Source organism: Limanda limanda, chromosome 5, assembly GCF_963576545.1.
Source record: "Limanda limanda chromosome 5, fLimLim1.1, whole genome shotgun sequence".
NCBI classification, from domain to species: Eukaryota; Metazoa; Chordata; class Actinopteri; order Pleuronectiformes; family Pleuronectidae; genus Limanda; species Limanda limanda.
Window position 1 is genome coordinate 18,800,937 of NC_083640.1, and position 60,948 is coordinate 18,861,884.

Sequence of the window (60,948 nt, forward strand, 5' to 3'; positions counted from 1 at the left end):
AGTGACATCTGCTTTAATGAGAAACAGTTACCTTTTACAGCATTAAATTTTATTTCAAAATTTAAATTGTTAATGAAATGTTAAATGTTTTGCCATATTTAGGAAAGTGGCATTTTGTGTAGAGTTAAAATTGCTTATTTTAATACTATTTTAAATGCTCAAGCAGTACTTGATACTGGTATGAAAATAATACAATTACTTAATTGATGTGGAGCCATTGGATAAGTCTGTACCAATTGCTAAGCCTCTCTTCAAGACATGTCCCTCCCACTGTCTATCTCTATTTCTGTCCCACTCATCAACATTTAAAGGATCACTCAACATTCAAGACAGACTCCGATGCATCGCAAGCAAAAGGTCATGGACTTCTGCCAGCCGGCCAGCAAGTGGCTGCTGCTCCTCTCTGACCTGTTTTCTCTGCTGAAGTGAAGTGGAAAGTCTATGAGACTCGACAGTGGAGAGACGAGGTGAGAGTTGCTCAGGGAATAGTGAAAGAGGAGCTAAAAGGTGAAAATTGAAGAGGAAAAAGGGACAACGAGTTGAAGTGTCTGCACACCATGACACGCATCTCTGCCACTTTGTTTATACTGAAATCTATTTCAATCTTTCATTACAGGAAACCAAGACAGGAAAAAATTCAAAGAAAAACATTTTCCTTTTTAGATCGTTTTTATTGACAGCAGCTCACGATGGACTTGGACTGACGGTTTAGAGGTGGAATTTGTTAATAATCCTGAAATGCAGATATTGATCAGAGGGTCTCCAATACGCCTCCCGGAGGATATTTTTAGGGATTACTTCCAACAGGGAAGAGACCTCAGGGCCGACCCAGCACACGCTTCAGGGATTACATATCTGACCTGTTAACCCCTTAGGATCACATATCAGATACAAACACAACAGGTATCTTTATAAATAGCACAGACTACTGCTGTGAGTGTTTACTGCTTCTCATATATGGATCCTCCATATGTCCTAAAATAACATTGTGCGAGTGGGCAAGCACACGTGTTCCTGTTTACATCGTGCTCGACTACCCACGGAGCTCTGTGCTTTCACTCTCGTTTCCTATTTCTCTCCGTTAAATGGCGTGGTCAGAGGATCATGAGATAAGCCCCCTGGCTGCTGTTAGCACTGCATGTCTCTAATTGGCCTCCTTTAGAGGCTCAGTTTGCGAATGATGAAGTGTCAGCGAGCTCTTGTCCTTAAGATATGTGGAGCTGCAGCTGGGCTGTGACAGAGACTAATGGATAGGCTTTGCCATAGGGACTGCTGTTGCTGTCCACTGACATTAGTCAACAGTGCACAACTGGCACACACATACATACAAACACGCCATGCACGCATACACACGAATAACAAATCAGGGCATTCCACACAACAGTACACACACATACAGTAGTTTGTTTACTGAGGTCCGACAATCCCATCTAGGCATGAAAATACCCTGAAGGTGTCTGCTCATGTCCAGACACAATCAGATGACCAAGATTTACAGTTTGAACATGAGCAAAATTAGCTCCTGTAAATAAGAACATTCTGATGTTTTCCATGCCTGGAAGCGAATTGACTGCACACAGCGGCGGCGTCCTCATCTGAAGCCCCAAGGCCGTCGGCTTAGCCGTGAGCCCGGACTCTGATTGTCCTTACACATGCTTTATACGGAGGACTTCGCATTTCGGTAAAAAATATGTTTTCTGAGCAGAGTAGTGCTCAGGTCTGAATTTTTGTGACCGTAGCTCAAGGCCAACAACACTAATGTAGCATCAAACCTTTCAGCCGTCATCCTGCTTTAAATTATGGGCCTCTTCATCATGAGGCATTATGTCAGTGGAGCCACTGTATTAGACCAACAGCAGTAAATGTTGTGGTCGCCAAACATTACTCAACTGACCACCTTACTCACACAAGTCTTTAAACCTCAAGCCCCAAAACAATCTTAACAATAAACCAGTGAGAAATGTAGATACAGACAACTAGCATATTTTGCATTTTACATGACGCCATGCACATGAATGTGGGTCTGATAAATGTGTGAAGCTCATTATCTACTCACCACTATGCCGATGGAGTGTTTGAGTCCACAAAACAGTTTCAGGGGTAAACAGTGTTGCAGGTAAATCCAATACAAATAGAGAGGACTCGCAGGTTCTCGTTCAATGATAGTTTTAGATCTTATCTTTTAGATCTTATCTTCCTCTTGAAGATAAGATCTAAAACCTCATTCTTTCTGAAGAATGAGTTGGTGCTGATCTATTTGAACCTTTTACTATATCTACACTAGAGAAGTTGGGTTTTCACCCGTGTCAGTTTGTCAGTTTATTTCTTTACAGGTTTACACCTGCGGGCCTGGGCTGCAAAGAACCATATAAAACTTGATGTGGATTACAGGGCCGACCCAGGAATATTCTAAGACAATTAATAATTCCGGTTATCAGAACACTTCCTTTTTTCTTTTATATTTCTACTATAAAACAAGACAATCATGTGTAGGATTGTTCAATCTTGGCTCTAGTTGAGTTTTGGAACTATGACAAATTAGTATTGGTGCCAGTGCGAATAGTTTAGATATGGAATATCTTCTGCCCTGTATTGAGCATTTTTTGTATTATTTGTCATGTATAGCCCTTTCATCTGATATCTATTTCAATAGACTGCAGTTCTTTTTGTTTTTATCTTTCTTAGATTGCCTATTCATTTCACATCTTTGACTACAAACAAGTGACGGCGAAGACATGTAAATTATCAAATATTCTTAACATTATATTCTAATCAGCCTTTCTTCCTCCTTCAACCTGACTACTTCAGTTTCTCTTTATTTCAATTCATTAATTTATTTCTTCTTAATCAAGGACATTGTACATTAATTATTTAATATCATCTAATGTAAAATTAGTCAGATTTAGCCTAGAGGCTCTTTTTCAGATTCAGGTTGCAGTTGCACATCAAAAGACACAAAACACTCAAAAGCAGACACACAAAGCAAACTTATCGTCATCCCTGTCACTACGCAAAGCATGACAGTTCCATGTTTCTTGCAGTTGTAAGTGATAGATGTGTAGGCTGTGTAGCTCTGTAAAATGCTCTGCCATCAGTTTAGTGGCAAGTAGTGGCAATAACCGGTTAAGGTTCGCACAAACATGACCCAATTCGGTGGCAGCAGAACTATCGGCTTGGGAATATAACTATTGGTTTCTGTTGCAAAACCAGATTGTGTGTGGTTTCTAAGAGCTCAATTAATATACACATCCTCTGCCAGTGTCAGTCTTTTATTGGCAGTTAAGACAACATGACTGAAAGCAAATACGCCGTCTCTGAGGACACAAACAGGCATGCATATAGATGACACCGTCATTAAAGATCTCTGAAGCAGCAATAAACCCCTCGTTACTGTGGGCGCCACACTTTAAATGACTAGTGCGTTTTCAGGGATATAGACGCGCGGAGGAAATATCAAATTAAAAACAATATATTCAAATTAAATCTCGTCCCTCAAGCAAAAAGCTGACATGTTGTTTATTCTAAGACTGATCATATTTTGCGGGACACGTGGAGACGAGCTGTGAAAATGCATCGCAAGAGCTGGCAGAAGATGAAACTAAGAGAGTGGGGGCTTTTATTTTAAGGCAATAGATCTGACTCTTGGCACCGGATTTTGCTCCCTGATGGGCACTGGAAATGATGCAATAAGCCAATTGATGTTCTCTCTGTCTCTCTCTCCATCTCCATCTCGCTCTGTTTCTCTGTCTCTTCCTCCATATGCCATCAAAAGTGTGCCAGAGGCATCAAGGGGCAAATTAAAACCAGTGTTGACATCTTGTGTGTGAATCACTGACACAGTTCGCCACTAGGAGGAACAAACACACACACACACACACACACACACACACACACTCTCTTTCTATCCCTCCCTCTTGCGAAGTCCATTTTGTTATGCTTGACTAAGAACCTGAACATCTATGGAATGATGAAGTGAATATTGGAAGTGTAAACCTAGATTGCATTTTCAGATCTCTCAGACGCCAAATTGCATTCATAGTGTGCACTGTAAATATTCATAATCTATTAGTGTAAGGGCAGGGGTTGATGCTGGATAAAGTACTGACTTAGAAAAAGGTGTCAGTAGGTATCAGGTATGTCAGTTGGAATTCCTTGGAACTTGAAGTTCAGTTGAAGTTTACAGAAATCACCTTGTGTGCTTTCTTGAGTGACGGCAGCAGGATGAATGTAGCGCTCAGCTAGTTTGGCTTCTCGGCTGCGATCCCACTGACGGCAGTGAGCAGCTGAACAGCTCATTAACTAACATCACTAACGATAACACGTAACAACATCCTGACTTGATTTGCTCTATGAATTCCTAAAATGCACGATTCATGCTAATCAGCTAAATTGAGCCACTATATATAACTTAACTAATGATTTTATAGGTTTTTACTAATGTTTTCTATCTTTTATTTCAAGTATATTGTGTTTAAGTTTGTGCAATTTCTGTTCCACCTGAATATCAGACAAATTCCCTCTGGAAGACAAGAAAGTTGAGACTGAGATTGAGCTTCCACTTCACTGATTAGTAGATATACTATTTGATAGTAATAATTATAAATTAGATACTGAATACTAGTCCAACACAATAATGGACACGTCTATTAAGGACTTGAACTCAAATAGGCTTTCCAGATTGTCTGCATGCAGCCTGTGCTCTCTCCACTTCTCTCTGCCCCTTTTGCGCACACACACACACACACACACACACACACACACACACACACACACACACACACACACACACACACACACACACACACACACACACACACACACACAGACTGGCAAATGCAAACTAGTCACTGCCTGCAGGCAAACTGCGAGGGGCTTGTTTTGTTTGGAGTGGCCTTTGTTTTGATACTGTGTCACGCAGTCAGTGTTTTGTCGCACAGTTGGTGTTTGGTACTCTGCTTCATCCACTCAGTGTCTATCCACGTACTTTATCCCATCAAAGTTTTAGCTGAATGGCTCTTACTGGGAAGCGCTGAGCAGGTCCTCTGGGGGGGAAAAGAGAATTAGAGAGAAAGGAGAATAGGCGGCGCAGCAGCGAGTGTTTGTGTCTTGTTGAAGGAGATGCAGGGGAGTTATTTCAGATTTCAAAAACTGAGGGGAAGTATTCATCACTGGCTGTAATTCAAAAAGCAAAGGGCACAGGAGCACGACTCTTCATCTCCCTCATGGGTTTGAATTGTTTGTGAAAACGACAAGTGTCAGAGAGCTTTAGACACTGTTTATCCTTAACTGTTTCCCACTGTTTGCTGTTATCCTTGAACGCGTGACGCCTGCCCTCCATCACAGTGACGGGTTTTGTGTGCGCAAGAGCAAAAGAGGTAAACTGTCATCAATCAACGATGTAAAACTGAAGTGACGCAGGTTTTTCTAAATGAGGAAAACTTACCCCTTTAGTAGAAAAATTACTATATCGAAAGTCTAATTTCTCCACGTCAGAAGGAGTTTTCCGGTGCTCTTGCCGTCCTGCCTGTCTTTTAGGCATGGGCGGGGGGGAGATATAGGAAGAGAGAGCGAGAGTGAGCCTGCGGCATCTGACGGGCCGTGGGCTGCGAGATCCTTCAAAAGACTCTGACACATCAAAAAGACCCTGAAGTAGGAGGGAGCGAAGCAGAAACATGTGTTGTGCTGAGTGTTCAGTCACATCTTTTCCTCTCGTACTTTCTCCTCGTCTTTGCCTCTTTCCTCTTCCTGTTGTCTTTTAAACCATTTTCCCATCCCCACTTTCCTCTCATTCGGCGCTTCCTGCTCATCCACTCGTTTTGTCAACTTGGTGTGATTCTCCATTGCCCTCCTCCAAAAGATTCATACATAGACACACAGACAGACACACTTAACATTGCTCTGGCCAATGGCATTGACCCAAACACGTTATAAGTTTTAAAGGGTAAACTCACATAAATCAAAGCCCTAAAGATATTATTGAACATAGTGTAAGGGCGAAAGGGTGTTTGACATTGATTTCCTTTAGTCATACATTAACATACATTGATCAAATGACAGTGATGTAACCAATTTGGTTACATCAAATTTTTGTTGTCTGTATCCAAGTGTCATTCAACATCTGTTAATGTGACCTGTGTGCAGGTGCGTCTCGATAGAGTAGGCAAAGCAGGAAATTGCTTGAGGCCTGAGCAGAAAATGTCTGATTACGTTGGTTTGCAGCAATGACAAGCTCCTTAAAACCGCTTAAATTCTATGACTGGCTCATAGACTGAATATAGAGATAAATGACGCGTCTCTTCTTCCTCCCACTATCCATAAATGAAGCCTAAATATCCCTGATTTGAAGGTTAACGTCCTGCACCGAAGACGGGATTTGGAGCCAGACTCTGGGCTTGAGCGACCAGGGGATGGAGCATCGAGGTCCTGCAGATGCAAACACTTGAGCAATCATGAGTCAGTCGCACTTCTTTCTAGCGGGTGGGGGGTTGTTTGATGTTGGCGCCCCATGTCATGACTGTGTGTGCTTTTAACGGAATAGTAAATCTATATTGTGTCACTTTAATGGTGTTAGATACAGATACACCCCCAGACATTCAGCTGCCACCTTATTTATTACCTACAGTGGTTTTTACTTTTAGACCGGAGATAAAAATGTATCCCAGCAGGTTTTTATCATCAATTTCAGAAGGACGTCCTTATGAAGCAAATATTTTTAGATGTGTTCATCATTTATGAGAATATCACCAAAGCAGTCTGTCATCCTTTGAACCCAGCCTGAATTTATGGGTTTATTTTGAGCTTTCCCTTTGAGACCCATCACTCTGACAGGCTTCAGTTAGTCCACGGGCCTTCGGCCCATTTTGTTCGGCGATGTTGATTTTCAAAATGATTATATATATATATTTTAATTTTTACATCCATATAAACTTTGTACTAACTCCTTGTCAGTCTGGTGTCGGTAGTATTTGCCTTCAGATTTGCAGAGTTTCTTCCGTGCTCAGTGAAGAATATCTGTTTTCAAACTGGAACAATCACAACAGATTATCCGATCACCTAAGATCTATTAATAGTGATCCTTTGGTTAGTTTAAGAGTCTTTTACTTTCCCATCACAAAAGGTCTGATCATGTACCTTTATATGTTAATAAAGTAATTGATAATAAGTAGTACATGTACTTCTTCTTGCCTGTGATTTCTGCAGCGTTTTAAAGCAGTAACCTAAAAGTCACAGTGCTTCATTTTCAGGTGGCAGCTGTTGTTGTGCTATTGATCGGTTAAATCAATCACAGTGAAAGAAAATTACAAATGTCACTTTAAAATTAACAGGGTTGCCTTCGGAGTAACACCTGATTTTGTTCTTGTCATGTTTTTCTATGCAAAATCTATAAATGTTTAATATCTGGTAAGGGGTACAGCGTGGAGGCTGACACCACTTTCCAGTGTTGAAAAATGTATGAAAACGAGCTCTGCGTTAGTACTGGACTGCTCTTTACATTACTGTTCATCCTTTCTATAGGACCAGAATCAATTGACTGTATGGAGGCAGCATCTGATGCAGTGTCCCCCATTGTTTCAGGCCAGAAGGCAGTGGAACACGTGTAATAAACCCAGTAATCCCCCTGTTAGGGGGAATAAATTTAAATAATCCTCTCCTCTTCTGTTGCTGGGTGGAAGGAAAAGCTCCTGCGTCATAACAGCTCACCCATGCACCTACATATATTACGAGTAGGTGGGATTAATGCAGCCCCACAATCGAAACATTTGATAGTACAACATAGTTTAAAACAGGTCATCTGTAATCCCATATCATGATCCAAAATGTAATGATGATAATGGTGTTAACATGAAGTATCAGTCACAAAGGAGATATCCACTCCACCCCTCTCTGCTGCTGCACATCACATTCTCTATGATCCTTATTGAGGCCGTCATAAACCCAGAATTTGACCTGCAGGTTACAGGTACTAGATTAATTTTCCCAGAAGCATTTTGAGTGCATTTGATGTCATGATAGCGCTGCACAGAGCAGAAGGGATCGGATGGAACAAGAAACCCCGCGGCTGGTTTTTATGACTTCCTCCCTCCGGCCCAATTTTCTCCAGGCACAATTTCAAACTTTTTATGACTGAGTTTTTTTCAAGCTTTAAAAAATCTATTTTGGTTGTAGTTTTATATGCAGACCTTATCTGGTTTGTCATTAATGTTCGGCAAGAAAACTGAAAAATGTACTTTGTCACTGGTCTATTACAAGAGCATATTATTAAATGCAAGAGTTTGTCTTATTTTGTCAGAACATAGTGAAAAGTGATATTAAGTCATTTTTAGTGTACTATCATATTGAGAAAAGCATTAACTCCTCACACTGGAGAAGCTCCAAGGAGAGATTAATTATTGTTTAATGAATTACCAAAATAATCTGAAATGTTTTTCTGTCAATCAACAATTAGTTATTTAACTCAACAATTTAAATTCTAGCATAAATAGACGGTCACTGTAAGAACTGAGACCTCCGAATCAATACGGGATTTATGGAAGCTGTTTCATGATATTAATCTATTATTTTATCACTCACATATGTTTCAATGATGATCAATTGATTCATCCTTTGAATTACTTCCTGTTTAGGTGTCTTCTTCTATCCCTCTCTATCATCAGTGCAGTGATGCAAAACCAACAGGTTTACATTCCACAGGTGACCTCTCTGCAGAGTCATTCTGCGTCTCACAGTTTCTGTCCGAGCTCGAGAAAGCACCTGGCTGCCCGGCACTCCGACTGACCCACAGTGCCTCTGGAACCTGATGTGTTGCCCTGACAACGGGCCAAATAGCCACCCATCTTGTGTGGCAGGCGCAGGCCTCGCCGGGGCTTCTTCGTGATAGTTGTTTTCCTCTCCTTCTCCCCCCTTTCATTCTCTGACAGTCTTTATCGTTTCATCTAAGTGGATTTGTGAGCTGGATTTGTTGACAGAAGAGAGGTAGTTATGCAAAGAGGAGGTCTGTTATTATATGTGAGTTTTAGTGCACTATACAGCTCAGATTTTTCTTCATGTTGATGGTGTGACAAGTTGTCCACTGAAACCCAGTGCTTAATAAACCTGTTTGGAGAATGTACTGTACAATACAAACAATAAAAGATATGTGATATTTCTCCCTGGAGTTTTCTCTTGAGAAATCCTTCTTTCACTGTCTGTGTTTGTTTCTTTCTCACACACACACGCGGGAGAGACTGTGATCATATATCATAAATGTAATATCAGCCTCCATCTTCAGGAAAAAGAAGTGACCCTCTCCACTTGCTTTTGACTTTGAGCGTGGTTTGATGGATCTACAGTGAAGACCTCAAACACACCACGCACTGATAACCTGCTCGCCCCCTCCCATCATCATCAGTGCGGCCTGTCACTGCAAATTGATAAGTTGTTCACTGCCCTGCTTCGTCAACAACACAGTAAATGGTTCACTCCATGTGATCACAGCAGATGAAGATGTATGATGATGAAGACGGCACCCAAGTGAAACTGTGATTTTTCATATATGGGGCCGTGTGTCATCTTCTCTGGGCTCATTCACGTCTTTTTCTCTGAATAAGAAACTGACTCGTGTTGACTTTGAGGACAAACTTTGACTGCTTTTATTGTTTTCGGTGCTACAGAGCTCATGGTGGAGGACGGTAATCCTGCGTTTCTCATGGTAAAAATGCATGGAATTCGGCAAATGACACGTCTTGGATGGCAATACAACGATGGCTGCCGCCGCGTAAAGGCTAAATACTGTAGCTACAAACACTGAATAAACATGAGCTTGTACATTAAGAGCGATAGTTCCTGTCTTGTCTCATTTCATCAGCTGACCTCAAACACAAACACACACACACACCGATAAGAGACTGTCCCTGAATGAAAAGTCTGGATGTTGTTCTTTTTGCAGTTCCACACAGTCCGCTCCATCACTGCGTGTGCCGGTGAGCACGTGGGCTCATGGTCTGTGGAATTTGCATTTGATAATCTTCTTGAAAGCATTTTGGAAGTCTTTGTTGAAGTAGGCATATATGATGGGGTTGAGGAGAGAGTTCGAGTAGCCCAGCCAGTTGATGACTGCGCCCAGCCACTCGGGCATGTAGCAGCTCTCCGCGCAGAAAGGCAGCACCAGCGCTACGATGAAGAAAGGCAGCCAGCAGAAGATGAACGTCCCCATGATGATCCCCAGCGTCTTCACCGTCTTGCGCTCCCGGGCCAGCGCGATCTTCCTCTTCGCCCCCGAGTTCTTCTCGTTCATGTGCTCGTAGCCCTGCGAGGACTGCGGGGTGTTGGGCAGAGGCAGGTGCGTCTTGGAGTTGCTCAGAACTTCTATGATCTCCAGTGACTCGCCCTCCTCCCCGTGCTTCACTGCGCCGTTTACGCACGGAGAGCTGGTTTTGGACTCGTCGCCTCGCTTCCAGCCCTTTCCCCCGGCCTCCCCGTTGGTTCTCTTGTGGAAGATCGCCGGGGACACGGTTAAGCACTTGTCTTTAGTTTTCTCAGGTTTCTTGACCGTCTTTCGAATTCGAAACCGGGCAGCTTTGAATATTCGCCCGTACAGGACCAACATGAGGATAAGGGGGATGTAAAAAGCCCCGAACGTGGAATAGATGGTGTAGCCCGGGTCCTGGCTGATGATGCAGGCGTCAGGGGTTGCTCTGTCTGCGGCACTTCTCCAGCCTAACATAGGCGGAATAGAGATGGAGAAACCAACTAACCAAGTCACACTAATCAAGAGCGCAGCTCGCCTCGGTGTCCGCTTGTTTACATAGTCAATGGGGTCAGTTATGGCCCAGAACCTGTCCAAGGCAATTGCGCACAGATGCAGGATGGATGATGTGCAGCACAGTACATCCAGTGAGATGAATAAATCACAGATATCCTGTCCTAGTGTCCATTTGTTCAAAACCTGATAGAGGGCTGCCATAGGCAGAACCAGAACCGACACCATTAGGTCTGTCACGGCCAGGGACCCGATCAGATAGTTGGCCACATTCTGGAGCGATCTCTCCAGGTAGATGGCTGCCACGACGCACGCATTGCCAAATATGGAGCAGAGGATGAGGGACCCCAGGAGCAGGGAGGTGATAATCTGGTAACTCAGGTCCAGGTCAGGCAGAGATCCGAACCCGGTGCCATTCTCACCCTCGTCCCAGTCCGCCACCACGTCCATCCCGTGAGGGGACCCGCCGGTCGCGTTGCTCCCGTTGCTGCTTGTTGTTATAAAATCCATAGTGCGACCACACTCGGAGCGCAACTTTCCCAGAGCAGTGTGTGTGGGGGGGAGGGGAGGGGGGGACACGCAGCTGGACAGATGTGCCGGACACAGCCAGTCAGCCCCTCAAACTGCTGCTGCGTCTGCTCTCTCTTTTCCCGGGGTCCATTGGAGTTACCGAGTTCGTGCCGTCGTTCTCAGGACGCATGACGCAGGCGTGTTTGTGAGTGTGTGTGATGGGGGGTTGTGTGTGTGTGTGCGTGTGTGTGTGTGGAGCCCGTGAGTGTTGACAGCAGGTTTGCGCTCACTGTTACTGCGAATCATATGAGCTTAGTGGCGGCGTGAATTCATTTATAGCAGCAGCTCTGGGTACGTCAGACCCCGAGGAGGTCGCCCTGGAGTTTCGTGCTTGTGCCCCGCTTGTTGCTCAGTTCTTCACCGCAGACAGCCGAGGAGGAAGCCGAGCTCTCCTCTCCCTCCTTTCCCTTTGGACTCACTTATAGCTATAGCATTTCGTGGATGGCTTTTTAAAAGGGTAGGTGTCAGCCAGGACGAATATTTATAAACTTATTTCATAACAGCATACAAGTAGTAATAACTTGATCTTTCATCACTTCAAATTAACTCCTCGTTGAATTCAACTTGATGTGAAAAATATGTTTTTCAGTTGGAAACGTTGCTCAAGAGGAACTCAAGACACGAGTTCGGTCAGGCTGCTGGTTCACAAACTTCTGTATTTGTAACCGGGAAACTGGGAGAAAGGTAAAATGGGTAAAACAGTGTTGAGAGTGAAAGCTGGTTTCAGGACCAGGGACAGCGCCATGTCAGTAGAGAGAGGAAAGCTGCTGCCATCTGCCGTCCACAGCGGGTACTGCACCAAATCATGGCTTCTGATCTCACGACTGCGGGCTCATTCTGAAGTGAGACACTGTGGGAAGGTTGAGGCAACCGGGAGGGGGCTGGGCTGCGGCTGAGGGGGAAATGGTGGGATGATGGAAGAGTGGGGGAGAAGCTGTGTGTGTGAGAGAGAGAGAGCGCAATTATTAAAAACAATAATTGCTATTGCTGCATATTATATTGTGAGCACAGCAGTGAGAAATAAAACCAGTGATGAAATTGTGCCTTCAGATGGATGGATGGAATGGATTGTACGTTATATGATAGTAAACTTCCACTCAAAGCACTTTACACTGAGGAAAAAATCACCCATCCACATGCACATTCATACAGCGCTGCTATATATAGTGGCTCTCTATTATACATCTCATTCACACACTGCCAGGACGCCCATCTGAGGCAATTTGAGGTTTTGTGTCTTGCGTAAGGACAACTCAACGTGCAGAGGCGAGAAGCTCGGGATCGAACTGCTGACCCTTTGAGCCACCTCTTAGGGGGTGGGGAGCTCTGTCATTTGAAGGAGAACAATGTAATTCAGAATTTAAAGGGGAAAGTGAAATTAAAAGGGGGATTTAAATGAAAACAAAAAGCTGAAACATTAATGCTCATCACAGTGTGTTTGTTTGCAGGGCAGTAACGTTTGCTCTCTGCATGACTGAATTAGCCTGGTCCGTGGTAATGATTGAAATATTAGGATTCAACATCACTATACACAAAAATATATATATTGTGTGGCATAATTTCTCGTTTTCCAACTGCCCCTCGGATCCTCTGATGAAGCTTTGGTGGTTGACCCAAATCTCAGGTTGGCTGAGGGTCCCCTCACCTAGGACTTCAAGTTGCTAAATATATTTCTGGACAGAGATATTGATATTAATAGATATAGATTAATAATCTAATATTAATCAATCAATTTAAGGGATCTTTTGTAATTAGTTTTATTAGTTTTCATAATGTATATAATTTCTAGTCGTATTGATTTAAACTGCCATCTCTATTTGTCACTTAATTAATCCATAGTGTCTCATAAGGTTTTATGTTCCCCATTTCTTGATGATAAAACGTGCTGAAGGTTTTTTTTAGTTTGTCTTTTGGCACTCGTCAGAGGAGAAAGACAGAAAAGATAGATAGAGTACTTTATTCATCCCCGAAGGGAAATTAAGTAGATCCTAGGCCAGAAACAAAGTACATGAGTGATATTTTTATGATTAATTTGAATACTTATCACTTCTTATTGGGTGAAAGAGGTGACAGTAATTCATTGTAATAACTACTTGCATGACTTGTATTTTCATCTTAGTACCACTGCTGGTGAAAGTCGGATCTCCACATGGGTTAAGCAGGGTCTCTGTCCAAGAGCTCCAGTTTCTTGAGATCCCCGAAAGCTCCAGATCACCGTGTGACAACTGATTTTCAGTTTTAATTTGTGAAATGTCCGTTTGAAAGAGAATTTGAAACGTCAAAATGCAAAATAAGAAGTACTACCTTACATTATCATTGTAAAGCCTTGCTCTATCCTGTAGGACTGTGCCCACAGAGGTGATCATGTGATCACTTTGAACATTTTGTGAACATAATGGATATGTAAATGAGGCTGAACAATTAAACATTGGAATAATCAGAGGTTGGACTGGTGACCACCAAAGAACTAAAAATGTAAATGTTTTCCCCTTAACGTTAGTTTCTTCTTCTGATAAAGAATCTTTTGTTCTCGACCCTTAGATTCTATATTTAGAGACAGTAACGCAGCCTGTTGGGGATGAAAAGAGCGATTGAACAAGTTCGACTGACATTTTTCATCTAAAACAGTTTCTCCTTGTCTAGAAGTTTCTTACGTGCAAGTCTGACAAAGACGAGCCAGAAACAAAACACGGACATCAAGTGAAGGAAAATTTATTATATTTATATGACAACTTCACACACACACAAACACCCACACACATATACACACTCTCCCTGTGCTCTGTTTATCGAGTGGAGAATGAAAAAAGCTGACACCATGGTATGGATGTGATCAAAAAAAGGTGGCTCTGGCTTTTTCATCTTATTTTGTGTGTTCAGTGGTTGCATAGAGATGTGTTTTCTATAGGTCACACAGGACAATAGTGAGGCCGGGAACTGTGCAACTATTGTAATGCGGCTCACCAGAGGGACTTTGTCTCTGTCAACAGTGTGGAATGTCCCAGGGGGCTAACGGGGCCAGGACGGACCAGGCCAGAGGGCTTCACCCTGCACCTCCTCTGCATTGGAACAGTCCGTCGAACTCTGGAAAAAAGAGCTGCACTCTTTACGTCCAGAAGAAGTTGGAGGCAGAAATAAGACTGAAGGAAGGATGGCAGGGTAAAGACCATGCTAGCTGGTTGAAGTCAGACACGCTCTGCTGGTGCCTGAGGGGGCTGCAAGGCCAACGCCATGAGCTGCCATGCGGGGGCCTCTGGTGTGAATGGATCAAGCAGAGGTGGAAGTCAAGGAACTGAGGACGCCAGTGAAGAAAGAGAAACGTACACCTCCTGTTTAAAGACAGTGAGACCTTGTCTGAGGAGTGCAGATCCAGCAGGAGAGGGGAGGTCGGGCGGTGGGGAGCATCTGACGAGACCTGCCCTGCCGGGGAGGAAATCCCACAGAAAGACCTGCAGAGAGGACGGCAGAGGACGATGGAGAGAGGACAACCAAGAAACTGAGGAGGAGAGACACCGTGTTGGACATGTAGAAGGAAGGGACAGAGGAAAACAAAGGCAGAGGAAGACTGAGAGAACTGAGACGCATGGAGATGGAGGAACAGGAAGCACTGGAAGTTCATCCAGCTGTAATTCTTTGGAAGCGAGAGAAGGATCACACAACTTCCAGAGAGGACACACATGTCTCAGACCTCCCAGTATTGCCTGCTCCCAGACCACCCCCATCAATTTAAATGCCCAATCTCATCGGCCCACAATGAGAGCCGGGTCTTCTTCTCTCCCTCAGCCTCCCATCCAATCCAGAACCACACCTCTGTCTCCTCAGAGGCGACCTGCAGGAGCCTGGCACCGCCACCAACTTAGTTCATCCAGGGAGCCAGATCCTTTCTGGGTGGGGGTCAGAACGGGGCCAGCAACTGGGAGATCATCGCAGAGCCGTCATAGCACAGAGTTAGGAGAAGAGGAGGAGGGTGAAGAAGAGGAGGAGGAGGAGGAGGTGGAAGATGGCGAGGAAGAAGGCAGCGGTGTGATGGATGTGATGAGTCAGGCCGTGACCCCGGCAGTGGTGCCGCCCTGTGTTCCGTTTGGAGAGAGGAGGATGATTAAAAGAGAGAAAAACAGGATTAAGTGTCTGAGGAGGAGGCAGAGGAGGAGGGAGAGGTGGAGACAGAGTCAACTGGAGAGCAGACAGGTGAATGACGCAATTAACAGCCTTCTTATTACGACTATCTGCTGAAGGGTTTGTTTACCAAATGTTTTGCCAGTCAGGAACTACAGCAGATGTGATTAAATGACTGAATTATAAAACAATTCTCCCTTTTCTCAATTGATACAATAATCAAAGCAAATCCTATGTGATTTTGATGTGGCCACTGAAAACCTGGGAGATGAAGGGTCAAACATTTACTGCAGAATGACAAACGATTAACATTCATCAAATCAAAGGTTCTTCTTGTCATGTGCAGCATTTATCAGCACCAGAGTTCACACAGAAGAAGAAAACACCATTTGGTTGTTGACTTTAGGGAACAAGTGGACACAGCAAAGTGAAGTATTTCAAATGATGCTGTGAGATTTATATAGTCGACCACCTACCTAACTCATCCACTTAAAGGTCTGTTTGCCTTTTAGGGATGGAAGGCTAATGCAGAAAAGAAAGTATCAGCTGCCTGTGTGTGTGTGTGTACATAACAAAAAGTACAAAAATCTACTTCTGCTACTTCTCACTGTATTTATACTTTACAGCATGAGTGTAGCTACTGGACACATTTATATATGTGTGTATGTGTGTGTCTGACTCAGCGGCCCTATCAGCACCAGGCTCATCTCAACAGCCATTGTCTGTGAGGTTTAAAGTGGGGTCACATCTGAATTAGTTGCACGATGAGGCTTGGGCAGAGAGCCCTTCACAACCGACAGACAAAAGAGCAGACTCCGTTCTGATTGGCTGCTGCAGATCTGCAGTCGTGTCGGCGGGTTGAATTTATTCTAACTGCCGTATCACAGACGGCTGAACAGAATTAGCTGCTTTGACACTGAGAATATCCATTTCTTAACTCTGCGTCCCCTCCTGCTGATTGTTTTTTATTTTAAGCTGAGATCTTCCTCTTTCTGGCTCACTGGAGGTGGTGTGTTGACGTTCAGCCACGATGTGGTTATATACATCTCACATGATCTAACAAATAGAATTGTGTCAGTTGTCTCACGAAGAATCCACCCTGAGGAAAATGTATCTATTTTTAAATCTGCCCAAACTTACCCAACATTTATTGCACACCTAAACTATAATGGGTTTTCAGTATAACTCCACTGAGCCCTGCAACTATTCTGTTGTTTGTTCTGTCATAGTGCTAACCATTGATGTATTAGCTGCTGATTCAGTGCTGAACCCATATTATCTCAGTTACACGTTGGTGGTAGTCTACCCCCCTGACCATATTTAAATCTGTTAAATCCTGATTTTTATTAGGATCCACACCAAATTGCACTCTCCTGAATATCAGTCTGCCTGATTCATGCATGATTCCCTGGGAAATCAGTGAAAGTATAAAAAAAACACCCTTTCTCACAATGTTAGAGAAAGTTATCGACAAATTCCCGGTTCGGCCCATTTGTCTTTGGATTTGCAACAAAATGAAATGGGTTCATTCTTGGTCTATTTTGAATCTTTCCACCAAGTTTTGAGGAAATCTGTTTTGTAGTTTTTGTATAATTGTGCTGCTGATAAACAAACAGACTAACCAATGACAGAGGTGAAAACAAAAACAACTTTGTGGAGTAAATTAAAGGTCAAATGTAAGAAACTCAAGGTTAGTGTCTTGTTTTATAATGTGTACACAAGCAGAAATGTATAGTAATGTAATTTGTGGTTGAGTCAACACAGGGTTTGTCAGTGTCGCTGGTAGCATGTATTTGAACAACAACAAAAAGAAGCCAGGCTAGCTCCTTGCCTCAGCTGCCAGTCTCTATGCCAAGCTAAGCTAATTGCCCCATCGCCCCATGCAGCTCCACATTTAATGCATTTACAGAAGCTGGTATCGATCTTCTCACCAAACTCTCAGACAACCACTGAGTAGGGGTATTTTTTCCAGTTACTTATTTTTTTAAACTTTGATTTATTCATGAGAGACTGAAATGAGCCCGTCTGCTCATTTATCATTATCAAAGTTTATTGAACTTGCATCGTGTTATCTTTGCTCTGTTACACTTATCGCCTCCTGGGAGGCGATAAGTGTAACAGTCCATCCACAGCACTCCTTCTATCAGCATAGGAGCTCATAGGAGGGCAATTGGCAGGTCAACAGTAGCTGTTCTCATTCATGTCTTTCTGCTTTGTATGGACTCAAACTCTCCGATCACAAAGCCTCACTCAGATGTCAGATATGTACTTTTCAGTTTTGACAAAGAAGATTCTTTATTCGTTCATCTCCCGTCCTAACTTTACTGCTTCCCTCTTACTTTGCCTACTTGGTTTGTGGAAAACCAAGTTTAAGGCCCTGAGTAAAATGTCTTGTTGTGCTTTCTGCAGAGCTTTGCAGGAGGTCAAAGGTCAGAGCAGCAGTTATTACCATCCGTGTTCCCACAGGAAGAGGTTACATCCTGCGTGGTTTGAGACGATTAGTGCTATGTATTAGATGCCGTCGGTCTAATTGCTGTTATAGAGAAGCTGAAATGTGGTTTTAGTTGCAGTAAGTTGTTTATCGGTTGAAGGATTATGATTCCTTTATCTTTATTCACTTTCAATTATTCAGTTTTGTGCAAGAGTGGCTCCTACATGAACCTCCAGCCTGGTCTACTTCTTTTATTCAACTCTTGATTTATTCATTTGATTTATTCATTTCTATTTCTCCATGATGGTGAACAGGTATATTTATCATATATGTAGACATTTTAAAGGTAACCAAGACAAAGCTGCCATGTTACAGTGCATGTAACCAGGGGGGAGCCTCGGAGCCCGTTATAACTTGGGATCCACAGGCTCTGGAGTCTCTCCTGTGTTAATGACACACCTTGGGAGGCAGAGCTGGTGTGACAGGGAACTCCCTGGAGCTCCCCCTGGGTGAGAGAGTGGTAATTACCCTGCACGCACCCCCAGGCTTTCTGAAATCTGGAGCTTCAGACATTGCTCCCCGGGGATCTGCTGACACAGGTCCACGGAAGAATTGGGGGTTCCGTTCCCAATACGGGTTCTGATGCATCCTCTCATGTGGGTTAAAGCTGGGATTTGGAAATGTGAGGCGGAATGTGGATTTTGGTGTAGGAGCACATGGGAGAGACGTCACGATGAAGATACTGAAGAAGAGGAGAGACATTTAAAGGGAAGGGGCTGGCAGATGAATTGTGCTGCATGGAGTAAAAGCTTACTACTTTAAAATAAGAGGCGATTGCCGATGAGCAGTGTAAACAAAATGTTTTCTATCTAACAGAACGGCGTATGGCTGACCTCTGAAAACCTTACGATATCAGTAATAACAATATCCTGAGATATTGCTTCTGTTTCCTGTGAAGTGGATGGAGGTTGAACTTCAGGGTCAGATTGCTCTCTCTGTGTTTGTGCTGTTCAATAAGATGTGAGAAAATGGAGATGGGCACCTCACTCCACTTAACTCACACCTGACACACCCGACGTCTCACACACATTATTCTGCTGTACAGGCAGGTGTTAAAGACATTTACACTCTGATAGGGTCTATCAAAGAGAAAAATACAAAGAACAGAAGAAAAAATAATTTTCAGGTAGATTCACTTGCAACTAGTGCAGTGACATCTTGTAGTGTTAATGTTCCTTAAAACCTTGTGTCTGAATTGTTCTCTGTTATTCTGTAATATGTCTCAGAAGCTCGCTGTATGTAGAAATTATCCTTTTTTAAATCTCTCATTGCACCAGGGGCTTGTGTCAGAGATTAGCTTTAAACTCTGAGGCCAAAAACTGAACTCTGAAAGGTAAACTCGGCTTAATGAACTTTGAGTTTGTGCATGGTGGTTGTCAATAGAGCTTGCATACTCACCTTGGCAACAGGTAGATAAAGTGCAGCGCTTCCCTTTTAATCCAATGAAGCTAGAAACATGAATTATTACAATGCACATTAATCTTAAGCAAAATAAATGGCAGCACTAGTGAAAGATTCCTGAGCAACGGCCTCTCACTCACAGATATCCCATAATATCCCAAATAATATGTGAACTAGGATAGGGACGTTCCATCAGTGCCAACGATCACACCATGAGAAATTATTATTCATTCATCTTAATGAGTCTGAATATTCACTGTTTTTTAGTTTTTTTTATGTATCTGTGCGAGGTTACTGCAGTGTCGTCTGAATGTCTCAGTTTTAAGAAGACAGACCAGATTTTATTCTGGGCTGAGATGCTTGTTTCTTATGTTGATGAATGATTGATCAGAAAAGAGGTCATGTGAGTAAAAAAGAGTAAATGGCCAACAAACTAATGTCCAACCAGGATTTAAATTGTCTTTCAATACGAATGAGCTGCAGTGTGTGTTTGATATCTGTGAGCTTCTCCGGGCTCTTCAGGTGTGGATGGGAAACAGAGAAACTCAGGGTTTGTTGATGAAAACCTGCCTGTGAGCAGGTTGGGTTCACACACTGAGTTAAAGTCTTCTCAGTTCCTGTACTGGAAAATCCTGAGTTTCCCTTATCTCTGGATTAACACACACTTTTCACGTTTGACTAAACCTGCTTTCTAAATCAGACCCCAGGGTCCAAGTAATCACAACCCTGTGCTCAAAATGAAACCTTGGATTTAAATTGAATGGAATTGTGAAGTTGGAGAACAATTTCATTTTTATTATTGTCACATTCTCATCAAATCTCTTATTAAAAACAGAACTTGAATTGTGACACTAATCCAATTTGAATCTCATCCAAAACATGAACAAATGATGACATCAGAACTACATCTACTTGCACGTGAACACATGCATGTGTGAATCAATGCACATAAATATTAATCTGCATTAAGGAGCAGCTCCGCAGTCATGCAAGGAGACATTTGTTCACAAACATGGATGCTTCTCCCCTCTGCACCCAGAGTTCCACAGGAAACCCGTCCAGCAGCAGCAGTGAGGACGAGGAGGACGTGAGTGCCGGGGACAGAGAGGGTTACATCTGCGCTGTGTGTTTGGACGTGTACTTCAGCCCGTACATGTGCCACCCCTGCAGCCACGTCTTCTGTGAACCCTGTCTGAGGACTCTGGCTAAGAGCAGTCCCACCAACACCCCCTGCCCCCTCTGCAGGACCATCATCACGCATGTCTTCTTCCAGAAGGGTGAGCTAAAGGGAAATAAGGACTTACTCTTCCTACTTATGCCTCCCTTCAGTATTCTGAATCGAATAATAGCTGCCAGTAAAATGTCTATTAAAAACGAACCCCACCATGAGTCAGTAACATTACTTTCAGATGAATATAATGTTAGAAAAGACACATAATTACATGTATATTTGCAGCTTGATGACGTGTCAGCTGCATGTGATCAGAGGGCCCAGCTGCACATGTCCCACAGGGAGCACGGTAGACCTTTAGTTCAGCTCCGACCAGATGAGTAACACTGAGAGGACGGTGTCCAACATGAACTCAACATTTCTCTTCACTGCTTTCTGACAGAAACAATAAGCGCTATTTCAGGAAAACATATTATGATGAATTAAGGGAATGCTATACACTGTTTTAATACAACACAATACTGTTATGTTATGTGCACTCTCATGCTGCACACAGATATGCATATTTTATGAGACCTCACGATCACTGCACACTGATTACATGGGACCGAGTCTTATTTGGTCAAGTCCATGAATGAGTAATGAAGTTCTGTGATTCACGGTGACCTACTTCTGGACTTGTGCAGGAGGAGAAAGTGAGCGGCAGGGACTCGGCTGTGGCCATAAAAAGACGCAAGTGGCCGCGGTTACGAGAACTGCAGACACACTGAGGACTCTCGTTGGTGATTAGGTGACAAGGATGGTAGATTGCATTCTTGTTTTGATTACCAAAGCCAAGGTCACACTGAGACAGAACAAGGAGAAAATGAGGGAGTCGAGTGCTGCTTCATCTGCTGCTTCTTTTCTCTTTCTTTCGTTTTGAATACAATGAGTAAATCAAACATTATCTCCCCAGCCTGAGAACAAGAGAAGGCGTGACTGAGCTGCTCTTACGTTTGTCTCTTTGTCTTTCTCACAGAGCTGAACCAAACGGCGAGAACGTTCTTCCCAAAGGAATACCTCTCCAGGAAACAGAATTTTCAGAAAGCGAGTTGTGCCAAGTGGCCTTTACCGAGCTGCAGGAAACTCTTCCGTATCTTCGGAGGCAAGTTTCTAAATACTGTCCCCATGAGACTGTTGTATTACCTGTGTTCAACTCCAGATACCCTTCTATATATTAGTTAAAAAACCTGTGACCTGAAAGAATGACCGCACCCAACAAAACATCAACAGGCACTTATTGTTGTAAAATTAATAAGCCACTCTAACTTGATATTTTATACATTTTAAATCACCCACACATTTTAAGTGCATATAATTTAACCATTTCTCATTGCTCACTGTAAATGTATCAACTTGTAAATATTCCTACTGGATTTTGTTAGATAGATGGGTTTCATGGACTTTCAAGATCTTTAATTATTATCAATATTAATATAATTAATATATTAACAATATCAAATACTCAGATGCAAACAGATAAGTGTGTATTGTCCAGTCCTGATTCACTCAGCTGAGCTGCACCCACCTAAGAAGTGTTTCACTGGACATCCACCCAACCCCAATTAGTTTCAGACTTTTAATTGTAGTTTCTGTAAATATTATTTTTCTGCTTGTTGTTGCTATGCTATTTCTACAGTGACAAATATATAATTGTGATTGGCTAGAATTATCATATTTTAAATTCTGGAGCTGCCTTAGAAAACAAACATGTAATGTGTGTGTGTGATCACAGAAGGTACATTTTTCTTTATTTCATTAGTGCCCAATTTCACTGAAACCTCACTGAGCACATGATTTTGACATCTTTAATAGTAACCTGCCATTCTTTATACTTTTTTTCTCTACTCTTTTCTTGTCAACATTGGAATCAATTGTCACAAACTGACATTAATTCAAAGAGTAAATGAACGTGTAACTATTTCACAGTGTTTCATCACGTTTTTAAGCTGGAATGTAATTTTGAGTTTCCTCATTTGTCGCCCAAACCAGGTTTCCAGCGACAGCCCAGTCCCAACGCCAGGCGGCAGTTCTCCCGTGGAGGAGGCTTTCGTCTGGATGCTCTGGACTTTGAGGACGACTCTGGAGGCTGGCGCTTTGACATGGACATGGTCATCATCTACATCTATTCAGTCAACTGGGTCATCGGCTTCTTCATATTCTGCTTCCTCTGCTACCTCTTCTTCCCTTCTTTTTGACGCTGCTGGAAACAGTGAGATCAGAAAGAGAGAGAGGGAATAGTGAAGACACTCCAGGACGAGGGTAAAGTAAGGTTAAAGGCTATATATGCAGTATGTGTATATGTACAGATTTCGAGCAGGTGGGATGGAGTGGTGGAAGGAAAACAACAGTGTACCAGCTTGTTGTCTCTCATTAATAAATGATTGAAATGGGGAAATGGTGTAGCGGCTGTTTGGGAATGTTCTCTGTTCTCCGTCTCCACATGATGCACAACATGTCCCACAACATGTCCCGTCCCTGTAGACTGTGGAAGTTAATATCACAGCCTCTTAGCTGCAGTGTTTTACTTTACACTCAAATAAAGCTTTTCTTGATTAACAGCACGGCCAAGTGGACTAGACTTTTAGTAAGCACTTTTTGGAGTCAGTAAACAAAATCAAACCAACATTTTGCACTCTGGCGGGATTTTGCACCATTTGTTTTGTTGTTTTATGAACTTTTGTGTTTCAGTTCATCGCCGTACATCACCTCCTTACTACTGGAATATTTTATAATAAATATTATAAATGGCAAATCATCTTCATTTTTGGAAATAATATATCAAAAGTGTTTATTAATAGCTGAGGAGGAGCTAAAAATATACACATATATTCAAATATTTATTATGAACCCATTGTACATTTGTTTTAAATATGTACCATCAAACATTTTGTAAATAAATTAAATTTAATATTATGATCACTTACTGTTCTTGTTTTAAAAAAAGTGTGCTTAGAATAGTGACCTAATGAGTCATGTGAAGGAGTCTGGTTTGTTGACAGCTGGATAATTTGGGGCCATTGTTGGACCTCTGCCTTCAAAAGTGGCACCACCACTTTCAAAAGCAATCCGGGGAACGAGGGAATTTCATTTTGCAATTTAACACTGATTACTGTGTGTTTATTTATTTAAATTGAGTGGACGTATTTGGAATAAAAGCCATTTAAGATGAGTCCACTGGTTTACAAAGAAACCATGTTAACAATGAGATTTCTTCTCAGAGATCAACACTCAAATAATCTGCTTACTACCAGGTGCATCTCTGTGTTAATGCTGCAGGGGCGAGTGTCTACAACACATGATGGCGTTTATAAAACTTTCTTTGTGTTCACATTTCTGAATACATCACAAAAGGGATGTAGGCACTGAAATGGAACAATTCAAAAATATCTTACACACAATCTCCTATCCGTGGCAGAACAAACCCACAAGCTCCTTTTGGATTCATGTGCATTTACCCGAAATTACCCCTAAATAAATCTACTTAAGTTAATTACAGATGCATGAAAAATACATCCCACCTTCCCTGTAAACAACCTTAACTAGACGTAGGTCACTGTGAACCAGACTGTGTGTCTATAGGCCTATATCATATTGATAAGGGTTATAGATAATATAAAGCATTATAAAATACATTCTTAGTCAGAATAAGGGTTCAAACCATTGTGCCAGTGGTAATCAATAGGTAACTGAAGTGTATGTGTAAAGTACATTTCAACAACAAGGCAACAAAGGGGTTTTAACATAAAATATGAAAGGCGTCATGACAAACTGTAAGATCAACAAGAGACAATACAAAAAAAGAGGCATTTAACAGGAAATTCAAACATAGAGAATAAAAGATGAGGAAATAATAGCGTGAGAGTAACAGTACGAGATGAGCAATCATTTGATTGAAGAACCAGGAAAGTGTTGCAGCAGATCCGCAGTTCACTGGGAGCTTTACTACATATGAGGAGCATGAAGAAGTCTAATGAAGTGCACGTTCACATCGCCTGCACTGTGGTATTCATGTGATTGCACTTCTTCTCTGGGTGGAGACAGGGGCTCGGTCCATGTCAGCAGCTTAGGGGGGGGGGGGGGGGGGGGGGTCTGACTGGATGGGCCTGATTAGTATTCCGTCCTTTGGGTGCGCAGTGTTTCCAGCCACAGAGCCACGTCAGGCCTGCAGCGGCTGCTCGGCTCCCTCCAAGGTTAGAACCAGGCCCCGGCGACGAGCTGGAGCTGGAGACACCTGGAGCTGAATCCGCAGCGAGACGCCAGGATCTAACTTCTGTCTCTGTCCCTCTGGTGGGTGGGGAGGGGGGGGGGGGACGTGTCGCTGTCCTCCGGCACAGGGGCGGTGAGGAGGCTGCGAAGGGAGAGATCGCTATCGCCCCCCGTCTTTACATTGGTGCTTCATGGAAACGCGCCATCCCAAGACATGGTTGCATCTGGAGAGTGTCCTTGAATTCGAGCATCTCCTCCCAACATCACCAGCCTGTCCGAGGCGACCCCTCAGCCAGCTGGAGCCCTGGGTCCGGGTGTGAACCCCCCGCTGTGCACCGTGTGCTGCTGCTGCTGGAGCCCTGGGTCTGGGTGTGAACCAGACTGTAGGGTGTGAACCTGCAGCGTGCACCGTGTGCTGCTGCTGCTGCTGCTACTGGAGTGAAGGTGACTCGAGGCAGTGCGGAGAGGAGTCGCAGGATCTCATCCGTTTCGTTCCCTGCACTCCTCCGAGGCTCGTCCGGGAACAGACCTGCTCCTCCTCACGCACTAGCGGGCAGGAAGCAGCACAGATCCAGAACAGTCGAGGTGGTATTAGAGGGGAAAAGGTGAATCGCTGAGGAGAAGGTGAACACTCCAGGTGGTGCAGGGGAGGGGGGTGGGGTTGGTGTGTAGAAAGTGGTGGAGTTTGGAAGGAGAGAGGAGGAGGAGGAGGGGGGGAGGAGAGGGAGCCGGATCGGACAGAACCCCGTTCCGTACTAGGGCTGTTTCGGTAGTGGGTGTGTATGCATGAGTTCTGCATCGAATGGGCGCAAAAACCGCCCCAGATCCGCCGGGAACATCTTCCAGATCGGCAAGCCTCCGCAGCGGGAGCCGGAGAGGAGGGAGAGCACGGAGAGCTCCCGCAGAGCCCAGCGAGCCGTGGCCGACTGCAGGATGGTAGGTCTGCGACACGTCGGATCAGGATGCTATTACCCCGCAGCTTTCTGTCTTTGTGCCATAGGACGCTCGGCTGTCCCGCGGATGCAGGAGACACAGGCTGCACAAAAGAAAATGTAAAAAAAAAAGAGACTGCAACCTGGTCGAGCCTAAAAATAGCTGTGTGCATTTGCGTTGCTTTTGTCGAAGCCAAACTGATCATCTCTGCGATTTGCATTTGCATGGTGATTTTTATTTTTTTTTCATTCCAAATTGTGTCTGAATGTACCCGATGATCCGCGGGAGGTGCATGTGTTCGTGATCATGGCAACAGATGTGCTGTGTTTTGACAGGTGCGGGCAGCGGGGATCATATGTGTGCAGCCTGCTTCACCCTGTCATACATCAGCGAGCGTCATGGAGACTCGCTGCTCGTGCACACCTCGATACAGCAGGAGGGACTTAACCAGATATTTGTGCACCAGGCGCAAGACCTGCGGGCTGCATGTGCAAATATCACAATTCAGCATAATGGCACCGACGTCCAATATTTATATAGTTAAAAAGGTCCTTTCATGCATGCACGCTGACTTTGCAGACTATTTGATGAATCTCCCTTTTCAGCACATAATTCTGGATATGTGCAGCGTTGCAAGTTTTGAAATACAACTTCTGTTGAAGCATATCACCGTGCACCTGCAGATTATTTATACCTATGGTGCAAAGAAAGAAAATAGAACAAAGCTGGATGTGTAGTGCTGCTCTAGGCTGGTCTTTAATGTTGACAAGTAAATTGCTTGCAGGCTAAGGGAAAGAAAATCGACTGCAGTGACCAGAAACCATGTTCAAGCACAAGTATAGTTTGTCATATTCCAATAACGTGTTGTTTGTGTGACTCTATCCTCCCAAAGATCGTCCAGGAGTTCAATACACTTGTGGCTCTGTACCGTGAACTGGTCATCTCCATCGGCGAGATCACTGTGGACTGTCCGTCTCTGCGGGCCGAGATGCTCAAGACCAGAACCAAAGGCTGCGAGATGGCGAGGGCGGCTCATCACAGCCTCTCCTTGATATCTGGGTGAGTTTGGCACAGCCCCTGTCCATGGTGCTGAAAGTGAACACCTCTCTGTGCCTGGAGGAAGTTGTAAAAGTTGTTCACGTGACCTCTAAAGTGCATGAACACACTTTCAGGCACGTGCATACTTGAGCATTCAGATATCATCTAAGTGTCTCCATCCATGAGAGTGAAACTAGTGAGTGTGAAGAAGTGAGGGAAAGAGATTGAAAAAGAGTTGAGCTTTCAAAAACCATGACATCTCTAATTGCTGCAGAGGTCAGCTTTAACAGGAAGCAATCACAACAACAACATACTGCAACTGACCACGTCCCATTAGCCGGCACTAAAACCTTAATGCACAAAGTGGAATGGAAGTGGCAGATAATAGTAATGTAGAGACAATGATTTGTTTTGGATTGTTGCTTTCAGTGAATTGTGAGACTCTGTGTGTGTGTGTGTGTGTGTGTGTGTGTGTGTGTGTGTGTGTGTGTGTGTGTGTGTGTGTGTGTGTGTGTGTGTGTGTGTGTGTGTGTGTGTGTGTGTGTGTGTGTGTGTGTGTGTGTGTGTGTGTGTGTGTGTGTATGTGTGTGTGTGTCTGTGTGTGTGTTCAACACTGCAGCAATAATGGATGTGCTGTTGTTTTGTAGTGTTCAGAGAATGTGAATCTTGGGTTTCTTCTTTCGTCGTTAACCAATTATCCCATTAAGAAACTCAGATTTGAAGTTGTTCCAGTATCATCCAGTGAAAGTTTTCTACCCTAAAGTGCTTTCCAAGTGGTTAGTTTATGATAAATGTCTATTTTTAGTGAAAGACTTTATAGAAACCAGACGTGTCTGTTGACTTTGCATTGAGCACAACAGCTCCTCCAGATTGGCGCCAGTAGAAGAAGGGCAGAATGAGGCTGGGGATTTGAAATTCCATTTCATCAGGGACCAACTTATACTTAAAAAAAAGCATTAGACAGACAGAAACCAGTGGTGGGAAGGATTTTTAAGGATGCGTGCAATGCTATAGCTGCTAAACCAGCCAGGCAGTGTTGCAACAGAAGCAGCTTCAGGTTTACTCCATATGTACAATAAAAAACTACAGCTGGAGAAAATCTCTTATCAGAATGAGTTTGTATCTGTTCTCTGCTCTGCTTTGCTCTGTAACCTATTTCCTGGCTCAATAATTAATCCACTTGTTATATCTTACAGTGATGCAAGAATGCACATCCTTCACTGTCTGTTACATGCATGACAAAATCTTTCCATTTAATATGTGGCGGCTCTGAGCTGCATGTGCGTGCCGTTCTCATATGGTTCACCAGTAAGTTTGTCTGCTGCATATTCCCCGTCACGCAGAGGCACGCACCACACAGCACCACTGAGGGGGGGCGGCTGCTTTTTATACAAAAGCTTTAGCTACGTCTTGTTTGAAATTTAAATAACTTATACTTTACGCTGTTCTTCTCTTAATATATGGCTCATAATTAATCAACTACATAGCTATACTTGTCCCTTCAATACATTACATTTATCAACGTCCTTTGGTTGAATCTCCCACTGCTGTAGTAGCTTCACAAACGAATCAGCATCGACATCATTGTCATAATCGTCCCCACCACGTACCCTAAAAACATCCGTAAAAGCTCCACATGCCGTTTCAACATCGGTCTTCACAACTAGACTCAGAGCTTGAGTTAGAGAGCACAGATCATTCCACTTTAATCGAATAAGGCCAGTGTGTCTGAATGGTAAGAGCCGATAGGCAGCATAGCATCGATGGCAGCTGTGCTGTAGTGACTGTAACACTGTTGCACTGTGACAAAACATAGATGTGGAAGGAGAAGCTTTGCCGTCGGAGGAGGGGAACGCAACAGCAGGATCCGTGTGAAAAAACATTTGCACCAGGTGCAAGTTTCTCACCTTCGTCGCCGTCACTTTCCCAATGCGATATCACACCTGCCTGAATATCACCTGCTGGAGTTTCCCCTTTGAAAACCAGATTCTTATGATTGTGAAGCGACTGTGGTGTCTCATAAAGCCAGGGATCAGTTCTGGGTAAATACAAAAATATTAAGATGCGGTTTACGTTCTTTCACCGTGCGTTTTATCTTCATATTCTCCCAGTGACAGACAGGAGAGATGCAGCAAGTAGTGATTTAAAGTTACAGAAATACATTATTGAAAACACAGCTGTTCTCTCATCTGTATGTTGCCATTTTGGTGGCAGACAATAAACTTTTTCTCTACATTTGAGTTTACCCGCCCTTCAGGCTGTTGATCATAGTAATGCACCCACAGACATTCAAACTGACCAATTGTTGTTCTGATATCTTCTTTTGATATTTATAAGATTGATATATAAGATATCTCAAAATAAAAGCCTTCTTGTGACAGTTATGGTTGGCTGTTTATGACATGACGTAAAAGATACAAATGAGAAAAATTCTGAAAGTTGGACGTCGGTAAATGTCTGAATTATAAATGACAAGATGAAAAAACAGACAAGACAATATCAATTCATCAATAATAATAATAATTATAATAAATAATAATAATTATTATTATTATTAATGCAATGGAGGTCAATCTGGTAGAATATTTAAGGAATAATTAATTTTCGCTGAATTTGATCGTTGCCACTTTTACTTTATTACTTACGATACTATTGTTTAGAAATTTAAATTTATTTTTAGTCATCTAGGTTTTTGCTCTTTTTTATTTCACACTGTCTAGAAGGATTGTGCTGAACATTACTCCTTTGAGTGGAGTTGATACCAGTCAAGTAAGTGGAGCTTAATGAGGCTGAACTATGAATCTCTGGGTAATTAATCAAGTCAAACCTTTTTCCAAACATTGTAATCCTAATCCACGAAGCTGGTCCTCTTGTGCAGCATCATCAGGTTTGCCTCTGTGTCCTGTTTCAGGCCGGAGGATGGGGAGATCCACCCTGAGATCTGTCGGCTCTTCATCCAGCTGCAGTGCTGCCTGGAGATGTACATCACAGAGATGCTCAAATCTGTCTGCTTGTTGGGATCCCTGCAGCTCCACAGGAAAGGTGAATACATGGAGAAGCCTCATTGCAGCAAGAGATTTTAAATATAGATTTGGAAGAGTTTGTGCTAATTTATATAACAAAGTGTGTTTTTTATTGTTAAATTAATTCAGTGAAACGAACCAACGCTTTAAATGAATGAACATCAACATTATTCCTCTGATACCACGGGCAGGCTGATCAACAACTTGGATTTGTGAGTATTTATAAAGCCTGCACTATGGGGCGTCACGGTGGAGCAGCGGTCATCACGGTTACCTCACAGCAAGAAGGTTACATTTAAAATCCCGGCTGGTGTCTTTCTGTGTGGAGTCTGCGTGTCCTCCCTGAGGTTGTGTGGATTTTCTCCGGTTACTCCAGCCTCCTCCCACAATCCAAAGACCTGCAGATTTGAGACATTCAATTGACCATAGGTCTGAATGGTTGTTTGTTATTATATTTGGATCTCGAAATACACTGGTGACCTTCGACTTTGCTCCCATTTAATGAAATTTACTGATCTTAGGGGTCAATTGAGGTCAGCTCTATTCTTGTTTTGCCTGCTCTCCCTTTCCTTCTGTTGCGATGGCTGACGTGGCGGCACCTGTTTAAAAGCAGCTGCTCCATGTGTGCTTCAGGTAAGGAGTCCTGCGGCCTTCCAGGGGTCGACAGTAAGATCGAGGAGAGCTCAGACATCCCCATACTGGAGGACACGTCTTCCTCCCCCACGGACTGTCCTCAGCTCTACTGGCTGGTGGCTAACGACATAGAAAACATAGAAAGGTAAGTAGGAAATAAGGGTTGTGTGTTTGCATTTGTTTGTTGAGGTGTGAATTGTTGTACCTGGTTATATTTATTGGTCAAAGCACGTGTGATCAGCACGTGATGTTAAGTTTGCAGTAATTTCTTCAGTTTTAATGACTTTGCAGGGTTGAACGATCACAGTTGAATTAATTGTTTGCAATCCAACATCATTAACAGGCAACGCTTTAGTCTTTAAAATACACAAATATGTCATTAAAGCAGCTTATTTGTTTGTTTCACAAATTCGATTAAAAAAAATCCTTATTTGTGTTATTGCAGGGACATGAGGGAGATGAAGAACCTCCTCAGTAAACTCAGGGAGACAATGCCTTTACCACTGAAGAACCAAGGTAAGAGAGAAGCCCAATACTTACTTCACCTTCACTGTCATTCACACAAATTAACACACAAACACTTTAGTATCACAGAGCGATGACAATCTTTTATTTTTTGTAAAAAAAAAGCTAAAACTAGCATCCCTGTGTTGTTGCGTTGCAGATGACAGCAGTTTGCTGAACCTGACTCCCTACCCACTGGTCCGACAGAGGAAGAGGAGGTTCTTTGGGCTCTGTTGCCTGGTAACCAGCTAAGGGGCCCCGCCTTCGTGGGTAGGAGGCGGCCACAAAGACACCATTACCCACTGTCCTTCACCACTTGTGTCTCCCACCAATCTATTACTGCCATTTTCAAATATATTGTCTCTTTCTCTCTTTTTCTTTTTGAAGGCTACCCATTTTATAATTTTATTTTGTAATACAAAGAAGAATTGTAACTGCAATGTGATGCAAACAAAAGTCATGAACTTATATTTAAAAAACATTTTGCAACGGATTTGTCTTGTTCAGTGTATAAGAGAATGAGAGATCCATGTTCAGTCACTTCCACAAATCTGAGAGAATGAAGTTAGGATTCACGTTATGAAAAGGGAATATAACTGTTAGTTTTTGTCAGAAAAAATGTGATTCGTTATGAATTTGTCGTGTCTGAGATTTGACAAAGGTGTTTGACAAAGTTCTGCCTTTGTCAGCCTGAGATGAGAACACAGGTTTGTGCAGAGTAAGTTTGTCGTGTGTCACAATCTCTATTTTCAGTTTCTGGCTGTTTTTTCTCCTCGATGTACTTAATTTAGTCTTCCATAAACCAAGAACCTGTACCCAACTTTAACTTTCCAGCTTTGAAACCGAATATATGATACAATACTCAAAAAGAAAACTTCTTTGCACACAATATCTATCTATAAACCGAGACATTAGACTTGTATATACACATACTCTTTACGCAACGCTCTTGGAATTATTTTCAAAGTTGAAGTTGGTTAGTGGAGAGTCTTTTGGTTGAGATGAGCAAGGAGGGTCTCCCTGTGTCTGAGTCAATCAGTGCAGACACAGGACAGGCAGCATGGCTCTTGCTTATTAATGATAGTGATCGATGTTTAGGGCACGGTGAAGGTACAGTAGTCCAAGCTGATTTAGGTCATTTTACATTGTTAATAAAACTTTTGTTATTGAAATCCAATGGTGTGTCTCTTTGTAAACTCCTGAAATGTCCACCGGGGGGAGACAAACCACCAGAAGACAAACTGAGGTTTTGATAAACTGACTAAATCCGTGTACCTCACAGGAACAAGCCGGTCACTTTCTTTTGCTACTGGATTTATGTATTTATTTTCCAGGAAAGGACACACGTCATGGTTGATCAGTGGTTAACATGGTTTCACAATCAGAGTGCTGGCAGATATAACCTCCATCTCAATTCAAATCCGTTTTGGTTGTATAGCACCAAATCACAGCATATATTATCTCAACTCACTTTACATTGTAAGATGAAAACCATGATGTACAAACAACAGTTCCCGCAATGAGCAAACAGAGAAGAAAAAAACCTCAACAGGAGGACACCGCGAGCCGAACCAGAGTCAATGTGGGCGACCATCTGCCTCGGCCTGTCGGGCTGAGCGGAAAAAAGTGGGAGAGAGGAGAGAGAGAGACCAGTAACAGTTGTGTAACCATCATATTTAAACTCTGTCAGACTGGCTGTCTAATGAAAATAATCTGTGATATTTATAGATGTAATGATGTTATCAAAAGTGAAAGAAGAAGAATGCTGTGGAGGTTAAAGGTTTAGTAAAGAATTTAGTGACATCTAGTGGTGAAGTTTCATGTTGCGGCTGAATATCCCTCACCTCATCCTCCCCTTTCAAACACATGAGAACCTGTGGAAACCTTCAGTTGTCCTAAAAACTCAAAAGGTGATTAGTTTGTCCAGTCTGGGCTACTGTAAAAACATTGCTAACTCCATAGAGAGGACCCGCCTCTGAAAGTATTTAAATACATGTATAAATGGCTCATTATAGGGTAAAGAAAACAACAATTCGAACAATTAGGATCAAACACACAAGTGAAAACGTCACTAAGATTATTTTATATAATTTTTTTTGCCAATAGATCCCTTACACTTAAATCAAGCACACTGATCCTTTAATGCTTCAGCATCAGATATAGGATCTCACACACGGTAGAGTGAAGATGCTCAGACTTAGTTCAGTGGCCAAACATGAACTTACTAATGTGTTCTCCCTTTTTTTGTAACCTATTTATTTTCTGTTCTTTAGAATGAATTGGATTTCAAATCCACTGGGAGCGTAAACTATTTGAGTACTTTACCACTGTTTATAAAACACTAAAGGGCGACAGCATCTGCAATAGAGATAAAACTTGTGGAGGGAAAGTTCTTCAAATGTGAACAAGTTGTTTATTGATGTAACAAAGATCTGAGTTAGTCTGCAAACAATGGACGTCTTTGTAAGGATTTTATCTTCAGCAAACGTAATTTGATTCTTAAGGTCATGCTTGTTGCTATAACACCTCCCATCCTGTTGTTCTGCTAATATCCAGATTGGGACATTTTATGGAATGTGTTCTGGGAAACAAGAAAAGTACTAGAAGCAGAAAAACAGCTGTGAGTGAGCCACCGGGCAAAATCTAATGGTTACACAATATTATTTTAATGCAGTAAAATATACAAAGATAGAGCATTCATGTACACTCAATTTAAGTATGTTACATTGTAGATGTATACATTCTAAAAGGGATGTATATGGATTATGCAGGCCTCAGACTTCTGCCAACACGCATCATTATGACCAGTATATGCTGTGTCTGTAGATACCAATTCCTATAATTATCTGCACATGTATTTGTTTATATTCTTTGGGCACATTTTTAGTTTTGCAATATACAGGATTTGAAAAAAAGAGAAGAAACTGAACAAGGCTGCTGTCTTATTATTTATTTGATTTTAGAGAAATGCACTTTTAGCTCAACACGACTGAAAAGTTAAACTCTAGTGTTTCAGTGGATGTTTGTCAGTGTGGGTCTGTGTCTTATTTCCCCTAACCAAACGGCCTCTGTGATTAATACAGGGGTATTGTATTGTTAAACAAGGCCCCTCTAAAAGTTACACTATTAATTCAGTTTCACAAATATAAGGAATGTACAACTGATGAATCATGTTTAAAGGCAGATGCTGATGAGAGGTGGTGACGTCATCCCTCCTCCTGCAGCCTCAGGAAGTGCAGGGCAGGATACTGACGACCGACACCTTCTCTCCTTTACATCTGCGCAGTCCCGCCTCACACTCGCTCATGGTCTGAGCGGCCGCAGCTGCATCGTCCCCGACACGCACACACACATCGGATCCCGGGGTCGAGCAATCTGCAGAGTCCCTGCAGAGACACTCGTTGGTTTGATCTGTGGGAATAGTGGGAAGATAGAGGAAATGAACGAGCACAGTATGTCACTTTTAAATGGGTTGTTTTGTCTACTGGGAATATCCCATTACCTCCACAGGTCTCCCACATGTGACAGTTGGTGCAGCCTGTTGTGTTGCGCTGCGGCCACATGCAGGTGCTGTCCTCTGCCAGCGTGACCTTCTTCCCCTCACACTGCAGCGCTTGCATTTCGCACACATTCACAACGTTGGGTTTTCTACTCATCGCATGAGTGTCGGCACACAACTCCAAAGAAGATCTGGGGACAAAAACACTATCTTTATCAAATATGACAACAAATAAAAACAAAATCCAAGATCAAAGTGAAGTTAAATAAACGTACTTGCACTCATGTGACATTTTACAATCACATATCCCTCCAGAAAACTGCTCCCACTGTTGACAGTGGCCCAAGCTAGCCAAGCTTGGCTGTTGTCCACTGGCTGTGGAAGACATACACATCATTCTTCCATATTGCAAACTGACTCATATTCATCATAAAGTCAAAGAATATAAATACAGTTACGCAGCAGTCCCATGTGCGTTATGTGCACCTTACCTGGGCTGCATTTAGCATCTCTTGGGTTGGGAACAAAATTATATCCGGGGTAACACATCACCGTTGCTTCTCCTATTAGCTGTCGACCCTCTGGACAGGACAAGGTGACTGACTCCCCTCTGCCGAAGACCTGCTTTGAAGGCGAGGCTATGACACCATCAGCAAGGGACCCAATCCTGCACCTGCGGACTGCGAGAGAAGAGGGAGTTTAGCAGAGTACACGGATGGTAAATGATAAAAACTCATCACTCTTTCTATTACATAACATTCATACACTGTGGGCACAGCCATCAGGGGCGACTTGGGGTTCAGTATCTTGCGCAGGGAAACTTCGGATTGGATTTGGGGATCGACCTTCTACCTTTTGAGCCACATCTGCCTGAGGTAACAGTGGTATTCATTGTGTTGAGTGGTAAACTCAGGCTGTGTATAAAAAAACACACTCACCTGAGCACAGTCCAGGTTTGCGTGACCAGGTTTGATCTGCGGTGCATTCTATGGGTTCACCACCAATGTGATAGAAACCTAGAGTGCAGGTGTACTCAACCCTACTGCCCACAAGGTAAACATCCTTAGGGTCCTATGAAAGGTGATGTGAGGAAAAAGTTGATTTAGTTTATTGTAATCAGCCCTGACCTTTGTATAAAAATAAATACACCCAAGGAGCGAGAGAAATTAAAATGCTGTGATATAGATAATAAAAGTCACTGAGGTCGGCTCATTTCACTTTTCAATACATGCGTTAAACCTTTAAATATATGGCCTTCATTATGTAAAATCACACGCTTCACATCACAAATCCTCAAATCTCATCTCATCTCATCTCATCTATGTCACATCCCTTTCATCTCCTATTGTGCATGGAAATACATTTGTTTCATTCTTGAATTTCACTCTTTCCTAACTGAGATCAGTGGGATTTATTTTCATCTTTACCAGTATATAGCCGTTTATCAGAGCAGGCGGGGTCCCACACCTCTGAGGCGCTGGGAGAGTTTGGTCGAAGCACTGAGGCTCAACGGTTCTGTGGGAAAACAGTGGGATGTTGTGTAAATTCAGTGTGAACCTCCTCTACTGGCAGTGTCTGATAGACTAACTGTTACAAAATGCATCGCACTGACTTTAAGTATTGCAGCTGTGGGTCTTCATCCTCACACGTCTCCATTGACTCTCCGATGCAGTGTTGTCCTCCGTTCTGAGGAGCGGGATTCGAACAGGAGCGACTCCGCGTCCTTCGACACTGAGAGCTCGATGTCCAGGCGGACCAGCAGGACCAACTTCCATCGATCACTCCTGGATTAGATGAAACAAACATGTCACAAAGTACTTTTACCCTTACATGAGTACATTTTTGTCTATTTATTTGTACTTTTACTTAAGTAGAAAAGTTGATTTGAAACTTTTACTTCAGTAAATTTGTGTTTATTTATTTGTACTTTTACGTGAGTAGAAAGGTTTATTTTACTTTTACTTACAGTACAGTACTTAGTACATTTTGGTGTGTTTATTTGTACTTGCGTGTGTCAGTACTTCCTCAACCACTCACAAATAAGGATAAGAAAGTGAGAACCATATCACCGCCCATGTGATGTTACTCATCAAACAGCGATTCTCACTACCTGCACAGAACTGAATTAACCCTGTAAAAGTAAAACGTTACAAGCCGCTACTGGAGCCCACACCTGCTCCACCACCATCCCCTTCACAAAGAGCAAATTGGCTGCAGCAGTCTGATGTGCACCACCCACCCTGCTGACCGTCCACCTCAGCTCCCTCCTCACAGGCCAGCCCAAATGTCCCAGGCTTACAGATGCATTTGCACACGTTAACTTCCAAGAAAGCGATGCCGTTGTTGCGACAGGGCCGGCAGTGGCAGGCGTCACCCTCGCCGAGATACTGCTCTGTGGCTCTGCGGAGGTGGATCCTTTTCAGCCCGGCACACTGCACCTCCTTCACCAGCTCCCACAGGGGCTGCAGCTGCGGAAACAAGAGATAACAGAGATGGGAGGTTTGTATTCTTTGATAAGATGACAAGCTGAGAAAGAAAATCAAACACTATGCTCGAGCTTTTAAAGTTTCCCCTCACCTTTGGTTTGATGACCTTTGGAAATGAGCCGACAGACTCAGACCAGTTTGAGTACATCTCCCAGTTCTTGTCTGGATCATTGAGCTGTGTGGTCGTCAGTGCTTCGACATGTTCGACGCCTCCTCCCTCCACTTCCAGTTTACTCATTACATTGCTACTGATGTTATCTGATTCGAAAAGGTTTGTAGAGATGATCAGAGACAACTTTCACCCACTCTCATGAGCTCAATCATGTCTGTTGAACAAACATCATACCTCTGGATGATGTTTGTTGATGTTGACCAGACCTGCAATCCACATGGGTGATGGGGAATATATGAAGCCAACGTCTGGACCTTTCACATTCATTATAATCCAGTCTTTCATTAGCTGAAAAAAAAACAACAAGAAAACCAAAAGTAAATCTTTTGTTAGGTATCAAAAAATCAAGTCTGTAAATTAGTCTAAAGTATTGTACAGTGGCCCTGACCAAAGAAAACATGACAAGCTGAATCTGACATAGGTTGATTTAAGTATTTTATAGCTGCGAATGATTCATGGATCCTCACCCATTTGTCCTTCAGGCACTTCATCAATCTTGGCGAAGACTCTGAAGGATCCTCCGAGGCTTCCCTCAGAAAGGTAGTGCGTTCCAAACCTCTCCAAAACCTTCCTGTAGGCGGAGTAGTCGTAGACAGATGGGAGTTTGGCCACAGCCCTCCAGAACTCATCAGATAGTGGAATGTACTGAGGAGCAGTACTCTCAAACCGAACGACCTCTATGTCACTCCTTAAAACCAAAAGCCTGTGGGTCTGTAGGGAGTAAAACAAAAAGTTACTCAATAAGTTTCCTTTTCTACTTCGATACTTTGTTGTTCTTACAAACCTGGGTCTTTCCCTTTATCTCCTGAAAGTCGTAGTTGTGGTAATCTGATGTTGTGCCGGATACTTTCTGTCTGTTGACAATGTCCTTCGCATAATCCCATTTACTGTTGAACGTCTCATCACTGAAGTCATTCTGAGCTTTTGACTGAGAGCAAAGGTCGAAATCAGATTCATATCATTAAGAAAAGCAGAATATGTCACAGGGTTTAAAAATTAGACAGTTTTACATGTATTTCAACAGAAATATAAACAGTAAAGTGTTTTTACAGTACTTTGAAGTATCCTGAAATGATCTATTCCACGGTAAAAATGTTGGACTTTACTTTTAAAAATCTCCAAATCTATACAGTAAATATGTTTAATATTCAGTATGTAGGTAGTCAGAGAGGTCCTGAACACAGGCATATCAGTCTCTCTCTGAACTAATTGAGCAAAGTGAACTTTTTATAGAACTTTGAAATATCCAGAAATGAACTGATTTGAGATGACAGAGATGCGAGTGTCGGCTGGCTTGACCACAGTAACGGAAGGAGAGGGCATTTGTTGGGTTGAAAACAGAAATCTGTGTTGGACACTTTAAATAAGTCACAGACAGAAGTATCAATATCAGTTGTTATTGTAGTTTTTTTTTCTGGAGAGACCAACCATGAATTTGTACTGGAGAGTACTGAGGGGCACTCGATACAGAGCCCAGGGGGGAAATGTGGCGATCGAGCGACACAGACCCCCAAAGCTCTTTGTGTTCATGACACTGGCCCTCCACTTCCCAGACACCACATCAAACCTGGAGACGCAAAAAAAAGCATCTAATTGGTTTGTATGTAGTACCGGCTTGTGTGTACTTGTACACACAAATAAAGCTCCATCAAGAGTTGTCCCTTACCCGAGTCCTAGGAGCTCAACGTTAGGTGGCGGAGTTGTAGCCAAACATGTTATCCATTTTTCATTTTCACAGACCCCAAGCCCTGCTTCGTCGTGTGCATCCCCCTCACAGTCCACTTCTCCATTACACAGCATGGACGGGTTAATGCACTTCCCTGTGGATCAGGGGACTGTCAGACTGAAGGCTCACTGATTGTTACAGAAATCTATAAGCTTACAGAAAGCAGAGTTTTTTTCTTACCCGATAGACAGCGAAACCTGTCTCCACACCCGTCCTCTAGAGGGCAGCCTTTTGTGGTTTCACAGGACTTGTTCTGAGTGGGCTCCCCATCACAGAGGTTTCCTCCGAACTGGGCATAGACAGCCCTGGCTCGGCTTCTTGTCTATAACCAATCATAAATAATTCACCATTATTGTTTACAGTGTTAAATGTACATGTCTGAAACAGAGTAGTGCACTGATCAGTAAGAGTTGGTTTGATTGTTGACCTTATATAGGTTTGGAACAAGTTAGCAAACTTGTTTATTGAGCTTCCTGACCTGTAATTTCGTGCAGCCATCACACTCTGACCAGTCATCATAAGGCCCCCACTGGCAATCAATTCCCTGGGAACAAAACCTTAGAGATAATAATATTACATTCAAATGATTTAATGAGAAATATCAAATTCAATGAAACCAAACCCTTTGTCATCATCAGCGTTGATCATGTTGTGCATTGATGAAAAACAGTTCAATTAAAATAAATGTACCCTTTGGGGGTGAACAGGAGCAACAACCACTGCAAAGCTGTGAGAAGGAACTATAGAAGAGAGGAGAGGAGACGGGAGGAGAGAGACTTAGTAATAAACTTGCTAAAACACATGATGCTGAATCCTGTATTGCCCCTCATAGATTAAAAAGTGCTGCTAATAGATGCTGTGTATGAATGTGTGTGTGACTGGCAAACTGTACTGTAAAGTGCATTGAGTGGTCATCAAGACTAGAAAAGTGCTATAAATACAAACCATTTACCATGTAGGAAAAGTGTTGGAGTGAAACCAGAGCTCAATCACACAACACAGCAAATCAAATGTTTAGAAAAAGTCTGAAAATCTGTTTGTTACTTCCCTCCTGTTATAGAGTTAAAATTCGACCTACCTTCATGGTGAGTGAAGTCCAGCAAAGACTATCGAAGGACAGGCTTTCACGGATTTATGTAACCCAAATGGACCTCCTGGACGGAAATTCCAATGAAGTCGTATAATGATTGGATGCGAGGGGAACATGCTGTTAAATCTGTTAAAGGTATCAACAACCAAGTCATTTACTGTAACTCAATCTAGTGATTACTCCCTGAAGAGCACAAAAGGACCCTTGATACGTATCTGTTTGCGTGCGTGTGTGCGTGTGTGCGTGTGTGTGTGTGAGTGTGTGTGTGTGTGTGTGTGTGTGTGTGTGTGTGTGTGTGTGTGTGTGTGTGTGTGTGCATTTTATAGGGAGGAGAAACAACCTTTTTTTTTTTTTTTTACGGGAACCTCTGTCCCAAAGCTCCTCTTGAGCATCATTCTGAAACTGAAAGCTTGAATCTGTCTCCTCAATAACTCCTCAATTGTGACCTTTGACCTTTAACCACCTAAATCTAACCAGTGAATCTGTGACTCTAAATCAACATTTGTGCCAAATCTGTAAGGATTCTCTTGAGATTCTCTGGAGACAACGTGTTCACAAAGGCAAAGAAGGGTTTTGTGAAGTCTCCCCCCATGATGCCATATTCGGGCTCCCAGAGGACCATAACCGGTTTACCTCTACTCAATTAGACATTTTAGCTTTTACTTCCTTACTGGCAAGACGCCACCTTCTTCTCCACTGGAAGTCGACTAAAGCTCCCTCTAGTACTCAGTGGCTCAAGACACCATGTCTTTTCTAAAGCTGGAAAAGATCAGATATTCATCGAAAGGTATCTCTAACAAATTTTATAATAAGTGGCTTCCCTTTCTTACATTCTTCCACTCTCTCCAGTCCCTGCCCCCTGATTGACGGACCCCCCCCCCTCTCTCTCTCTTTTCTCTCTTTCTTCTTCCTTTTTATTTATTCATTTACTAATTCTTTTTTTTTCTTTTTTTTAAAATTTATTTATACAGTGCAGCTTTAATACTTAATTATTACTTAAAATAATTTTCAGTTATTTATTTATCATTATTATTATTATTTTCATTGAATTGTGTAATGTATTGTTCGCATGACCACGTTAATGTGGTCCATAAATTAAGAAAAACATCCTAGGAGGTAGACTGTATATCTTCTTAACCCATCGTGATGCACAGTGTTTTTATGGTGTCGATATCTCTATATATTGTTAATTGTCGTACAGAGATTATGTGAAACTCAATGTAAATTTGACATTGATTCCTGTTCTACTGTGCCTTACCTCCTAATAAAAATATTTAAAAAAATTTTTTTTAAAAAAAGGGTTTTGTGAAGTAAATGTGACCTTGGTCTTTGACGAACAAAATCAGTTCAGTACGTCAACATTTATTACAAAATTTAAAGAAATTCCCTCAAATCGTCTTCACAAGAATAGAAGGGATGGAGGAGGGATACAAAATGGGCTTCATGTGACAAGGTAAATCGCGATGCGGCTTCCTGGTGAACTTTGACCTCAGTTATTTGGTTCGCTAGTGCTAATATGTGACCGGGCCCTTAAAAGTAGTTTTTCCTCACCCTTGTCGAGGCTTAAGGACAGAGGATGTCACACCTTGTACCGATTGTCAAACCCTATGATGCAGTGACTGTGTTTGTGAATATGGGCTACACAAAAAATTGTATTTGAGAAGGTATTACAATAATGACCTGGGGCAGCGTATCGCTCAACCTGCAGAGGCCCCGGTTCGAGTCTGACCAGTGTCCATGTGTGCATGTCCTCCCCCACTCTCTCTCTATCCCCCGATCACAAGGTCACTCTGTCCTATAAAGGAACTTAAAGCCCAAAAATTTAATTTTAAAAAGTAACCAACTTTTTCAGGATATTGACATCATATAACCACATAGTGAGATCAATTGCTCGTTGTGGGATCTGTTGGGTTTCTATATAATATTGTAAGGTCGTGACCTTACTATGTAGTGTGCCTTAAGATAATGTGTGTTGTGATTTGTCACTCTACAAATTAAATTGAATTATTTCATCTTATTCTCTTCATTAATAATTTGTTATGACGTCATGAAAACTGAGTGAAGGAACAGAATTGTTCAGTGAGGGCTCTGCAGCAGGAATCCCTTTTAAGAGCAACAGTATATTAAGTAGTATTAAGTATTTAGTCGAGCTGTGATGTTGTCTTTCAACACTGGAGGGCAACAGAGATTTAAGAACAGTTTCCTCTCCATGGCTGGAATGTGATTCTAAACCAAGCAAATACATTTGCACAGTGGAATACAATTTATGAGACACTAGCAGGAAAACATTTCATGGCAAAGGATCAATCAGGGTTTTATCACATGATCAAATCAATTACTTAATGATGATTTTGATCTGGACCTGTTGAGAGAGACACAGAGACAGAGGTTAGAACACAGCAACACCTGGATATCTGCATCTCCTGCAGCCAAATGTGAGATACTCTGCTGTTTAATGAATAAATTACCCCCTGTTTGTATGTGGAGTCCACTCCTCTGTGTAATTACAGACATGGATCTGCTGTCACGTGCAGAAAGGACGGTGGTGCTGAGCACATCCATCACACACAGGCAGCTCCGGAGGGAACACCACCGAGTTGGAGTGTTCTGATTTTTGCTTCAGCAGCCGTGGGGCAGGTGAGGTTGTTTTAGTGGTTGTGCTGCACATCATTTCCAGAAAACAGCCACAGAAACACTTTGTTCCAGCTCACAAACAAAGCACATGAAATTACTCTGCAGCCTAATTTCATTTTAAACGAGTCGTGATATATGGAAAAAGGGGAGTTTAGTGGCAGTTATGTCTTGGAATCGAGACTACATCTCTCTGACTCTGAACTCATAGCAGAGGCATGAAATAAGAAAATTAAGTTAAAATAAACATATAACGCTCACAGTATTTCTTTCACTGAGGATTAAGCTCCCTTTCGAACATGTGAGGTTTTCCAGGTATTCAAGACCAATGCAAAAATTGTTTTTATAGGATTGTTTTAAACTCAAATTCTTTGTGTACTTTATACTCTATTGTATAGGCTTAGGGTTAGGGTATAGCCATCCTCGTGAAACCATCCTGTGCCACTGCACTTTACTCAACTACAATGTGTATATAATGCACATATCTGTATTTATATTTATCTATATATTTATTCATCTTTTTTATTCTCATGTCTGACTGTCTGCAGCTGTAACAAGCCAATTTCCCTGGTGTGGGATCAATAAAGTTGTATCTTATCTTATCTAATGCATAGCACTAAACCTCATTGTTGCCTTGTGCATATATTTCATTATATTAAACTCCCGTTAGAATATCATAAGAAAACAGGGACACCACTTTTATTGAGTAATCCGTCACCTCAGGTCAGATTACAATCTCTTGACACTTAACCTACGCACACTTTTTACATAATAGACTGAGAAAATGATGATTAAAAATTGATTTTCTGAAATGACCACCACCAAACGCTAAACGACTCAGCTACTGTATGCAGTAGCGAGCCAAGTCCCGGCACTTCAGGCTAAAATAACAGTTGGCTCAGACAATAGGCCACCAGACCGTGTCCTCCATTAGTGCCGCTTCCGTGGCTCCCATGATGTTCAGAGGGCCATGTTTGACCGCCATCTGCCCTGGAAGTTTTCTCTGCCAGAGGACGACGGTCTGCGAGGCTCAGACAGTGAGCGAGGCAGTGATCGTGCAGTTCATATGCCAACATCCCTCCAGTATAAATCAGAAATTCAACACGTCTGTGATATTCATGTCTTTTAACGCTCTGAAGCATCTGAACTGCCGAAACTATAAGCCAGTGGTTCCCAACTCATTTGTTCCAGATTTTTCTCAAATCTGTTGTGGAATACTGGACGATGTTACCCTTTTAGTCCTACTAACATGAAACATGAGGCTCCAGGGAGGAGTTTGTTCATCTGCTTATATGTTAGCTAACAGTATCACTCAAAAATACTGGACGGACGGATGATTGTGAAATTGGGTGGAAGGATGTGGTTTGGGTCAGGAAAGTTACCATTATATTTTGGTGCGGATGTAGGAATATGTTTTCACTTTCCTGAACATTTTATTATAACATTTTCATTGATTTCTCAGAGAATGATTCATGGATTTAATGAAAAACATTTGGCATGTTTAGGGAACTGAAAAGTATTAACTATATAAGTAAGTAGAGTGCTGGCTCTTTTTCGTTGAGCTTTTTATGCTGTGTTTTATGTCTCTCTCGCTGTAATGTTGCAGATTGTGGTTATTGAAGCTTCTATATGCAGATGATATCTCCTCCTCACACTCCAAAATTTTAGCGAAAGTGTGCATCTCGCCGCTGCCCTTCTTTAAGCTGTCTGAATGCCACATCCATCTCTACCTCCTACACCTCAACCTCCTCCTCATTTTTGTGTTTGCCTGAGATTGTGTGTGTGTGTGTGTGTGTGTGTGTGACAGAGGACGACAGACAGAACCAAATTTGCTCGTACTCTCATGAACAAAATAACGGTACATTTTACTCGTTTCTCCAGGTCCATTAATATTCCACAGACATAGAGAGGAATTACAGGAACATTTATAGAATTCTCACACATCTACACAAAAACCTAAACATGTTTGCCTTTTTCCTTCCATTGTTGAAATGCGCAACTAAAGCACTCGATGCCAGGTCTGGTTTGTTGTTACCACCGCAACACTGTTAGTTTGCTAATTCAATTAACCTAAATTAACAAGCGTTAACACGAGGGCTTGATCATTCGATTCAGTAATTATTTATCAAAAAGCTACATGCTTGCATCACATGCATGATAGGTCTGCCAGATTAACTCAAGGAAATACATTTTTGTTAAAAGGTGAAAGCTACAGTGAGATGCACACACACACACACACAGTCGGCCACCCAGCGTCTCAGTTACTTCAGCTTCCTCTTTATAAGAGATACCTGGCTGCAGTAAGGCAGATGCTGAATTACAAAACACAGTCTCAGCAAGGTCACTCTAGGTGCCACTACCCACCCACCTCCATCCTCATCACCGTGGAAACTGGAGGATTTTAGGATGCTACCCTGCACAGATAGTGAATAAAATACTGGTGTATGTTTGCTTAAAAGCTGTGGATCCACATAGTCCGTTGAGTTGTGGAGTGCTGCCATTTGCCGATCTAATTAAATTACAGTTTCATTGAAATGGCTTTAATGATGATTTACTTTCACTCCAGCAAATACCCAACCAATCACCACTCAATAAGCCAGAGACCGGTCAGGAAAGGACACATCAGTCAGTCATCAGCATAGAAGCTTTATTTGATCGGCCATTTTCCACTTAGTACAGAGTCACTTTGATTGGAACGAAGGTTTTTGAGTTTCACAACAGCAAAGGGACTCGTTTCACACCAGAACATAAAGGCAACAACAACAGTGTAGACCAGGGAAGACACAAATTATCCTCACAACACGATTTGCAAGCATCTTTCCGTTCCGTTCACGTGTGGTGGGTTCACTCTCTCAATCTGTGTTGGGCAGCGGAGCGACATTTAAAAAATATATTCATTTGGAGGTTTGTTTTAAAGGGAAAACACATTTCCAGATGCTCTAAGGAACAATGTGCATAAAAACAACAGAAGTTAATGCACAAACCTCATGAACCCTCGTAAGGTGCATGAAGAAAGTTGTTGATCATGCACAAAAACTGTGAAGTACCAAATACATATGAAAACAAGAAGCAGTATGAAAGCTCGGTCTAGCTAGATGTTAAGAAATCGTCGTCGATGACTCTTCACAATAAATTTGTATCATTTACAATTTATCGGCAGTATACTATTTGCAATTACAGTATGTACAAACTTGCCACGATATAAAACATTTTAACATGAAACCACACTGAAGTACTGTTTGAACTGGAATCTTTACATTTAAGCATATGATACAAACATGACACTCCTGCTGAGACCCAGTCGCTCAATCACATGACTCACGAGACGCATACATTCACAAATCCAAACAGTTGAGTTTTCTGTTATTGGTTTAACGTGACCAAACTAGACAAACTAAACTGCCCTGACAGAATACATTCTCTGCAGAAAACGCCACAGTTAATTTAATAAGGTGTGTGAATGTTTGACTGCTATGCACATTTTTTTGTTTCATGCATAAAGTGTAAAAAATATCTCCATTGTCTTTTCTCAGTCATTTCAACGTACTCTTCCGTCCTTTAGAAGATATTGCAGGGTAAGGAGGGAAATGCCATTAACATATAAAAAAAAAAAAAAAAATGGGAGTGCACTAAATGTATTGCACCAGAAATCCAGAAACATTCATAAACATGAAACACCTAATTGAAAGTGGACACCAAAGAGCTACAGCTACACCTCAACTAAACATTTACTGTCAAGTGTCAAAGTACTTGTGTCACATGGAGATCTGCTGTCTCTGAATTGTGGTGTTCAACCTCTTCTGACTTGAAGTAACGGCTCGCTGGGGGAGCGTGAAGCAACTCAATCACCTGCTTCTGACTCACACAGTAAAAGTACTGCACGACAGCAGCGAGCAGAGACACACATGCAGCACAGGGGGGCAAAGATTCTGCAGAGGACTCATAGACATTGGATTTGCTCTCGTACAGTATTTTTGTACTCGGCTATCACGACTCAGCACCCACGACAAAATCCAATACGTTGGTCTCGCTGGCAGTTTGACAGCTGCACTTTGTTTGTATCATGCGTCTACAGAGAGTTTAATGTTCAGCAACGTATATACAAATATGTTCAACCATGGTTATAGTTAGCCAATGGGTTTATTCCATAAATCTCAGCACATAACCGATTGAAATCTTAAATACTCCTAAATACTGCAGGTGGGCCATCTGGATAAAGTGGATAAGATAAGGACATTGAATGCATCACTATAGTTTGATTTTTCTTTCTAGTACTCTGAGGCCTGTGGCAACAGAGATTTATATTGTAGGAAAAAAAGAAACATTGAGAGTGAGGGATAGGATGAGCCACTCTGCTGAATCAATCAACCTCAATAAACCGCTGAGATGATACAAATACTCTCTGCAGGTGAACAACCCTGATAACGTTTTACTGACAATGACATCGAACGCATCCCCAGCAGATTCTCTTGAACTTTAAGCAACACTGAGAAGGTGAAAATGATTGTTTCATTGAGATGCAAACAAGATTAACTTCACATCACTTAACGGTACTTTTATCCTGGCGTGAAGCTGCACTGGTTTGGAGCCAGCAGGTGAACGAGGTTAACCGGTGTGCGCAGGTCTCTACCTTGCAAGGTGACTTCATGTGCGACTATTACTGGAAGAAAACACAATGAGAGATAGAAGCTCCAGAAAATTTCTCTTTAACGATGATTTAAATAATTTAAAAAAAAGAAGACAGACAATTTCTAGCTACTTACACCAACGTACAATTTGAGTGGTTTTAAGTTTCACAGACTTGTTTAAAACCGTAGAAGAATCTCACTGTCACAAGAATATCAAGAATGATTAACCAGGACATTTAGCAGAAAGTTGATACGCTCGGAGGGATCTACGCTTGATGAAGCGGTGAGCCTAGAAACAGAAACAGCCTGGAAAAGGCAGTTATCTTTTTACAGCACGAGAAAAAGAAAAGAAAATTCATATCTCGAAAAAACGGGTCCCTCAGAACCGGAACCGAGCCGACTCTCATTCTCTCCCGGTGCCCAAACCAAACACCAGGCGCTGCTTCTACTAAACCCATCTTTTCCGCCTTTCTCTCCTCAATTCACTACAGCCCTAAATAAAGAGAAAGGAGCAGTGAAGCCCCCCTCCTGGAATAAATGCCAAAGAGAAAAGAGAGCGCAGACCCAGCCACTGATGCCGCCCCCCCGCAGGCTCTCAGGTGGCATCGTCGTCGTCTTCCTCGTCCAGGTGATAGTTGAGGGTGATGACGGCACTGATGAACTCCCCGAGCTCCACAAAGTCAGCTGTGATGATGTTGATGCCGCTCTCGCCGGGTCGCTGCGATCGGATCCACTGCATCATGCCCGGTAAGGCCCTGAGAGGAGGCACGGAAACACACACACGTAAGGGTGGGAAGAGGGGGAATAAAGTCACAAAAGATACAGAGAGGGATAGAAGCAAGGGTGATTCATGGTTGGTCGGTTTAACGCTCTGATCAAAGATCTCCGTGAGGCAGCACGGGTCGTGTGCGAGCCAGAGCCCCACTGGGATGATGACACTTGCTGGACGTGTTTCACGAGTCGAGCACCAGAGGAGGATGTAACTCCTGCAGATGTCTTTCTGCAAAAATTCTGTGTGTCGTCTCCTCCTTCCCTGCACTGGTCGTTCTTTGTAGCAAATATGAATGGATGGAGTTTTGAAAAGGATGCCGACATCAAAGCAGCCGCACCCCCGGTGAGAACGGCTGATAGTGGAGTTATCAAATAAATAATTCATGCCAAGGAAATTGATGGCTTTGCCCGCGGAGGCTTTTAACAAACTGGTGACATTAAGAGGGCGTGAAATACAGATAAAGCTAAGGGTGAATCAGGAAAGAAAAATCCTCCAGTGTAACTGAGAATGAGCGATACGGGGGAGGGAGGGGAAAGATGAGAAGCATCGCCTCGGGTTTGTGGCAGCTTCAAAAAAAATTATAAAACTTGAATGGGGTCAGTGTCAATCGCCCGGGGACACCTGCAGAAACCAACATGCCTGTGGATGTAGATATAAACACCACGATGAGTCACATGACTGTGGGGGGGTGGGGGTGGGGGGGGGGGGGTAGTGGGGGTGCTATCTTTCTGGCCCCACAGTGTCGGTGTATATGTTTAACATTATGTGACACTGCTGGTGCAAATCCTGCCTCTTATCCAATCGTTGTGTTATACTGGACGTGAACTTTTTGCTTATTCTATGTCACACACACACACACACACACACACACACACACACACACACACACACACACACACACACACACACACACACACATACACACACAAAGACACACACACACACACACACACACACACACACACACACAAACACACACACAAACACACACAAGGGGCGTACACACCTTTCTGTGATGGTCTCCCTCAGTCCGCTCGCCATACCCTTCATCACGGTGCTCGCCTTCGGTGTCAGAACCACCTGGGAGACAAAGAACGAGCCCTTCCTCCTGCAAGAGACACACACAAGATTTAGAAGATCTTTCTTGTTTCTCTCTTTTTTTGGGCCATTTAATCCTTTTATGTAAAGCAGATGCAGAGAGGTGGGACATACATAAATAAACTGGAGAATGAATTACTCTAAGTTCCCACAACAAAACAAAAAACACGCTGCTGGAAAGAAAATCATAGACACAATCATTTTTACATGCAAATTTATGTGGGATTTTGCTGAAACTCTTCCCATTTTCTGTAAATGGGGAGCTGGAGCCAATCCCAGCAGACACTGAGGGGCGTCAGCAAGATTATACAGAGACAAACATCAGTTCACACTCACATCTCACACACTGTCAATCTAGAGTCTCCAATTCCCCCAAACTACATGGGAGGAACCAAGAAAGACTCTGGCCGAACCAGGATTCAAACTGGGAACCAGTGAGACGACAGTCTAGCTACCCCCACATAGAAAAAATTGTTTCAGGACAGATTTGGCCCACACTCCCTCAAATCCATTTCGTTCTCATCTGTATGCTTCACAGAGTACATATGTAGTTTTACTTGGAATTTTACTTAGAAGAGGACTCATTTCAATGTGCGTCAAACATCCAAACAATTGTGATTCACTGTGCATTTGATCAAAAAATACTCCATTCGTACAGCAAGCTAATGGACAAGTAATTAAATCATTAGCTCCAACGTCTTAGCAAAGTATGAGCATAATGAGAGTCAATCTTAAATCATGACAGAATGACGAATCACATTGGATGATTCATTTGTAAAAGCTATAAAAGCTATTAGCAGCACAAACATCCCATTACGTCCCATTTCACTTAATGCATCTAGGATTTAAGTTGCCCATGAAAGCATAAACCAAGCGGCCGACCTGCGGTCAGTGACAGAAGCTTGAAGGAACTGAACCAGCTTCTCTGGGTCCGTGGTGTTGGCCCAGGGAGAGGGCATCATCTGGCCCGGCCACAGGAAGGGCACCTCCAGGGCCATGGGGTGGTGATAGAAGACCAGGACCTGATAATCCTTCTCCCACAGATACTGCAGACTCACCTGGAGACAGAGGGGGACGTCGTGCAGGGATGAGACAAAAGAGAAATATTAAAAGAGTGACAGAATTTCTTTTTACACACGTCGCCGAGATGTCACTGGTGGTTACTTAGAAAAGCTTTATGTGCATTTGAATAGAAGCAATTAGAAATAAGTGGATCCACTTGCTGGTTACAGAGAATCACAGTGATTATAAAGCACCGCTGTTCAATACCAATTGACCATATAAACTGTCAGATCTTTGAAAACAGACAGCTTAGTCACAAAACAGCCACTTTTTTAAAATATCTAATTTCTTATCAAGAATTAATTTTAAAAGTTTGTTTGTCCTTTTTTAGCTATTTCAGGCTTTTAAAAGGTAAACCCCGCATTGCATAGACCAACTGCAAGAACATGTTCAATCAATCCTTTTAATATTGCTAGAGTTGCAGCTCTGTGTGCAGCAGTTTGTTCATTTGAGTGTAATCCAAAAGCAATTTTACAAAACAATGCACTTATAGATATTTTCCATGAATGAAGTTCAAGCTCTTCACATATGCCCTCACCTCAGGACTGTGGACAGACAGCAACAGAGGCAATGCAGTGTAACAGGGATTGCCCACTTTTAGACCCAATTCATTTACTCCAGTCTCAAAGTTATTTAGCGCGGAACCAGAGAGACTGACTTACTACAAAATGAATCGGGACCATAAAACATTTGTATCAGAGCAAAACCTCTTCCTCATCTCTGGAAGGAACACAGCATGCTCAGAAGGGAAATCACGGTTGCTCTGTGGTAAATGTAACGCTGAACGATCTGATTCTTATTTTTGCGCTTGTAGTAAACATTTCCGTGGTTACCAATCTGAAACGCCGCTATTACACCTGAGGATTGTGGGTAGTGCACTACTTCTCCTTTGACATCGTGAATGAAACAGGTTTATCTTAAAAAGCTGCTGATATTATCAGGACTTGTGCCTTCTTCAGGAGCGTGTTACATCATTTCACAATCTTGTAGCTTGGGGTATCTTGGATGGTTCAAATATTATGGCTGATGAAATTCTCAATTCAAACTGTGGTAAAGAAGAGACACATCTAAAGATCCAGAACAATAATACATCATTTATGTAAGAGCTACACAGCCGATTCACAACATTCAATAAGTGCCAACCTAGCCAAGAGCAAAAAGGAGTCGGCCTCAGTCCCTTCTCTTCTTTCATTCCAACGAGGAAAAGCCACTTCATTGGTAAACCTGTTTTTGTCTTTGCCATTGAACGCTTTCTTTTTTTCACTGTAATTCTTCCTATGAACAAAAAGTTTCTTTATTTCATGTGAAGCTTTTAACTTTCCTCCGATCCTGCACAGGTTTTTTCCACAATACTCCATCTCAGTTGTTTCTCGCCTGTTAAAGCCCTGGCTAAAATAAGTCTGGCTCTCCAGCTTTAAGTGATCAAAACATATAAATCACATTGTACCGAGCAGAAACCAATAATTACCAAAAGCATTTTCAACATTTGACCTTACCTCCTGAGCGAAAACGACCGGGCAGAGCTTGTCTCCGAACACCTCCTTCAACATGGCCACCAGTTTTTCATGGTGCATGTTCTGCACGCCATAGAAGTGGTTAAAGTCCAGGAACACAACCTCTCTGGAGTGAGTTGACAGGAAACCGCTGATCTGCTTGAGACCTTCTCTGACCTAAGAAACACAAATAGGAACAAAATACATATTAATCATTTTTTTACAGACATAGCTGTGATGTAAACTCAAAATCCCTGAAGGACCTGGTATGATTAAGCTCTCAGACTTCACTCACGCATAAGCACACAGAATGGTACTAACGTCACTTAGCAACCACAAGCATGGCTAAATATTCATCCCATCAGAACTGCGCTCCGCACTGACCGTGGCGCTGAAGAGCCCGTGGGCGAAGAACAGCTCATTCTCGGGGTCGCGGGGCTTGGTGGAGATGCGCAGATCAAAGAAGCGGATCCCGGACTCCAGTTGGCTGGTGAAGTTCATCGTCTGCGTAGCTAACCACTTCCTCATGAGCTTCTTGGCAACCGTGCCAAAAACTGAGACGAAGTTCTGCACCGTCTCCGGCTGCTCGGGGCCCACCGGGGATGACTCGTCGATGTAGAAACTGAAGGAATCATGGGAGCCTGGAAAAGGACACAAACATGAATCGGCATACTGGTTTTACATACTATGTGGTGGTGCAAGGCAGGACTAGTGGGTTAAGTGCTGGAACCTGACTGGTGCCATGGCAACAACCAGACAATGTGAATAACAGCATCCGTGGTCAGAAGTCATGAACTCTGACAAGTTGAAAACAAGTATGACTGTGCAGACAAACACTGATGTTTTTCATCCAAAACAGCAAAACAGAGCTGTGCTTATTATTTCATGTTTTTCTTATATATCACACAGCAAATATTGTTTTATCGTGAATCCACAAATGCAGTAGTTGGTGGTTTCTATCTCTTTGTACACCTCCAGTTACTGTGTGTGTGTACTTCACAGTTTGATCCACTCTGCAGGATGTTAGAAAAAAAGATTGAAATGTTCAATGTTGTGGCCTAATCAGCAGATGAAGTTTCTCCGTTGTCATGGGAATGGTTTAGTTGAGATGTAGTTAAAAGCTCGAGAAACAAGAAGTTGGGCCTTGAGTTGAGAATTGGAGAGATGTAAATCAAGAGCAGGAACTGTAACCTTGTGATAACATCCAGCAGCTAATGCTTATCTTTATGGCTAATTAATCCATCGGTCAATAAAACATGGGTCATGTCTTCAAAGTCCAAAATCTAAACCAAACATTTTTAAAATTTGCCCATTTGAGAAGCAGGAGCCTTCACGTGTTGGACATTTGACAGGAAAATTATGTTAATGATAAAGCTCAGGTTGGTAAGACATGTTTATCACAGTCCTGCGAGGGCCACAGACACCGGCTATTTCTCTTTTTCTTTTCAGACGGCTTTATCTATTGATGGCTGTCAGGACGTGAAGAAGATTTCAACAAATAAGATAAAAAACTGTTTCAAAAACAAATTACCAATCGTAAAATCCCTGATACAAGTGGGTTGCCTTCAAAATGTGCCAAATCAGTCTGGTCCTCAAAGACTCAGTTTGCAATTTCAGACCCTTAGAGATTTTCCAACCGTCTAGAAAAAAGTTATAAATCCTCAGATCTGTTATTCACAGGTTCTTCGTGGATAGAGTATTTTATTTCAGATAATAGGAACACCGCTGCTAAATCTTACAAACTCAATTCCTGGAGGCCACTTTCTCCGAGAGCCTTGTTAGTTATATTCTAGATGAACTTTTTCTCAATATCTTATCATCAATTTAACAAGAATGTTTTTCAAGGTGTTTCCAGTTGTCAGATAATATCTCGCAAAGTCGACAGAGAATTAAAGGCTAAGAAAGAAGAAGAAGAATATTAACAGAACAGAGTAACAGTTAAAGTGGCTGAACCACTGCTTGAATTCAAATGCACTTCAGTGACCTCAGCTGAAATTTGATTGGCCCCTGCACAGCAAGTGTCCTGTCAGTAGTCTTAACAAAAACTAGTCACTTACCATCAATTCTAAAGAAATTGTAATGTGCATATTACTGAATAAGAAGCAGTACATGGATAAAATCCTAGATCCGCCACTGACTTCAGAAATACAGATACAGAAATGATCTGTGTTGCTCATCATCATCATCTGATCTGAAGGTATAAACGCTGATGAATTTTCATTAACTGCCATTGTTTGTTAGCATGGCAGCACAAATCTCAGATAAAAAACATCTCATAACCTCAGCAGATAAAACTGAAGCTGAATAGAGAGACCCCACTATCTGTTAATGAGCAATATGCATCACTGTGCTTTAGAGTTAATCAAGTTAATCTGTAAACATAATTAATAATAAATGCGGGTTTCAAATCATCTAAAAGAAAGTAATAACACGGGATTGACTGTACGAGCCTCCTGTCAATATCTTATCGATTCAGTGAGGGTGATGACAAAAGATTGTCAATACTGCCTTTGTGACATTTGAAACGGATCCAAGGCGATTTCCATTAGTTGGAGATTGTGTATCCTTCCATGACGAAAGAGCAGGAGTGTGTGTGTGTGTGTGTGTGTGTTATGCAAATTAAGCTGACATTAATTGTGGTATCTGCCTCCTGCTCACATTGCTGCAATCAATTTCTCATCCTCCTTTTGTCCCGTCATCACGTTCCCTCACAAACGCAAAACCGTCCTCAGCCGCCGCACGGACACGCACACAGAAGCCGAGTTGACCTTCAGCTCCGTGCTGCAGTGGCAGGTCTTCACAGTCGGCCAACAGAATGACCATAAGCAGGGGAGACAGCAGAATCCTGGGGCAGCGCGACAAACAGCATCGCTGCAGGCTGAGCTGCATCAGCAGGGTCACAGTGACACAGAGTGTGACCTTAGCCCGATACTACGGCTGGATCTGCTGCTCTTGCAGGAGAATGTTACTCTTCCACTCTGATGGTTGAAAAGGGGGAAACAATCTTGATTTTTCAAATTTGCTTTTATGGCCCAAAATCAAAAGATATTCAACTCAATGTCACTGAAATTCTGTAAATCTGTGCATATGAGAGGTTGGATTTGGGAAATATTTGACTTTTTGCTTAAGATGTTACTTCAAATCTGTAATATCATGGATGCTCCTGACATCTTTATTATTATGATATTGCACTCAATATAAATTACAGTCATCTGTCCCCTGTGACCTACAACCAACTATATATTATCAGCTGAACACCTCAGGCAAACTCATAAAACTTGTTTGTGCATCACTAACAAACATTGTCTTGAATATGCATGACAAAAAAAAGGCCTGTGCAGTATGTTTGACTGCAGAGAGACACAACCTCACAGGAAGTCGGAGACATTATCAACCCTGAAGGGGCCAAACATTTTGCCAGGAGTGCAGAACGTTTGCTGAGAAGCTGCAGCGTCGTGGAAACTGCAATTCACCACAATCCAGCGTTTGTACCTGAGCTCTGAACGTGATTCATTATTTGCTCAACCTTAAAGCTGAGCCACGTTTCAGGATTACTGCATTCATATGGAGACGTGAGCAAACATTCACATTTTTCTAGGTGGTGCCAATGAATCTTAATGCTCATACAAAATTGAACAAATAATTCTGTCTCAGAATTGAGACAATTTTATTCTTGTCCACGTCAACTATTGTATCCAATATGTGCTCTTCCCTCACAATGGTCACATAATGGGTAATTAGTCACATGCCATGTATGGACCACAGACAGTAAACAAAGATGGACGTGTCTCCCTGTATCCAGGCATGAAGCCAAAACATCAGAATGAGCTAGAGTCTGCACAGTGGCAATCGGTGACATGTCCGCCATCTTTTGTTTTAATCTAGGATATGGACACGAAAAAAGCTGATGTTCGACTGCAGTGAAGAAGATGTGAAGAAAAGTGGAAGCGTCAGAGAAAGGCTGAAACAAGCGGAGACATAATATAATGCAGGAATTCACTTGTTGATGATGATGATGATGATGAAGATGACAGTGGCGGAGGGTAATAGCTGTTACTTCAGAGAGGTGACCTGCATTAACAGTCCTTTTGACTGTGTGAGAGCAGACCATTGAGACAGAACCGCTGGTGGTTTATGCCTTTTTTCATTAAAAATCATTACTGCTCACTACGCACTCTTTCTAAGAACTATTTTGGGATGGATAGAAGAGGAAGAAAATGAAAAGCCTCTTCTCCATCTTGTTTGAGACGCAGTGTAAACATTTTTGTTGAGGTTGAAATTATTTGAGTTCGTCAAACACAACGTATGTGGTCAAACGAAAGTGGAGCTGAACAGGGATTTACGGGGCGTTATGACTCACGGGGGCATTAACAGAGACTAGCTGCACCACTGCCACATCTTTACCGCCCCATTTGCTTCTTTTCTCTAGAAGTGTTTCTCTCTCTCGCTCTCTGGTTTTCTCCCTCTTGCAATCTATTTTCTTCTCCCTTGTTGTTATTTGAATTTGACTTCCTCAATTGCTTTTAACTGGCTGATTTCCTGCCCTTCAGACCTCTTGCATGCGGAGCCAGTGTTTATCTTGGCATCGCACACCATCCATCTTCCCGGTTCAGGGCTGAAGAGGCAGCAGAGGGATCTAGTCAAGGGACTGATGGACAAATCAACAGCTAAAAGGCCGGCCCCCTTTTTTCTCAACCACAAGGGAGGAAGCGAGACTGAAGATGCCGGGTTTAGTTTTATTGCCTCGAGGCCATCTCAATTTCATACAACTGTCCCTTCGGCCTAAGGTTTGTTATTTATTTCTTGCCTCTGGTGAAGCTTTGGGCTGTGACACAAGCTCACTCATGGAATTCTGACACTTTGGTGGAATGTGGACATTGTAGTTTCTCTGAGGTCAAGTCCCTTATTCAAGCCAGCAGTTTTCCTTCTTTGAATAAAGTCAAATTAAATGTTAATTCCCCTCATGCCAAATTATTTCATTGTAATTAAGTATACAAAAATGTGTGTATCACTTATTGCTTGAGTAAACCATTTCAATAACAAGTTTTAGACCTGTATTGATAATTATTGATAATGAAACATTGACATTGATCTAATAGAATAGAATAAATAGTATATCAGGGTAATGGGGTGTGTATCTGAGCCCCTTGTGGCCAAATCAATATAGCTTTAAACAGCCAGAAATAAGATTTGACTATTTTGGCCTGTTGAATATTAACACAATTATGGAAAGTTGAACCTAACTGCTTAGAAGTTTAGACATCAAAATCTATATTCAGTTCCTGCGCACACCTGCAGTAAACATATATGTGAGGGGAATTCTAACAATCATCCTCTTCACTCCAGTTAAGCTTGTTTCATGGTGGCAGAACCAAGGCAGAACAGATTCACAGTATAGGTTGGGAAGTGCAACTTTGCTGACCACCTCAGTCACACACAGCCAGGCAGTTTCAGCGATCGCCTCACACATCCAAAATAGTGACAGAAAATCCAACCACCCCACTGATCAGCTCGGGAAAAGGAAAAGAGTAACTACTCCCTCTCTCTGTCTCTTCTTTCTCCCTTTTTGAGCTCTGTCTTTAATCTGTTACCAGTCCCTTTGCCTCTACTCTTCTGTTCATCCTCTGACCTCTGCACACTTTGGCTAAAGAGTCAAACTGGCTACAAGGACAACTGACTTGTAGACTTGATATGTTGTGCAACACATGCTGAGTCACATATATATGCAACCATGCTCTTATATCACATACAACGTGGTTCTGACCAGCAGAAGACAGGACAACATGATTATTATTATGAAAATTTTTATTTTTATGTAATAAATAAACAGCAATGTACTTGGCTGCTGTGCTGTGTCGTGAGTCACAGAATGACAAACAACTCTATAACTCTGTAATAACTGGAAATACAACTCAGTTGTCAATACTTATGTTCCCGTATGTCCTCTGATCAAAACATTTTAAATGTGATTCTATACAATTACATCTTTTTTCAAAATTGTTGTTTTTATATACATTTGTGGAAAAATATTTTAATTCACAGCTATTCTCCTTCAGGGTGAAATGATTTACTGGTTTGTCTCTCAGAATCTGAAAATATTCAATTTTAAATCAATTGGACCTCTCTGCTATGTTCGACACAAATCCATCATTTTTTCCCTCCTGGATTGGGCTGCCTCACCTATTCAGAGACTCATTATTAAAGGTCAGGGCTGATAACCCTCTGCAGATAATCTCCCAGAGGTGTACCACAAGGCTCTATCCTAGAGACCATTTTATTCTCACATGCTTAAAGGCCGTCAGTTTAACAGAAATACAACGTAAGTTCTCACCTCTGACCCTTTAAGGTTCAACCGTCTCCTCAGTGATAGCTTTTTTGCATTTACAACATTTTCTCAGTAGAGGCCAATAGACTTTAAACATGCTTTTTACTGTAACTGTCTGTAGGAGTCAGCTTGGTCTCCCCTGCAGCTTGTCTAAAATTCAACAGTTACTCTCTCCAAGAAGACTTGACCTCTCCACCGCCCTCTTCTCATCTCTCTTCAATGGCTACCAAATAACTGGTTTTAGGGTTATTTTATTTGTTTGAAGGTTCTGCCTTAATATCTCATCCAGACCCCTTGGATCTTATGAACAGCTTCTAGTCATTTCTAAATGCCCAGAAAGGGTGACAGAGCATTTAAAACTGCCAATTACTCATGCTTTTGACTCTTCTCCTACATGCGTGGTTAATTTGATAAGAAGTATATATAGTACTTTTCTGTAAAACCGTTTAGACAGCATTTGCCTTTTTATATCGTCAGTAGACTTCATATTCAAATGAAACTCCCATTATGGAAACTGATTTCCATTATCTCCCTGTAGATAAGGTCATTTGTATGTTACAAATGACCTTATGGTAGGTACAGTTGCTTGGATTAGCTGGTACTTCCACCTGTCCACGTGATGGACTGAGGCAATATCCCAGAGTCTATTAACCCCCTAAACTTTGTGAGCTTGTCATTGGAAATTGTATCTTTTGTAATTACCTACACAAACGTACTACCCCCCCCCCCTCCGAAAACAAACAAAAAAACAAACAAACAAAACCAAGCACATAACTGAAGATAAATTATTAATATTATCTGACATCCAGTAGCTGTTATATATGTAAAACATTGTGCTGTGTATTGTCATGTACAGTATTATCCTTTAATTCCTTTTGGCGCCTTTGTTCATATACCAACTACTTTTAACATGACAAATAGATGCCATTAAAACATCAAATCTGGTGCTAATTAAGTCTTCGGTGTCACCAGGAATCCTTGAAATAAACTAATCATGCAGAAAATTGGGTATAATGAGTACAGCTGTGCAATGCTGGCAACACTGACACTGGGCCGTGGAGCTCTTTGGCAGCAGGGGACTGTGGGGGGGTCAAACCATCACAACATCCAACTCCAAACACCCGGTCATTAAGGCTGTGCCAGCTGGTGAAGTGTTTCCTCTTCTTAATATCTTATCACTCAAACTTAAGAGGGAATGAAAGAGTCATTTTTTTTGTTTCTTGTCTGCCCCAGTTTCATTCCTGCTTGAACAAAGGTTTGTGATACTGTGTTCTTAGATGAGACGAAAAGGATGCAGGGGACAGACTTTTGAAAGGAATCAGACAGGAAGAGCACGTGGTTGCTATAAAACCCTCCGAACATCCTGTGGATTAAGGAATTTATCCTGACAAACATTACGCTGAATGTGAACACACAGGGTGTTTACAGAATCTGTATCCAGTCGGAGGACAGATTGAGAGCAGCTGAGCTGCAGGCCTTAGGGCCAATCTTAAGTAATGACACCTAATTAAATGGGATAGAGCATGTTCCCATGAGCCTTGGCACGGGGGGGAACTGTGGTGCGGCACAGCATGTCACATTATCCAGCAGCAAGCATGAGGTGATACATGCCAAGCTGTGACTGTCTTTCATTCGATATTTGATCGAGTCGTTGATGGACTGCATGCCTGAGCATCCTTCAGAGCTGTGGTCAGAGTTGTTATCATGCCACGCCTCACTGGAACCAGCAGCAGCAAGTCATCTGCCTGAGAAATGTCATCGGTGCACATGTTGAACCTAAACACATCAGGTGTCTGTAGTTCAACCGCAAGACCGAGACAGAGGGGAGGGGGGGGGGGGAGTCAGAGAGAGAGAGAGAGGATTATAAATCCATGTATGGAGGTGTGATAATCACCGAGCAGCAGATATGGAATTAGCTGGCTGCTAATAAGCCAGTCCATCAGTGGTGGGCTTTACAGCCTTTCCAAATTGAATGGACTTCCAGGAGGTTCTGCGCACTGATTGGCTCGAGGTCCACCAGCTCCTGTTCTATGGGATCATCTGAGCGCAGAGAGACTGAATCCATCCCACTCCCATGTCTACTCCTCCATGGCCACCACCCCAGAACCCAAAGTTCTGCACTAACCAGCTCCGCATGCTTCACCGTAGCAATATTGCAAATTAGTCTGGGGGAGCCCCCTCTTTTTGTCTCAGGTGATCTCGTCTGCAGGTCTGATTGGTTGTGAAGCCTCCGGGTTCAGAACCTTCAGGAGGGAGCCGAACTGTTCTCACGATGCGCAACAGGTCTCAGCCGTGGTTCTGACCGGGTGCAATGGACCTAACGCAGGATGTTGAGTTTGCAGGAGTTGCACTGGAGGCAAAAAGTCCAACATCACACTTTGCAAAAGCGTTAAATATGATCGATTGCTAATTGAATCCTCGTCTATGAGGGATGCGTGCAATGCGCGCGGATGAAGACGCGGACATCAAGGGACACCTACCGGGAATCGCCAGGTTGGTGAGCGGGATCGAGTGCATGCTCGGCGGTAAACTTGACATCCAGTCTGCGAACCGCTGGTCGCACCTCCCGTGAGACGAAGCCATGCTGCCGCCGTGCACACCGCGCTGCTGCTGCCTCCTCTCTCCCAGACCCGGTGCCTGTGCCAAGCTGGAGTGGGCTCTCTCTCTCTTTCACTCACTCACCCACACGCACACGCACCACTGAGACTGTGGGCTGTGGTCCTACCCCCCCCCCTGAACAGTGCACATCAGCGCGCAATGCACAATTATGAAAATGAGGTTGGACGGATCCACATGTGACTCAACAGTCGGTGGTTGTGTTTCCAACAATCTGCACCAATCCCACTGTCACGAGGACAATGCTGGATTTACCTACACTAGAAAATTTATATCCAATAGTGAATCAATCTTTTTGTTTTCTTTCAACAGTAAATCACAGGGGCTCCTCAAATGTTTGCTTTTTCTCTTGAGAGGTGCAGGGTCTTACACACACCCATTGATGTGCACATGCATTTTTATTACTTTTCCCATATACCTTGGAGCACTGACTCAAAATAAATCAGAGGTTAATTCCTAGATGATTTCTGAGCATTTCCGACTG

The 60,948-nt window shown here is 42.5% G+C and overlaps 5 protein-coding genes across 7 annotated transcripts; 2 read left to right on the plus strand and 3 right to left on the minus strand.

Moving 5' to 3' along the window:
* Window positions 1-9,973: 9,973 nt before the first annotated feature.
* On the minus strand, window positions 9,974-11,248 carry htr1aa (5-hydroxytryptamine (serotonin) receptor 1A a). The gene has a single exon (XM_061072119.1). The coding sequence runs from the start codon at window positions 11,246-11,248 to the stop codon at window positions 9,974-9,976; it is 1,275 nt and encodes a 424-aa protein (XP_060928102.1).
* A 4,086-nt stretch (window positions 11,249-15,334) lies between these two features.
* Window positions 15,335-22,724, plus strand: rnf180a (ring finger protein 180a). The gene is made up of 4 exons (XM_061071900.1): window positions 15,335-15,496; window positions 20,356-20,593; window positions 21,506-21,631; window positions 22,519-22,724. Exons 1-4 carry the CDS (start codon window positions 15,335-15,337, stop codon window positions 22,722-22,724), a joined length of 732 nt encoding a protein of 243 aa, XP_060927883.1.
* Window positions 22,725-25,521: 2,797 nt separating this feature from the next.
* Window positions 25,522-31,118, plus strand: rgs7bpa (regulator of G protein signaling 7 binding protein a). Of its 3 annotated transcripts, XM_061072292.1 has the most exons (7): window positions 25,522-25,671; window positions 26,561-26,727; window positions 28,743-28,748; window positions 29,618-29,748; window positions 30,363-30,507; window positions 30,808-30,878; window positions 31,027-31,118. In XM_061072292.1, the coding sequence occupies exons 1-7, from the start codon at window positions 25,522-25,524 to the stop codon at window positions 31,116-31,118; spliced, it is 762 nt and encodes a 253-aa protein (XP_060928275.1). The 3 variants fall into 3 exon arrangements, with proteins under 3 accessions (XP_060928275.1, XP_060928276.1, XP_060928278.1); XM_061072293.1 differs by lacking the exon at window positions 28,743-28,748; XM_061072295.1 differs by lacking the exon at window positions 28,743-28,748 and having other exon boundaries at window positions 25,522-25,653.
* Window positions 31,119-34,092: 2,974 nt separating this feature from the next.
* On the minus strand, window positions 34,093-39,833 carry c7a (complement component 7a). The gene is made up of 18 exons (XM_061071901.1): window positions 39,828-39,833; window positions 39,440-39,489; window positions 39,228-39,306; window positions 38,930-39,071; window positions 38,690-38,843; window positions 38,452-38,590; window positions 37,808-37,951; window positions 37,491-37,734; window positions 37,198-37,311; window positions 36,943-37,109; window positions 36,605-36,833; window positions 35,978-36,149; window positions 35,793-35,880; window positions 35,304-35,436; window positions 34,857-35,045; window positions 34,641-34,740; window positions 34,369-34,556; window positions 34,093-34,277 (listed from the first exon to the last, which is right to left on the minus strand). The coding sequence occupies exons 1-18, from the start codon at window positions 39,831-39,833 to the stop codon at window positions 34,093-34,095; spliced, it is 2,523 nt and encodes an 840-aa protein (XP_060927884.1).
* A 5,270-nt stretch (window positions 39,834-45,103) lies between these two features.
* plcxd3 (phosphatidylinositol-specific phospholipase C, X domain containing 3) lies at window positions 45,104-60,431 on the minus strand. The gene is made up of 6 exons (XM_061071902.1): window positions 60,329-60,431; window positions 51,908-52,164; window positions 51,527-51,700; window positions 49,851-50,026; window positions 48,877-48,978; window positions 45,104-47,853 (listed from the first exon to the last, which is right to left on the minus strand). The coding sequence occupies exons 1-6, from the start codon at window positions 60,429-60,431 to the stop codon at window positions 47,694-47,696; spliced, it is 972 nt and encodes a 323-aa protein (XP_060927885.1). The 3' UTR covers window positions 45,104-47,693.
* Between the last annotated feature and the right edge of the window lie 517 nt (window positions 60,432-60,948).

Excerpts from the sequence above, each read along its gene's own strand:
- htr1aa (XM_061072119.1), bottom strand. The coding sequence starts at position 11,248 with ATGGATTTTATAACAACAAGCAGCAACGGGAGCAACGCGACCGGCGGG.
- rnf180a (XM_061071900.1), top strand. The coding sequence starts at position 15,335 with ATGGATGTGATGAGTCAGGCCGTGACCCCGGCAGTGGTGCCGCCCTGT. Across the intron at positions 20,594-21,505 it reads GCATGTCTTCTTCCAGAAGG|AGCTGAACCAAACGGCGAGA; the intron begins GTGAGCTAAAGG and ends TCTTTCTCACAG. Across the intron at positions 21,632-22,518 it reads ACTCTTCCGTATCTTCGGAG|GTTTCCAGCGACAGCCCAGT; the intron begins GCAAGTTTCTAA and ends CGCCCAAACCAG.
- rgs7bpa (XM_061072292.1), top strand. The coding sequence starts at position 25,522 with ATGAGTTCTGCATCGAATGGGCGCAAAAACCGCCCCAGATCCGCCGGG. Across the intron at positions 29,749-30,362 it reads CCTGCAGCTCCACAGGAAAG|GTAAGGAGTCCTGCGGCCTT; the intron begins GTGAATACATGG and ends TGTGTGCTTCAG. Across the intron at positions 30,508-30,807 it reads GACATAGAAAACATAGAAAG|GGACATGAGGGAGATGAAGA; the intron begins GTAAGTAGGAAA and ends GTGTTATTGCAG.
- c7a (XM_061071901.1), bottom strand. Across the intron at positions 38,844-38,929 it reads CAGGTTTCGCTGTCTATCGG|GGAAGTGCATTAACCCGTCC; the intron begins GTAAGAAAAAAA and ends CCTGATCCACAG. Across the intron at positions 35,046-35,303 it reads CAAACCTGGACTGTGCTCAG|TCCGCAGGTGCAGGATTGGG; the intron begins GTGAGTGTGTTT and ends CTTCTCTCGCAG.
- plcxd3 (XM_061071902.1), bottom strand. The coding sequence starts at position 60,431 with ATGGCTTCGTCTCACGGGAGGTGCGACCAGCGGTTCGCAGACTGGATG. Across the intron at positions 52,165-60,328 it reads CACCAACCTGGCGATTCCCG|GCTCCCATGATTCCTTCAGT; the intron begins GTAGGTGTCCCT and ends GTCCTTTTCCAG. Across the intron at positions 48,979-49,850 it reads GCTTCTGTCACTGACCGCAG|GAGGAAGGGCTCGTTCTTTG; the intron begins GTCGGCCGCTTG and ends TGTCTCTTGCAG.